Here is a 72,089-nt window from a genome sequence, read left to right on the forward strand (position 1 = left end):
CGGCAAGCAGTGCAAGTACTTTTCTGGCCAGTGCTGAAGAATGAGCTAAGACAGTACAGCTGTGTAAAGTCTTACCATAATGGTAGCTGTCTTTGCCTTCATCACTGCAGTATTCCTTACAAACTGGTAAACTGGCCGGATGGTTGGCTTCATGGCAGGGAATCCAAAGTATACCATTGCTTTAAGGTACACTGAACTTCACCTGCACACTCCTTGCATAGGGTAGGACATAAAGGTGACGTTCAGGCATACTATCCTTAGAACTGATTGCCCCAGTAGGAACAGTAGTCCAAGGAGAACCTGCACATCCAGGAAGGAAAAAAGACCAGGGGGATGGAGGGAGGGAATGAATACTACAGCGATGAATGCAAGGATATCTACAGTTATGGTAAGATTTTATACAACTGTACTATGTCCTTACATTCACCACTGCAGTATTCCTTACAAATGGGGGAGTGCCTAGGCTCAAGAAGAAACTTGGGAGGAAGCAGCAGAGCCCTCAAAGAGGCCATGAAGAATGGCAACAGCAAAACCAGCTCTAGCTCTGGAGATGCCATCATCTGGTAATGTTTGGTAAAGGTTATGCACAGAAGTCCAGGTAGCAGATTCAGGAATAGAATTAGCATCTAAGCTGATGAAAAAAAGCACCAGAAGAAGCCACAACTCTAGTGGAATGAGCCTTTACAGAAGGAAGGCTCATGCCATGAAAAGTGTTTTTGTTTGTGTCTTTCGGCTTTTCCCAGTTAGGGGTCGCCACAGCAGAACTCCGGTCCGCTAATGATTGGTAGTGGATTTTTACGTACTGGGTTACCAGCCCTGACACACAACCTTCAATGAAGGCAAGCCCCATTCACGTATGCCTCCACACAGAAGACGCTCTAGCTGAGAATCGAACGGAACAACTTCTTGCTATGAGGCAACAATGCTACCGCAGCACCACCACCGCAGTGTATGCCATAAAAAGTATAAGAAAAGGAAATAGCCTTTGAAATCCAAGTGGAAATAGGTTGTGGCAACAGCCAAACCTAAAGTCCTAGGATGAAAGGAAACAAATAACTGGTCAGATTTTTTGATAGCTAGTTTTATAAAAATAAAATCTGAGCTGTCTATGCACATCTAAGGTATGCAGCACCCTCACTATCAGATTGCGGAGAGGGGAAAAAAGTAGGCAAATTAATAGACTAAGTAACAACTCATTAACCACCTTCGACATGAAAGAACACCCTGTCCTTATGAAATTATGAAGTATCAAAAAAGTGGACAATCCATAAAGGCTTTCAACTCAGACTCCCATCTGGCAAAAGTAAGAACTAATAAAATTACCTTCCAAGAACAATGTTGCAAGGAACCTGAAACAGCAAGCTCAAAAGGAGCCTGAGTCAATTTTTCCAGAATAAAATTAAGATCCCTTTGAGGAGGAACAGGCTTTCTGGGAGGTCTAATATTAAGGACGCCTTTAAGAAATTGCTTAGCCTCAAATCTAGAAGCTAATGGGAGAGTTAAAGGCAGACCTGCAGAGAGAGCTGATAAGTGGGCCTTAATAGACTAGGCCAAACCAGCATTGAGCAACTCGCACAAATAAGGGAGAACCAAAGGAACATCCACAGAAAGTGGGTTCAGTTCACGAGAAAGATGCCAAATAGAAAACCTCTTCCATTTAGACAAGTAGGATTTCCTAGTAGTAGGTTTCCCGGCCTCCTGCAGAACTTGCAGCACGTCCTCAGAAAAAGGAATCTATGTGGGAGCAAATCCCTATCACCCACAGTGTCAGTTGAAGTGTAGACTGATGGGGATGGATGAGGCACCCCTTGTCTTGTGTGAGAAGATCTACCCTGTGAGGTAACTTGTGGTGATTGCCCCTGGCTAGATGCAGAACTAGAGAGAACCAGTGCTGTTGCGGCCAAAAGGGAGTCACCAACAAGATTTTGGTAGCTTCCTGTTAAATCTTGAAAAGTCTCTCGGAATGAGAGGAAGGGGAGGGAATGCATAAAAAAAATCCACTTCCAAGAATATGAGAGGATGTCCATTTTCCATACCAGAAGACCTGGGACTTTAGCATAAATAGAGGAAGTCTGCTCAGAGGGGAGGCAAAGAGATCTGCTTGAGGAGTAACCCACTGGTGAACAATGTCCAGAAAGACATCCCTGTGAAGCATCCATTCATGGGATTGAGTGAAGGACCTGCTCAGATTGTCTGCCACAACGTTCTGATGTTATGTAAACTGCCTGAAGAGCCAGCCAATACTGGATAGCCAGATCCCATACCAGAAGTGCCAGCTGGCAAAGACTGTAAGATCTCATAGCCCCCTGTTTGTGGTTATACCACATGACCGTTGTATTGTTCGTGAATACCTTGAGAGACCTTGGAAAGAAGAGGATGAAAGGCCTGAAGAGCCAGCATAAGAGCCCTAATTTTATTTGATGATGTGCTCCTCCTTCTGACAAGGTGATCACACTCCCTGAACCCTGAGGGGAGCCAAACATTGTTCCCCATCCCACATCTGAAGCATCTGTGAACAGATCCTGAGAGAGAAAAGGAGGCTGAAAGGGAGCCCTGGCTTCCGAGACAACTGCTGAATCCACCACAGAAGTTCCTTCTTGAGGTACTGGAGAAGAGGAACAGGAAAGTCTAGAGAATGCACATGCTGAAGCCACACTGGATTCAGATACCACTGGAACTTCCTCATATGGAGTTTAGCCAGAGGGAGCATCAGAATGGTGGAAGCCATGAACCCCAGAGCTCTCAAACTCCCTGGCTGTATTGAAGGCCAGGGGAAGAAGAGTTTGAAAGAAAGAAATGTGTTAATGCCTTTTGAGGAGGCAGGGATGCCAGCATTGGCACTGTTTGAATCCTGCAACCCAGAAAGATATGATGCTGAGAAGGAGTCAGGGAAGACATTTTGAAGTTTGTTCAGAACTCCAGGCTCTGAAGAAGAGAAATGGTAAAATGAAGATTTTGCAAAAGGACCTCTGGAGAAGATGCCTGAATCAGCAGGTCATCCAAATAAGGAAAGATTTGGATCCCTTGAAGCCTGCAAAAGGGAATCATAGGAGTGAGGCATTTAGTGAATATAACTGGGGCAGTAGAAAGGCCAAAGGGTAAAGCACAGAACTGAAAATGCCAGGAAGCAATGCAGAAACCCAAAAATCTCCTGAAAAAATGATGGATTGGAATATGGATATAAGCATTCATGAGGTCCAGAGACACCAGAAAGGCCTGACAGAGCAAGAGGGGAAAAAGACTGAAGGCACAACATCCAAAAGGAAGGCACCTTCAGAAAAGTGTTTAGATGGGTGAGGTCTAGAATAGTTTTCCAAGTACTGTCTTTTCTGGGCAGTAGAAACATTCTTGAATAAAACCCTTTTCCCCCTTTGAGACATGAGCACCTCTTGAATAGTACCCTGAGACAAGAGGTCTCAAAGAACCTCTGGGGAAAAGAAGTTTGTTTCCAAGGAGTCTGAGGAATACCCATAAAAGGAGGATGGGAAATCCAGACAGAACCCAAGAATCCTGGGTCATACAGAGCCAAATAGGAAAAGAAATGTGAAGAGAAAGAAGAATGTAGCTGGGAACAGTTGAATAGTCAGACAACACCTGGTTTGTCAGGAAAGAAAGGCTTAAGCATCCCTGCATTCTGAATGGCATTAACAGGTTGAGTCAGTTTACTACCCTTTTTAACTTTAGAAGGAGGGCAAGATTGCCTATGAACAAAGGTTGTCCTAGAAGAGTAGTTTCACTGAAATTTAGGCATAGGAGAAACAAAGACATGCTTAAGCTCCTGTAAAGCCTTCCCATTGTCCTGAAGAGAGCAACCACTTCACCAAATAAGAGTATTATCCAGAGGAACATCTATCAACTTAGCCTTAATATCATTGGGCAAATGTTGAAGCCAAAGCCATGAATATCTCCTCAGAACTGAACCAGAAGCAGCAGTCCTAGAAGAGGCATCTGCTGCATCATAACGACACTTGATAGAATGATTTACTACACGAGAGGAAGTCCCAAGCAAGGAAAAGAGCAGATTTACTGAGTCTGGAAGATCAGAAAGAATCTTACAAGCCTGAGAAAGAAGAGCCAAGGTATGCTTAGAGATATGGGTCTGATAAATAATAGCCTTAAAAGCTAGGGTAGCCAAAGTATATACCTTATTACCCAGGCTATCTACTGTCCTTGTCAGAAGGCAGTAACGTGGACGAAGGAAGCAATTGAGATGGCTTATCAGAGGCTACAAACACTACAGAGGGGTCAGCAGCAGGACATTTAAACAAACGTTTTATAGGGTGCCTGAGGATTGTTCCTATCAGACTTCTTGGGAGCAGAAGGCAGAGAATCCGGCATTTTAGAGGCATTGGAAAACATCCAATAAACCCGGCAAGACAGTAGGAATGGCTACATGTTTAGGAGATTCCATCTGAAGCAACTCCTAGTACCTCTTATGGATATCCAAAACCTGGCCACAATCCCCCTTAAAAAAATTTCATCATCCTAGAGATTGTCCCCAAAGGAAATTTTCTCAGAAGGATTATCTAGAGTATGAGAATCCTCCTCCTCAGACCCGTAGTCTAAAGGAGATGTAATCTGGGTACAATAAGCAAAGGGAGTCATCATCAGAATCCACCTCAGAAGAATGCACTTCTCTGGGCCTTTTAGTGGAAGAGGAGGACCAAGGAGGAGCAGGAACTCAAACCCCTTGAGGTGGCCTTAATGACAGTAAAGCATCAAATAACCCCTGAGTAAAGGCCTGCCATCTACTTTGTGGATCCCTAGGAGCAGAAGAAACATGATTATTTTTCGGTTTCTTTTTTAAGGCACATTCTTCCTAGAAAGCTGAGAAGGCTCAGACTCAGTACAGAATTCTACAACTGCAGTAGAACCTCTTCCCTAAAGAGAATCTGCAGAACCCCTCTAGACCCCTCGGAAACAATCAGTCATGGTCCCCTCTGAATGCCTGAAACAGACGCTTGCAAAGCCTCTTTGGACGTGCTGCCCACCAGATCCTCACTGGCCTCCAAACCAGACACAGTAGAAGACTCTGACAAAACAAACTGGAGAGCCACCGGATTCATAATAGCCTCACAAGAAACTCCCGGCAGAGGCTGGGTAGTGGAAGATTCTGGTCTTATCTTATGCACCTTCTTCCCTGACAGCTGATCCTCTGGGCAGGGACTTCCATCCATAGTATCTGTAGCAAGAAGTTTAAGACACAGGTTGTCAAGATACAAGGAAAGGGAAGAAAGCCTACCATGAAGAGTTTTGGGGACAAACACCTGACAAATTGAACAAGATGTATGGTAATGAGCACCACCTAGGCAAAAGACATTTATCATGGTGGTCTTTATAAGGAATCTGTCTCCCACACTGGCATTTACCCTTCCTGAGTGACATTAACCCCAAACAGCACAAAACAAACAGAAAAAGTAACCAAAAACCCAACTGGGTACTTGTCTGCAACTGTGAGGACTCCAGCAAACTGGAGAAAGCACAGAAACACCAGCAAGAAAAAAAAAAAAACTGATGGAGGTAACACACCATTTAAAACAGTGTTTGGATTGGCGGCAAAGAAGTTCTGAGGATGGTATGCCTGAATGTCACCTTTATGCCCTACCCTATGCAAGGAGTGTGCAGGTGATGTTCAGCATACCTTAAAGCAACAGTAGACTTTGGTAAGCTGGCCAGACAGTGGGCTTCATGGTAGAGAATCATGTTTGTAAGGAATACTGCAGTGGTGAATGTAAGGACATCATGCTGTTCAAGTAAATGATAGCTAATAGCACTCCCTGATTCTTGCATTTTTCACTAGAGCCTTTTGAAGGCCTGGGAGTAGGGTACAGGAGTGAGTCAACATAGAATGGAGTGAGGGGGGAGATGGGTCATAGGTATCAAATGAGGGGTCCTAGGTGAGAAATTGAGAGTAGTGACATTTATCCTTTTTCTAGATATTTGTCCAAGGAGTCTACACTCATTGGGCAACGAGGTGACCATTACACCAATGTCAACAGGTATGTGGGTTATTTACAACCAAGGATATTTGCAGCCCACATTTCAAAGCTTCAGGGCACCTTCCATGTTTCCAAATGATTAGGCTGAATTAATTATAGGCTTGAGTGACAGTTCCTTCAGAGCTTTCATGATATTCATTAGGGTATTTATCTGTGGGCTTTCAAGGCTCGACAGTTTCTTGTTTTAAATGTACTTTCTTGTTTAGGATAGTTATTATTTTTTATTTAAACTAGGAGTTTCTGTTTTAATGAACTGTCAACAAGACTTCATTGTACCTGTGAGATCCCTTTTTCCTGTCAGTTTAAAAGTTTAAATTAGGTTGTTAGTTTACCTTAATACACTTTGTAAGCCCAAGAAAATGTTTTTTTCTTTCTGTGAAAAAAGCGCTTAACAGCTTTAAAAATTTGCCACCTTATGCTGCTCATTTTCACCAGGAATGAGGTACCATTTTCAGCTTGACCATGGAACAAAGTACTCGTGCCACTGGTCCCACAGTCAGTCCTTCCAGCCACAAAAAAAGTTAAGGAAGCAGCCTTTGCTACCACAGCAGGAAAACATTTTGCTTCAGCTGCAGGTGGGTGACTACTGTGGGCAAAGCTGGTTCATCAGACCACTTTTACCCTAGATTTCTATGGTGTAGCACTTTTTGCCACTGTGGACTGGGGGGTTGGCCATGTCCTCTGGCTGTTGGGGTCCCCTCAGTGGTCAAGGGAGATCCAGTCTTATTCCTGAGTGTACAGGGAAGGCTTCCTTGTTTAGTGAGAATGCTGTGCTAATCCCTAGTGAAGTTGCTGTTGCCACTAACACTAATACACTTTCCAGTCAAAAAAAAACTGAAAGCTACACATACTACTACTCAAATTTCTCTAGATAGCAGTAGTTTACTAGATGCGGTTTGGGAAGAGTATTCTAGTAAAAGAGAGGGAAGCCACTTTTCTGGAACAGATTCAAAAAATCTAAATGTGGCCCGGAAGATGAAGGGAGAGATACAGGTTTTTCTCAAGATTCAATCTCTGAGTAGACCATAGTATCAGATTATCTGGGGGTTTCTCTTTTCTGACACTAATTCCAGAATGTGTGGGTGAACACTGAGGATTCTCAGTCCCTTTGAAAATGCTATGAGTTGTCACAGATGGAATTTCCAGAACCTTCACCCATGCCTACTGTGCAGTCAGCTTTGGAGGATGGGTGTGTCACTGCCTGCAGTTTTCCTGACAGGCAGCCTGCTGCCCTGAAAAAGGTGGATAAATTGTATATACTTTCACAGTCTTAAGTTTTTTTTACACTCATCCTAAACCCAACCCAGCAGGTATAGCTTTAGTTAATCCTACTGCTGCTAAGCATTTAGTTAATTGCAATCCTACACTTTCTGACAATTATGGGAAAATTGATAAGTATGGGAAAAAAGTGCATGCTTCTGCAACATTGATTGTCAGAATTTTGAATTGTCAGGCTCGCATATTAGTTTATTTTAGTTGTGAAAGTATGCAGAATGTTTTGTCTGCAGTTTCTCCTTGTGAGGAAAAACATGCTTTAAATGGTTTAATTCCTTTCATTTTACAGGTCACAACTCATTGTTTCAAGTGTGTATGACTTTGTTGATACTACTGTGATTTTGTTGATGCTACTAAGGGACATGGACACTGGTACTGTTTTGTAGGAGGTTAGCCTGGCTGTGTTCTCAGAATGACCCAGATAAGAAAATGACATTTTAAAGTCTCCTCTAGATATTTAAGGGACCTTGCTCCTCCCTCCCACCCTGGTATTCAATTTTTCCTTCCAGAAAGTCTTGCCTCCAGTTCCCTTTGGTCAAGGTTAAGGTAACAGTGGGAGGAAATTCTTCCTTTCCAGGGTGTAATTCCTCATCCACTAGATAAGACTCCTCTATTTCCTCCTGTCCTTCAACATAATGTTGCAGGGAGTGATAGAGCCAGTTCCTTCCCAGGTTGGGGAAACGTTTTTACTTGATGTTTTTGGTGCCAAAGAAAGAAAATGCTTGGAGACCAGTTCTGGCTCTTACTTTCCTAAACCAATTTGTGATGGGGCCCAAGTTCAAAATGCTGTCACTTCAAAACTTATTACCCCTTATTTCTCCATTACATTTCCTGGTAACAGTAGGTTTAAGAAATGTTTATCACATCCCTATTCAGCCAGAATTCAGGTGTTTAAGATTTGGTGTTTGAATCACATTATCAGTTCTCTGCCTTACCATTTAGACTAGCTGTTGCCCCCAGAGGATTATTTTTTCAAAGTGTCATGAATTTCAAACTTGGAATTCCAGCTTGGTTAATAAGTTGTTCTCCCAACATTCAAAAGTCTTTCTTGACTCCACACAGGATTGTGTTCATGGGGTGTCTGCTAGCTAGGGTTACTACCTGTCCCTCTTTGGGCAGTTGTGTCCTGCAAAAAAAACTGCAAAATGGAAAATGTCCTGAGATTTTAAGACAAAAAATATATCCCATGTTTTCCCTAATAGTTGCATAAAACAGTTATTTTCTGTCTGAAACACCTAAATATATGAAACAACATAAGTAACTCAAATGCTATAAAAATGAGCTTTTATTTGAGCAAAAAAGTGAAGTTCTGCCCTTTGCACTGGCCGTGGGTATGTTTTGTCCTGTAAAATCTCACGTTTCTACAAAAAATGTCTCACTTTGGGCATTTGAAAAGGTGGCAACCCTACTGCTAGACACCTCTGTTCAAACAGCTTTGATAATACAGGAAAATACTAGATCTATACCTAGATCTGTTTCTAGGGTTTTCCACTCAAACATTGGTCACTGCATGAGAGTTCCTCAGGATTTTGGGTCTCTTGGCATCTATGAATTGCATGATACCCTTTCAAGACTCCACATGAGAAAGAATGGTATTTGAGGTTTTTTTACCTCTAGCGCTAACACTCATTTCCTTTTCAAATCCATTTCTGGGGGTTGTCAGAAGAGAAATCACCTGTTAGACAGCAAATATCCTTAAATCCCAGTAACCCTTTCTCCTCTCCTGTTCCAAAACAGCCAGTCACAACAGATGTCAGACTTTGCTTGGGGAGTAGTTTCAGGAGGGATAAAACTGCAAGGTATTTGGGAAACGAAGGGCAGATGCAAGCCAATGAATATAAAGGATTTGCTTGCTCTGATCAAGGTATTCAACTCTGTGAATCATCTTTGGTCCCCTGGACCTCTTTAGGTTGTTAGAATAATACCTGTCATGTGGTACATCAACAACCAGGGGGGAACCAGCTCACACCCTGTTTGCAGACTAGTTTCGATAGTGAGGGATATAGTTAGTTAGTTAATCAATGGGGCAGTGAAAGTTGACACTCTGGCTAGGCTTATAAATGCCCTCAGGCAGATAGCCTAGTACTTGCCTATGAAGAACCTCAGCCCCAATAAACTTCAACTGACTGACTGAATGATGACTCCTAATTCCTTTTTTGTACCTGTTGCTTAATACTAATGGAGACAAGAAAGCCTGCTATCCAAAAAACCTGTATTAGCAAATGACAAAGGTTTTCTAGTTGGTACCAGCAGCATAATGAGCACCTGTTCAGGGCTACTGTTTATCTGGTTTTACAAGATTTGCAAGTTACTATTGTTTTCACCTTTGTTACTCTTCCAACAAGGTTCATTTAATGGCCATGTCAGCTTGTTTGCTCATGGATCTTCATCTTTCAGTGCATTCTTAATTCAAAATGTTTTGAAAGGGGTTTTGTGTAAGAGACCACCAAGGAAAAAAGTGTCTCTTGAGTTTTTTTTTTTTTTTTTGTTACAGAGGTTAATACTTGCTCCATTTTAACCAGCTCATCTGGTTGATTTCAAGTTCTTAATATGCAGAAATGTTTTTCTGATTGTTCTGACCTATGCAAGAAGAGTATCTGAGTTGTAAGCTCTTCTTGAGAGTATCTCTATCTCGTTTTCCACAGAGACTGGGTTTCTTTAAGAACAAATTTTTCTTCTGTGCCTCAAGTGGCATACAAATCTGTAGTTTTCTTTGCCCATAAAATTAGTAAGTCCCTAGGAACCTATGAAATAAGGTACTCACAAACTGAATAAACGTGACAATGGGTGTATGCGTAAAGCACACGATGGGTAACCTGTGTTCTCAAATTGGAATGTATATAATTAGAATGTCTTCTTGCAAGTACAGTATCAGAATGATTGTGTACTATATTTATAGGAATTCTGTAACATTACAGCTGTGTGTCTTGAAGCATTTTTACAGTTGCATCCTGCTGTGCCTCAAGCCATCAAATATTGCATTAATTCCAAAACCATGCTACATACAAGGTATCAGATTTTTTTTTATCTTGAAGCATACGTGATGGCAAGCACAATTACATTGATATTTGACCACTGTCAATGAGTATTTGTTAGACCTGTAAGGTGATTACTTTGTTTTTTAAAGGCTCAAGTAACACCCATTGGGAGTTAAAGGTACACATTCAAAAGAGCTGTACTGGATGGAATGAGTTAATGGTCATTCAGTGGACTCCCTATTGAAATACTGGAAATTGGACTGAAGAGTCCTTAGTCAAAAGGACTGAAGGTACAAGAGTGAATATCAGACAGCAGCCTTCTGTTTTAAACTTTTTGCAGAGTGGGCAAGCCCTCTGAGGTGGGGAGGCTAGCTGCCATACCCTCCCAAACTTGTATAAACAACCTCAGAGTGTTATACCTAGGAGAAAAGGAATTATTCCAAGAAATATCAGTCTTAAACTTACTGCATGTATGTCTGAGGTATTGGTCATTTGGTCTCCACTTTACGTGACTCTGCAGTCTCAGTACTGGCATTCTGAATGGTTACCCATTTATAGTGTTGGCAACATATAAGTACAGATCACTGAACAGTTGGATGATGTATGCTGGGTATCCACTAAGACAAGGCCTCAAAGGAGGTGTTTGTTGTATCATGAGTGAAGGAAAACATTAAAATTTGTCAGAATTAAAATTTACCTGGCAATGGCAACCAAATAGCCCATATGCAGAGTCCAGGATTAGTATCCTGCAGCACCCCTCTGAAAGAATCGGAGACATAATTTCCTACATGAAATCAAAGCAGAGGCACGTTTATGCCAGTGCTTAGTCTCCACATCACAGTATGAGAATCATTACGACTGTTTATGAACAGCTGTAATGTGACAAGGAAAAGAAAACGGTGTATTTGTATATGCAATATAAAAACTACAAGAAAAATCTAGCCAAGCTAGTTTTCACTGTGATACCTTAAACCTCCTGTAATGGAGGCCCACGGGATATATGCAAATGACCCCTTGCAGACATCAAGTTTTTTCAGCCATATAACTGGAAGTAAGGTTAGTTTATCACCTGTTAATCCCCAGTATTTAAAAGGAACTGTAATAACAAGTATACACTGAAATAAATGTATGAATGCCCACATCTATAGCTGACATAAGCAACTGGTTAGATCTGTCCCCTTTACCCATTTTTTTCTAGGAAATTCAAAGTAATAATGACATAATTGGATAAAACATTATTTAGACAGGATGCAGAAACACTCGAATGTCTAGTTTATTCACTTTGTTTTGTAGTACTATTATATATTTTAAACTTCTGATTATGGGTTTAAAAGTGTACGCCCACGTCCAGAAGTAATGCAACCAATCAACAAAAGTGCATGTTCATAGTATCATGTAGGAGGGAACTGCACTCATTAATCCACCAGTGCAATAATTTAAATATTAAAATCCTGCTTTGGTAGCAGGGAGGTTATAGGAGTAGAAGCCCCACTTAAAGTGAGTGTCCATGAATAGAATTGACTAAATGCATGCATGTCATTTTCAATGAAAAACATAATTGTTTCAATTTTAATGTAATATTGCACATACTTCATGTATTTGACAAAGGTAGATTCTGTTCAGATACAGTTTGCATTTATTTGTCACATTTTGAAAAATGATGGATTTACACATAGTCTAAGTATGATGTAAGCTAACCATAGAAAGTTTATACTTCTAGTTCTAACAATAACAAGACAATGTCATATGTAATTCCAGAACTTCTGTAAAGAAACACTGGCTCAACTATACCATCTCCATTAACTTGTAACATAGATCATTCCATATCTTCATGTGCATATCGGTACAGGACAACAGGCACTGAATCTCATCTGTATGACAGCTGGTGATTAGTTGCAGACTAGAAACAGAAATATCTTGAAAGTGAGGTGCTGTGCAAAGTGACTAAGCAGATGTGGTGTTCCCATGGTTGTAGGATTTTTGATACTCTAGTCTCATACTGCTGCTTATCCAAGATGGAGGCCTACCCCACAGTGTTCACTCCAACATGAACAATGACAGTGTCATACTTAGGCTTTCACCCCCTTACAGTATTTTGAAATTCCAAATTTTGTCCCCATGAAGGTTGGACACTGCCGCAAATGACTTAGAGGCTAGTGAGGTACACCTGTCTTATGGAATCACAAACTACTAAGATGTCTTTGGGGTTGTTGGGTAACAATATCTGGCTGATGGGTTTCAAGTCTGTTTGCTTCCATTTTAGCCATACGTATCTTAGTGATGAGGACTCTGACTGCAGTGGTACAGTGGCTATACATTTCTGAGTTGTGGCTTGTGGGAGAGTGACATATGAATGTTGACTTCTGCTTTTGTTCATATTATTGCTTTTTTATCTACCAGTTTTTGGTTAATGCACTGTGTTGCTGGCAAGACGTTGCAGTATACTGGTACATCCCCTTCCTTGACCACTACTGGTTGCAGTTCATATCACTCTGCAACTTTGTATTTGTAATACAAGCTGAAGTAGTCCATTTTTATTTTATCGGGGCATCTTGTATTTCTGTTTAACTTGCATTAGGCTTTGGTCACACTATCTGTGATGGGTGTTAGGAGATTATCTCTTACTGCAGACATTGCTGCTCCATGCTGATTGTAATAAGCTGAGTTTGGGAACCTTGTGAGGATTACTGTTCATGATCTCTGCTGTGCAGTATGCCACACACACACACCAGATGGGTAAAAATAAAATAATAAATAAAGGTGACCTGGGGCACATTTAAAGGATTATATCTCTCAGATTATCTATGAATGCCTCTCAAACTCTGCGACTGAAATAAATACTTTTGATGCATCTGCTGAAGCTTTCTGTTTACCTGGCATGCCTGTCTTGTTGCCATTATTTCCATTGGAAGAAACCAAATGAAACAGAGACTGCAGTTAATTTAAATGGGCCACTTGTTTCAGTCCCAGAAGTAGATGGTGTGATAAAAGTAAGCAAAATTTGCCATGTTGTACACGTGAATAGTCAGTGCTCAGAGAACAAAGCTGATGTACTCTGAGAACAAAGCTGATGTAATGTGATGAGTTTTATTGACAAAAAAACATATAAAATAGTGTTGCATGCTGCAAAGTTATTTGTTAGCACTATTAAATATGTTAATTCCTCAGCTCATGCTGTGTAACAGCAAGTTAATCATAGACTGTAAGAAATGTAGAGATAAGTTCTGAATGCAAAAAAAAAAAAAAACAAATGAGCATTTCATAGAGCTTGGAAGTAAACACTCCATTTCAACTTTGTAAAGACATTTCAAGGCAGGTCCATTGTCCTAAGATAAAGTACTTTAAACAGGACTCTGATAATGTACCAGGATACTAGAAAGTAAAATCAAAGTAGTTTAGATAAGTACCGATAGAGAATGACAACTTTATAGCATTGTATTAGAAAAGTAGCTCACAAACTGGTCTGGGCAGAAGTCTGTATACCTTCAGTGATTGGCTTGGGAGCACCTCTAGGCACAAGACAGGTGCAGTGTTTGTGGCAACACCAACACAAACTAGAGCACATCAGTGTCAGGGAAATGAGGACAATCCTCCTGGCTCTGGGAGCCTTTTCTCCTTACCTACACCAAGGCCTACTCAAGATTTTCACGGACAACACTACTGTCCTGTGGTATCTCAACAAACACGGAGGGACCAAATCCTCCGTACTCTGCAGACTAGCCATGCAGGTATGGGAGCTAGCCGCCTTCTAACGGATGAACCTACAGTCAGTTTAAATCCCCTCCCTTCACAACGTCCAGGCACACACTCAGCAGGACCATCACAAACAACCACGAATGGATGCTTTACAGAGATCTTCCTGGTCCACCAGTGGGGTATACCTCAAATAGACCTGTTCACCTCCTCCACCAACAGGTAACTTCCTGGCTGTTGCACCAGGACACCAGCCCCCAAGGCACTGTCAACAGATGCCTTCTCAATTTCATGGAAGGGGAAATTTCCTGCATGCTTTCCCCCCTTCCCATTAATTCAGAACATGCTGCTGAAAATTCTGCAGGACAACCGAAAAATATTGATGGTGACCCCCTATTGGCCAAGACAGCACTGGTTCCCCCTCTTACTTCTGTCCAAGGGCAATCACCACAAGTTACCCCCCTCAGTGGACCTGCTCACACAGAACAAGGTATCTCGGATACATCCACAGTGGCAGTCTTTTAACCTCACCCTGTGGCTGATAGGATTCTGATCCCCTTTAGACACCTGTACGAGGACGTGTTCATTGTCCTGCAGGAGGCCAGGAAACCCAATACCCAATCTTACCTATCCAAGTGGAAAATATTTTTCTTATGGTGTCACAAAAGACAGCTGGACTCGCTGGAAAGCAACGTCCCTCTAATCTTGTCTTACCTGTGTGAACTACTGCAGACAGGACTGGCCTACTCTTCTGTAAAAGCACACCTGTCCACTATCTCTGCCTGTCTTCCCCTGGAAGCACCCTTAGCATCCAGATTACCTTCAAAGCTGTTCCTCAAAGGGGTCCTTCATGTTAGACCCCCAGGAAACTGACCCCTCCTCCATGGGATCTCAACTGTGTACTGGAAAAGCTTACCCTGGCTCCCTTCGAACCAGCGGCCAAAGCCTCCTTAAAGTTCTGCACCTGGAAAACTGTCTTATTGGTGGCTCTTACCTCAGCCAGAAGGGTCTCAGAGCTACAAGCTCTGATGGCTGACCCACCATTCTTTATTTTTCATCTGGACATGGTCTCCCTCAGGACTAACCCCTCCTTTGTGCCCAAGGTGGTGAACGACATGTCCTTGAACCAGTCCATCCACCTACCAACCTTATTTCCTAACCCACAGGGGGATAGTGAGAGAGTTCTCCATACCCTATATGTTCACAGACACCTGAGGTTTTATCTCCATAAAACCAAGTCTATTAGGAAACCTGGCCAACTGTTTGTCTCCTTCTACCCCAGGGCTCTGGGGAAAGTGGTGGCCAAACAGACCATTTCAGCCTGGATCTCCAATGCCATTGCCTTTTGCTACCAGTACTACGGTAGAACATTGCAGGGATCTATTAAAGCCCATTCCACAAGAGCTATGGTCTCTTCAGGAGCCTTTTTTAAGGAACTAGACTCTAACACTATCCTTTAAGTTGCTACCTGGTCCTCAGTACACACTTTCACCAAACACTACAACCTGGACCAAATCTCTAGGGCCCGAGCAGGATTTGCCAGGGCTGTCCTCCATGGTTTCCTGAAAAGCTCTACCAGACTACCACCCCATTCTTAGAGACCTGTGGCAGTCACCCATATAGTTTCATAGCTTCATAGTTTAGTACTAGGCTATCTGCCCTGGGGCATTTTTAAGCCTAGCCATAGTGATGTGGCTTTCGCCACCCCATGAAATGGTACAAAAATGCACAAAAATGTACAGAATAGATTTAGAATACTGTGCCTCTGTCTAGTAGTGACACAATGAAGGCCCCCTTATATAATATAATTAGTTTACTGTGCCCCTGTCTAGCAGTGACACAGATGTGACCCTTGGGGTAAACGTATGATCTCCCATCCACTCATCAAGATTTCTCTTGAAGAGAGTCAGTGAGGGGCTCTGCCTAACATGAACTGGGATCTTGTTCCAAAGCATGAGAAGCCTCTGGGTTATGAATCTATCCCTCCAGCATGTCGTATTCATACTTGTGCCGAGGTTTAAGTCTTTAGCTCTCGTGGTCTTGATGGATTTGGATTTTTTGAGGTGGAGCATGTCCATCAGATCCTGATTGGACATGGCCTTGTACATCAGGCAGAGATCACCTCTGAGCAGGCGGAATGCTACTGAATAGAGCTGGAGTTTCTTTAGTCTGGCAGAATAAGACATATGTTGGAGACCCTTGATCCTCTTGGGAGGTACTTTTGTGGTTTCTCCAGCTGTTGCAAATGCCGGGTGAGGTACATACCAAATGCGGCATTGTACTCAATCATGGGTCTGAGGGAGGAGTATAGGGGCACAATGACATCCTTGGATCTGGATGTGAATCCCTTCATGATGAGGTGTGCAAGGCAGAATGTTTTTCTAACCACTTTGGCAATGTGGGTGTCAAATGAGAGGTCGCTGTCGACTTGGGTCCCTAGGTCCCTGATTACTTTTTCCGCACTCAGTGGGTTGCTGTCTATGTGATAATTTGTGGGTACTTTGTTTTTCCCAAAGGGGATGACTATACATTTTTTGGCATTTAGTTTAAGGTCGTGACTCCGGCACCAGTTGTCCGTTTCTGTGAGGCCTTTTTGTAGGATGTATGTGTCCGCTGGTGTATCGACTATGGCACCTAGTTTGCAGTCATCTGCGAACTTTGTCAGCCACAACCCTCCCATGTTTGCTTTAACATCTGAGAAATAAATGCCGAACAAGAGGGGTCCCAGGACAGATCCCTGTGGGACACCACTTGTGACTGGCTTTGAGTCTGACATTGCTCCAGCGATTTTAACTTTATGGGTTCTGTCCTTTAGCCAGTTTGCAACCCATCTAGTGACATAAGGGTTTACGTTTAAGCTGGTGAGCTTATCTATGATGCCTGAGTGGGGTATTGTGTCGAAGGCCTTAGCCAAGTCCAGGTAGGCTGTATGGACTGCTTTGCCCTCATCAATGGCTCTAGTGACTGTTTTGAAAAAGTCAACCAGGTTCAAAAGGCAGGATCTGCCCTTTACAAAGCCGAACTGGGTGGGGTCAAGTGTCTGTAGGTCCCCTATGTCTCACTTTATGAGTTCCATAATGATTCTTTCCATAGCTTTGCAGACCAGGCTGGTTAAGCTTATGGGGCGGTAGTTCCCAGGGTCTGTAGAGGTACCCCCTTTGTGGAGTGGGACCACTGTTGCTGTACGCCAGTGTTCAGGTACATATCCTGTAGTAAGGCTAAGGTTAAATATCATTTTTATGTGCGGGTTTAGCTCCTCTTGGAGTTCACGTAGCACGCAACCCGGGATACCGTCAGGTCCCATTGATGCTGTGTTTTTAGCTTTGTTGAGGGCGGTTCTCACTTGGACATCTGAGATGACAGGAGATTACATTCAGCTGGGATAAGTATTTCTTCTTTTGGGGGTGAGGGAGGGGAGAAATTTGCACTGAACCTGTCAGCCAGAATGTTGGCAATATCTGTGGGTTCAGTGTATTTTTTGTTGTTTTGAACTAACTCTGAGAATATCTGAGGGTTTCCGCCCAGGTTTCTAACATAGCTGAAGAAGGCTTTGTGGTTATCTTTAGTGTCCTTAGTGATTTTTCTCTCAAAGTTGGCCTTGGATGTTTTTATGAGAGAACGTAGTTTTCTGCTAATGTTGATCAGAGGTGTCTTCCCTTTATGGGATTTTGCTCTGACGTGCAGTAGCTTCTTTCTTTTGTTATACAATTTGTTAATGGCTGAGGTCCACCAGACAGGACGCTTGCCTTTGGTGGAGAGGGACTTGGATTTATTTGAGATTGCATGATTCATGCATTCTTGGAGTTGTCCATAGAAAGTATTTGTGAAGGATTCAGCATTGTGGGATGTGGTATCCACTGGCCCAGTGGGCTTAAAGGATACCATCTCAGTCTTAAGAAGAGTGAAGTCTGCTTTTGAGAAGTTTTTCACTGTGGTCTTTTGTGCTGGGGGTGGAGGTGGGATATGTATATCCAGGGTGATTAGTTTGTGGTCAGATCTCACTAGTGAGGGGTATACCTCCCGTGTGGAGCATTTTGTCCCCATGTTTGTGATGATCAGGTCTAGTATATTATCTCTGCTAGTGGGAGAGGTGACTAGGTGTTCCAGTGCATTTGAATTTATGAATTCCAGGAACCTTTGGGCTAGGGTGTTAGGGCTAGAATAATGTACCCAATCTATGTTTGGGTAGCTGAAGTCTCCCAGTATGATGGTATTTTGTGATACATTCATATCCTCCAATATCTTCAGGAAGGCTGAGTGGGGTTCCTGAGATTGGGAGGGTGGTCTGTAACATGCTACCAGTTGTATAGCAGTTTTGCCTATGGTTAGTTGCACCTGTATGGTCTCTGATGCTTCATGTGTTGCTACTAACCTGGAGGTGTGGGCGTCCTTGATGAATATGGACACTCCCCCTCCCTTTGTGGTTCGGCCTGGGTTTTGGGGCCGAAAAGCATGATACGAGATATAGCCTGGTAGCGCTGGGGTGCTCTCAGGAGCCTTGAACCAGGTTTCAGTTACTGCACAGACGTCGATGTTCTCCATACTGAGGAGTGCATCGAGTGCCTGCATCTTGAGATTTAGTATGTGGGATACTGCAACATAGGAATAGAAAGACATAGAAAAGTTCTGTGAAATCTTACCATAAACAAAGATGTCCTTCTCTTCCATGTTGCAGTATTCTTTCCCACCCTCCTTCCCCTCCTGTCGGGTTGAACTTGCTCCTCCATGTGGCACTGAACAGCTGTGCCCTTTTAGGACTGGCTCCGACTGGGGCTTCTGTTCTGAGGGCTGGTACGCACAGACGTCACTTTTATGTCCCATGTTCCTGTTAGCCACGTCAGACTTCAGACTACCAGGAGGGACTTAAACTGTGGGATACTGGCTGGACGCACGCGAAAGATGGGTAAACCCATATGTGGAATACTGCAACATGAAAGAGAAGGACATCTATGGTTATGGTAACATTTTACACAACTTTTCTTTCTGTTTAGGGCTGAAGCATGACATCTGTAACTGCCAGTATTGTGCCTGTTTTAATGACAGGGCTATTAAGCATAGAGCTAACTCAAATAGCTTAAAGTAAGTGGTCCTAGGCCTAGTAGTGTGATGACATCCGCTTCTTATCAAGTGGCCACTTCCCCCCACCCCAAAAAAAGAAAAAAAGAAAACATGCAGTGAAAAGCATTTGGAGGAGGAAGTTGGGGACTGACTTTTCATTGCAGTTTGATAGTCATCACAGAGGAGGTACTTTTGCAGCCCGTCATACCACTTTTGCAGCCCGTCATGCCAATGAATAGTGGACCCAAGTCCACAACTCTAGCCTTCTGGAGGCTGCCATGTCTTCCTTCCCATCCACATCGTTGGAAGCCGAAACCAGACAAACATCACTTAGTTCCGAAGCTGACTTGAAGTCCCTAGTTTCTGATGCCTGGGCCCTAGTCATGCAGGGAGAGGGCAGAATCCCTCTTGTTATAGTAAGGGAAGACATCCCTGGGGACCGGATTGAGGTTACAGCTACCCTGCAGGCTGGCTATGGAATTCTGACAGGTAGCTGCCTTTCACAAGTATAGCTACCACAAGTAACCTCCTCCATATTAGGGCAGAACCATTTAGCTTTCAGTCTGAGCAAATGTCTCTCAAGCCCCCCAAAAAATGGATGTTGGAGAGGGCCCTTCCTCAACCTAGAGTGCATGTGGGATGTGCCAGAAATGAATTTTTTTGCCTCTGTTGAAAAAAGGCAACTCAAAGCTCTGCCTCAGAATTCCTCAAAAGGGAGTGTGTAGGACAAGACTGTCTTCTCTTGGATAGGCCTTTTACCTTATGCCTTCCTATCATTACTCTTAATCTCCATGGTTCTGCAGAATATAAGGGAAAATTGTGCAAAAGTGTTTGTGATTGCACCACACTGACCCAGACAACATAGTTTTTCCCTGCTGTCATAATTCAGTGGTGGAGAGTCAGGATATTATTAATATATATGGACCTTCTTACTGAAAATAAAGGGTCTGTCTTTCACCCTAACTTATTCTGTGAACTTGACAGGTTGAAGGATTTGGTCTTAGTTCCTTCTAGACATAATTTTTCTGAAAATGGGATTTCCATTCTAAAATAAGCTGGAAAACCAAGTAACAGGAAGTTGTGTCTTGCTCAGTGGAAAAGGTTTTCAGTATGGTGGAAAAAGACATATTACCCAGAGTAACCACATTAAGCTAGGTACCCAGAGTGACCACATTAGGCTAAGTCCTGGAGTACTTATCTTACTTTGTGCAATGTGGGTTTTTCCTACTCTTAAGTTAAGGTTGACAGTTGGCATTTTCTGCATTCTTGTTCGTCCCCCACTGCTTGCTTCATCCTCGTATGAAGCAGTCCGTTAAGGGATGTTCTACTTAAGATCCCCAAAGAAATCTTATCCCTTCATGGGACTCAACTTTTGTATTAGAAAAGCTTTTCCTACCTATGTTTGAGCTAGCCACCTCTACTCATGTCAAAATGCTGACGTGGAATACCCACTGTCTTGCACTTTGTGGCTTATGCCAGGCGTATTTCCAAATTGCAAGCCCTCCCTCATCATCCACAAAGACAGTCACCCTTGGGTCTAATTCTTCTTTTATTCCCAGGGCTCTATCACTGATTTCCCTAGGCCGTTCATTTGTTAGTCTTTTTTTTTAAATCCCCAACTCGAGAAAACTGGTAATCCAGAAAGCTCAAGTGCTGTCTTGTATCCCAACTTTGACTCCGAGGGTAACAGGACTAACAAGAAACACTGGTCACATTAGTCGTGTAAGAGCCTCTTACAAGCAGGCACTGTAATTCTTTTTACCAAACAGGAGAAGATTAGTCTTTCATAATGTATTTCAGGAAGTATGAGCCCCATAAAAGTACATGTGATACAAGCATTGTTTGGGACAAGTTAGATTGGAAAGAGTTCTGTAATAAAGCTTTCTTAATTTACGTCAAGGAATATGAGCCTCACAGAGCAGACACAACATCTCGCATTACAAGCGATACGAAACACTGTAATAGTCTGCTAATAACCTTGTAAAAGCAGGCATTTTCAATGATCAAAATGTGAGTCACTCTGTTAAGCTCAGGTAAAATGCTTTTTGTAAATATAGTTCAATAGTGGTAGCTCGTGATGGTATGTGCGCGTTTTTTTTTTTTTTTTTGTAGTTAAAAAAAAAAAAAAAACATAAAAATCGTTGAACTAAGTATAAGGCTCCATGGTCTGCTAAACTGGTAAACTCTCACTGGTCTTTAAAGAATGTTCAAATAAGTGAGTGACCTCTAAGCTTTGGATTGGCTCCTTGTTTTGTCCATCACCCAGGTCTTCCTCCAGTCACCTCCTCTGGACATTCACATCATTGTCTGTAACTGACTTTAAATAACTGACCTGGTGAATATAATTTATTAGAACAAGAACACTTGTCCATTTACCTGCTTAACTGAATAAACTACTTGAAAGTTCAACAAGGTGTCCATTCATAGGCTCATAGGAGGTTACTAGGCTAAATGCCCTGGGGCCTTTTCAAGCCTAGCCAAGAGTTTATCCCCAGAAAGAAACTTCAGTCAGCATCTATCGCCCCTGTCAGTGAGGGACACAGGTGGAATCCCTGGGACATATTTGTGGTTTCCCATCCACTCATCAAGGTTGCGCTTGAAGAGGGTCAGTGAAGTACTCTGTTTAACGTTTATGGGAAGTCTGATCCAGAGATGGGGCAGCCTCTGTGAGACAAACCTGTCTGTCCAGCAGGTTTTGTTGATGTCGCATATTAGATTTGGGCCTTTTGAGCAGGTAATGCACAAGGAGCATCTCTAGTAGGGCAGGGTCAGAGAGTGCCTTGTAGGCAAGACACAGATCATCTCTTTGCAATCTTCTGTATTCCTCCAAGAAAAATAATCCTACTACAGTGTAAAAAACAAAAAGAAATGCGTATACACTGGAATCACATCGAGGGGGGGGGGGTGCTTAAGCAACAAAATTAATCCAAGATTTTAATAAAAAATTAAGCACTTTTGTTCATTAAGAATTTCATCAGAATCTAGCATTGCAGTTGAACTTCATTAGCAGGCCATGCCTATTGTTCACATCATGGTTTTTACTGCAAACTGCAGCTTGCAGCTGCAGTGTTAGATTCTGACGAAGTTCACTTTTAATAAAAGTGCTTAATCTTTTATTAAAGTCTTGGATTTACTTTGTTGCTTTAGTGTTTTTTTTTGTGTATGTGTGATTCCAGCATATACCTCTGTCTTTATTCCTCCCACAGGAAGGGCATCACAGAGGGAGAGAGCGAGTCTCCTAGATCTGCTATCTTAAGTTATCTGGCCTTATCCTTTGTACTTAACAAGGGGGGGGGGGGGTCTTGTATTCCTTTGATGTTCATAGGCAGCTTAGTTTATACTTTCAGAGGACCACATTTCCCAGCAGGGCTGACCAACTTCTGGTGTCACTTGTAGAAGACAAGGGAGGGAGACCAGTGGGAAAGTAGACCATCTCCATGTGGATAGCCGATTGCATCTTTTTTTGCTCCAACAACAGAAATAGATCCCCAGTACTATAAAGGCCCACTGTGCAAAGGCAGTGACCACTGCCATCTCAAAAGGGGTTCTAACTCTGTCAATCCTTGGAGCAAGTTGTTCCTCTGTTTACACCTTCACAAAGTATTATAACATTGGAGCCATCTCTAGAGCCAGAGTAGGTTTTGCCTCTGCTGTCCAGCAGAGCCTTGCTTTTCCAGCAATGATCTCTTGCCAAGCAACCCCTCTTTTAGCTTTGTGAGTCTCCCCACAACTCAGTTCTGTAACTGACTAAGATGACCAAAGTACAGTATCCTTTTTTTCCCTCCTAACCCTTTTTTCCTACCTGCGGTTGAAGTAAATTGCCCTATCACTTCTCCCACATCAGCTTTACCTTCTACTCCTACTCAGTTTTCAGTACGTTTGGTCTTGCAGATCAAGGCTATAATGCATTCCAGACATTTAGACCAGATACTACGCAAACGGGGACAAAAGGTGGAGGGGCTTTGATTTAGATTGGTCTAACAAGACTGTGCACTTTTCCACATTCAAATCACAGTAGGCATAATCCCATACCATTTTCTTGCAAGCTGTAGGTCCCCCCTTGATGAACCAGGAAACCCACAATATGTATTTAAAGTTATTGGAAACATTCACCATCCAAACCAGTAGCATATTCAGGAGTGACTTTAATTACCCTGTTATTAATTGGAACAGGCATCAGGATTCCTGGATTTTGTAAACACAAACTGCCCGGACCAGATTGTCAATACATCGACCAGGGATGCAAGCAGACAGGGTCTGGTCCTCATTAATATGGGAGAGTGGTGCACACCCCCTAGTGCAATGTCTTCTTTGGTAAGGTCAGACCGCAAAATGGTCTCCTTTGAAATAAAAATAAAACCTGAAACCCCAGCTAACCCTGGAATGTTCAGGAACTGCTCAAAGGCTGAATTCCTACTATTAAGTGATAACCTGGCAAAATTGCAAGCCCCATAAACCCTGAGAGTACTGCTTCCTACACAGAAACCCTATAAAAGAATGTTAACTGCATAAAAGCAGCTGTATCCATCAGGAAGTATAGAACTAACTAACTAAAAAAAAAAAAAGGCTGCCATGGTAGAATCACAGCATCAACAGGCTGTATAACACAATGAAGAAAATCATTGCAAAAATTAGGAGGTATAATATCCAGCAGGATAAAAGCATTCTCATCAAACTAAACAAACAACTTGGAGGACAAATAAAATCTACCAAAGCCAAATTTGAGGTAAGTTTGGCCTCCCTGGCCAATGACAACCTCAAGGGGTTCTTTAGCTATGTCCATAACCTGAAAGGCAGTATAGAATTGTGTGCAAAGCTCATTGTTAATGGAGCCACCTATACTAAGCCAGAAGGTATAGGAAACCTACTGGCTGTCAGATTCAGCTCCAGCTTTACCGCTCTCCCCTTCAACTTCCCCTTAGGAAATACCATCAAATATAACCCCCCTACTATCACTAGGGAACAGGTCTATAGTCTGTCTAATGCCAAGAACACTTCATTAGTGAACCTAGACAATATCCCATGATGCCTTCTAAATAACATGTGGTCTGTCTCTCTCTGCAGTTGTTTATTTTTTTATTTGTTTCACAGAATGCTGTGCTCTCTCTCATATTTTGACTTCAGACACTCCTACTAGTCCCATCTGTTCAGCTGTAGCCCATTCTAGTGTCACTAGCTCATTCTACCTAATACAGAGAGAACGTTTGAGAAGGGCAAGCCACTTAGGTCCTTAACCTTGAATTATCTACTGTCTCTCTTTTCTCCTTTTCCACTTTATATAAAAGAAATTCTAAGCTTGTTTCCTGCCTTTCCTGTAACTAGTCTAGTCCAGATACAGATTTGCTGTATCCAGGACTGTTTGTAAGCTTCTGAGCCCCCCCCACCAGCCTTTCTGTGTTGGAGGTTAATCTTCTAGCTTATCAGTGGGAGTGGAAAGCACTAGGTAGCCTGTATACCACAAGAGGAGTGGTTTCTGGCCCAGAAAGTGTAGTTCATTGGCCATTTGGGCAGTTTTTTTCCATCTGTTTCAACTTTCTGATTTAAAATCCCGCATTTGCGCTCATTTCCCACCTTTCCTATAACTAGTCCAGATACAGATTTGCTGTATCCAGGACCGTTTGTAATCTTCTGAGCGGTGCCAAAGTCTGCTCTTCAACTTTTCCCTTAGATCTGCTAGTTCTCTCCTCTACTGCACTTTTACTAGCTTATTAGTCTAGCACGTTACCAGAATTCTTGTAGCAATTATTGTAGCACACAAAAGTGCTACCAGCACTAAACATTCTACAAGGAAACCGCTCCAGTACTTATTAATGCCCTCCCCTCCAGGCATGTCTAAAGGTCAGTTCCCTGTCCTTTCTCCTATTAACCTGCTGAACTTGGGCATCCTGAGGCAATGTAGCAACTGCCTCATGTACACAGACAACCCTCTCCTCTTATCTCCCAGCACTTAGACTCGCGAGAGATGCACTTATATATCCAAATTGGAAGCCACGCACTCTCCAGCCAAGACCGGAATAGCTGGTCAGGAGGAGAAGGTCAACACTTGCACCACACCACATGGAACACACAGCCCTCCAGAACACGCACCGGCATTGCCTTCACATAAAAACACAAACCACGCACCCACCTTTGTGGAGGCTGTCAATAAAAATATCCAAACAGCAGACACCTCCAAGGCAGAAACGCACCTGACCAATACAACACTAATCATGAGCAACACAACTCTCCTAAACAGTGTGCCACTCAACCAAAGCCCCTAAGGCAAAAGAGCATGAGGCTCACTGATGTCTCACTCACTAGGTTGAATAAGGAGAAAGTAACAGCTGCCTGTCAAGTGCCAGGATCCGCCACATAAAGCATGCACTTGGGTCCCTCAACAACATGTACAAATATGACTCTGTCGTCGTACATGCTCCCTGGACTACATGAAGAGAGACATGGAGGAGCTCTGATTATGTAGCCCAGGTGGATATGACCCTAGCCCTGAGCAGCATCCTACCATCACCCAGAATGATACCACAGTACATGCAGAAAATGATTGATTTCAACAATTGGTTAAGTTTCTAGTGTCATTCTAAGGGGATCCATTATCTGTCTTCCTGGGATGACATGATTGAAAGACCTTGATGCTTTGTCAGAGATGGCCTGCATCTGTCATCCCTGTGCTTGTGGATACTGGCAAATTCTCTTGCCACCCCTATAGTGCTTTTTTTAGGCGATGTTCAAAAGACCAAATTACTACCATAACTGCTACACACAAATGCAATCTGTGGGTCTTGCTCCTCAGCACTAGAGTTCTAAATTTCAAAATGCACTCGCTCAGAGCACTCCTTAAAATGGAGAACATCGACATTTGTGCAGTAACAGAGACCTGGTTCAAGGCAGCAGAAAGCACCTCGGCACTACCAGGCTAAAAAACTCATTCTACACCTTTCGGCCCCAGAACTTGGACCGAAGCTCCAAAGGCGGTGGTGTGTATAAGTAGTGATGAAAGTTTTTATTCTTGCCATTCAAATGAAATTGTGAATGCTTATTGTCAATTAAATACAGAGGGTGTCAAAGTGAAAAGTGATTTTATGCCTCCACAAAGAAATGAAAATATTAAACACTTTGGCATAACAATTACTCATAATATTGAAAATGAGTTTTATTCATATTTAAAAAATAAAAAGAATGTAAAATATAAAATGAGTAAAAAAGAATGGGAATGGCTTAAAGGACTAAGCCAAAACAGGGAATTAATATTCAAGCCAGCTGACAAAGGTTGCAAATTGGTTATTTTAAACTATGTACAGTATTTAACAATGTATTATTCACATTTAAATAATGAACAGATCTATAAAGAAGTGGGAATAGAGGAATATAAACAAGCAGAAAAGGAATATAGTGATTTAATTAATAAAGGACACAGACTTCATTATTTCACATATAAAGATGTACAGCAGAAATTTAAGATCAAGAATCCTAGTATGGCACAATTTTATTGTGTTCCTAAAATACATAAAGATCTGCTGAACCCACCGGAACGTCCTATAGTGTCAGCATGTGGGTATTTTTCTTATAATTTAGCTTGCTTTTTGCATGAATACCTTTTACCCACAGTAAAAAAATGCCCTCATATATCAGGGATGTGTTTGATCTGCTGGACAAAGTTAAGAATATAATATGGGAAAAGGATATGTATTTCCTGGTAAATGATGTGGTAAGTCTATATACCAATATTAAACATCAGGATGGAATAAAAGCTATCAAGTAGTAGAATATATAACAGATCTGATTTTGGTATGTCTTAATAATAATATATTTGAATTTAATGGAAGTTTATGTAAGCAGTTACAAGGAACATCAATGGGGGTGCTTTCGCTCCTAGTTATGAAAACATTTTTATGGGCTATTTTGAAAGTCACTACATTTATAGAAATACATTCTTTAATGTATGTACATAGATATTTTTGATTTATCGATGATTTGATATTTATATGTAAAGGTGGACATGATCAGGTTAACAGGTTTTTAGATGAGTTGCATGAGGCACCAGAGAGCACCCCTGCAATACCAGGCTACAATTCTTACCACACTTTTCGGCCACAAAACCAAGACCGAAACATTAAAGGTGGAGAAGTGTCCATATTCAGCAAGGATATTCACATCTCCAGGCTAGTTGCCCGACACAATGCATGTGAAATTCTCCAGCTGCAACTAACACTAGGTAAGACTGCAATCCAAATTGTAGCTTGCTACAAATCCCCCACCATGCCCCAAGATTCTCATTACACCTTTCTAAACATATTGGAAAATATTAAGATGCAACCAAACATCCTAATACTGGGTTATTTTGACTACCCTGCCATTAATTGGGAAAACTACCCAGGTACCAACTCCTTTTCCCAACGATTCTTGGAATTCATAAAGTCCAACGCCCTGGATCAACTAATCCATTGACCCATCAGGGGCTCCAATATCCTAGAACTGGTCATTACCAACATGGGAGATAGATGCTCCACACCAGTGGTCACCCCCTCATTGGTCAGGTCTGACCATAAGAAAATCACCCTTGACATCCACATCCCACCCCCACCACCCAGTAAGGAAACCTCCTTAAAAAAACTTCTCCAAAGCCAACTTCAAGCTACTGAAGTCAGAAGTGACAAACTTCACAACACCCATGCAGACGGGATCTGGAAGTTCGACTGCAAAATCCTACACTAAGGCACTGTACGAGCACATCCACTCGTGCATGAATCGTGCCATCCCAAATAGAACCAAGATGCTCTTCTCTAAAAAAAGGAAGCCAATCTGGTGGCCCCCTGCTATAGACAAACTGTACAATAGAAGGAAGAAACTGTTGCAAAAAAGAGGAAAATCCCAGGATGCAAAAAACTCCTTCACCAGCCTCAGTAAGAAGATGAGATCCCTCATAAAATCCTCAAAAGCTAGTTAGGAAAATAAAATTGCCAAAGATTCCAAAGACAACCACAAGGCATTCTATAGTTATGTCAAGAATCTAAATGGCAATGCTCAGATCTGCTCTGAGCTACAACAGAATGGCATTAATTATACTGATCCCAAGGATATTGCCAATATCCTGGCAGATCGATTTAGTGCCAACGTCACCCCACTCTCACCCCCTAAAGGGCCCATCTCAATACCAAAAGATTGCCTAATTCTGATAATCACGGCCACACAGGTAGAAACCGCACTCTCCAAAGCTAAGAATACAGCATCCATGGGATCAGATGACATCCCAGGCTGTGTACTACATGAACTACAAAATGAACTGGCACCTCACCTAAGTGTCATGTTTAATCATAGCCTCACCTCAGGCTTCGTGCCCACTGAGTGGCGCAGTTATCCCACTACACAAGGGAGGATCTACCTTGGATCCCGGGAACTACCATCCCATCAGTCTGACAAGCCTGATCTGCAAGGGCATGGAACGCATTATCATGGAACTTATAAACAAAGACATTGGCAACCCTCAAACACTGGACCCCACCCAGTTTGGGTTTGTGAAGGGCCGATCTTGTCTCCTGAATCTGATTGACTTCTTCGAATCAGTCTCCAGAGCTGTGGACGAGGGTAAGGCGGTCCACACAGCCTGTCTGGACCTCGCCAAGGCCTTCAACACCATCCCCCACTCTGGAATCATAGATAAACTTAATAAGCTGGGCATAAATCCCTACGTCACTCGATGGATTGCCAACTGGCTTACTGACAGAACCCAGACTGTAAAAGTAGCCGACTCCAAATCCAGCTCCAGACAACTGACAAGTGGAGTACCTCAGGGTTCTGTCCTGGGACCACTCTTGTTTGGCATCTACTTTTCTGAAGTACAGGCCAACACTAAGGGACTCTGGCTAACAAAGTTCTCAGATGACTGCAAACTGGGAGCCATTATTGAATCCCCAGATGATGTGGATATTCTATAAAAGGGCCTTACAGAAACAGGTGCCTGGTGCCAGAGCCATGGGCTCAAGCTTAATGCCAAGAAATGTATAGTTATCCCCTTTGGAAAAAAACATGTACCCATGAATTACCACATAGGTGGCAGGACACTAAACATCGAAAGTGTGATGAGAGACTTAGGGACACAGGTGGACAGTGGTCTCACTTTCGATAACCACATCGCCACAACAGTCAAGAAATCCTTCTAAGTGGCACACCTCATCACTAAGGGCTTTTCATCCAGAAAAAAGGAGGTCATTGTCCCACTGTAGTCATCCCTCATTAGACCCATTATAGAGCATAATGCCCCATTTGGTATGTACCTCACAAGACATCTGCAACAGCTGGAAAGGTCACAGAAATACCTCACTAAAAGAATCACAGGTCTAAAGCAGATGCCATATGCTGACAGTCTAAAAAACTCCAGCTATACTCTGTGGCATATCGTCTACTCAGAGGTGATCTCTGCTTAACATACAAGGCCATGTCAAACACTGAGCTGTTGGACATGCTCCACTTAAAGAAATCCCAATCCCTCAGAGCCACATGCTCCAGGGATCTAACCTTGTCATCACAATGAACAAAACATGCTGGAGGGATAGGTTCCTGACCCAGAGACTCCCCATACTCTGCCCATACATGTCAAGCAGAGCGCCTCATTGGCCCTCTTCAAAAGGAACCTTGATGATTGGATGGGAGATAGGAAATTCACCCCGGGGATCATGTCAGTCGCCCTGCTAGACAGGGGCCTAGAGAAGTAAATATTGTGGGAAGAAATATCCAGGGAATTGTTATGGCTAGGCTTGCATAGGCCCTAGGGCCGATAGCCTAGTACCAACCTATGAACCTATGATTGACAGGTGAAATGTGAGTGTTGTGAAATGGAAAAGATTGCAAGTACTTTTTTCCTTTGTTTTTGCAGGGGACAATCACCCCTGCACCCCGCAAATTAAATATACCAACTCTGAGATCACACTACTTTGAGGAAAAGGGCAAACTGCCAATAGACAATCCCCGGGATTCAATAAACACCAACACTGTGTACATTGTTCTGAGTGAACAGGCAACACAGACATAACGCGCATCTTCTTCCTCCTAATTTTTTTTCCCTACTGATATTCTTGCAGCTTTAAATATTGACAGGGAGTCATAAAGGTTACCACAAAGTGTAGACTATATATACACTTGATGTAATCTTTCTGAGTGACTAGAAAGCACAACAAATATGATAAGAATTTTATTAAATACATGTAAACCAAAACACAGAGAGCCAGGAGAAAACCAGGTCTTTATAGTGTAAAATGATTTAATTTGCTATTTGTCAAAGGCAAGTTCATCAGAAATACAAAAAAACAACTCACCTAATACATTCACCATGTCACCATTATCTAAAATTACTTTCCAGTTCTCATTAATAATCCTACAGATCTGGTTGTCCACACTCATGTCCAAACAAAACCTAGGTTTACTCAGACCATCGCCATCTGTATATGTTCTTTTGGTGAAACCTTTCACCAAAATGAGAGGAAAATCATTCTCCCTTCTAGAAATGATCTCACTAGCCGATTTTTCCAATAAATCTCTAGGGTAACCCCTATCCAAAAATAACCTTTTGGTAAACTGAACCTCTTCCAAAAAGATGGTGTCATCAACGGTCATCCGTGAAGCCTGGATGAACTGACCACGGGGATTCTTTTTTTGGTGAAGGTAGGGTGGTTACTTTTGTAATGTACATAACTGTTACAAAAAGTGTTTTTATGGTGAATGATACTGAAAACATTCAAAGCAGCTTCCCACCTAATGACCACATCCAGAAATGAAACCGTACGACCAAATTCACTTAAGATGAATGTCAAAAATTCAGTGGTGGCACTTTAAGCATCTACAAACTTGTCTGCACTAAAACCGTCCTTCTTAACAATAAAAGCAGGTCGTCCACAAACCTTTTGTAAAAGACGACCTTGACATACAAGTCCACACTGGGGAGGATTTCCAGCTCCCACCACCCAAGGACCAAGCTCGCATAGATGGGACCCACAGTTGCACCCATAGATATCCCTGATAATTGTCTATAGAAATTACCATTGAACATGAAATAACTGTGCTCAAATAGTAAGTCCAACAATAATGTGAAGATGATAACACTGTGGTTACTCAGATTAGTATATTCAACCAAAAACCACCTTACAAAATCAACACCTGCTTCTTGAGGAATGCAAGTGAACAGTGAAGTCACAACTGTGATCACCAAAAACTGTTCACTGTCATTGTCCGAACTAGAAAAAAACACTCAAGTTTTCCAAAAAATCACAAGAGTCAGCACTGTAAGACGGTAAATGCTTCACATATGGCTTCAGTATATATTCCAAATATAAGAAGATGCAATCTGTGCAACTTCTGAAGCAGAAATGATAGGCCTAAATGGGGGATTTGTAATCCTTTTATGGAGCTTGGGTATTCCAAAAAGCACACCTATTTTGGGGTCTTCCACATGCAAAAAGTCAAAAACTTCTTTAGATATTTGACCATCCATTAACAAACCATAAAGAATAGCATAGATATAACCATAACACTTCACAATGTTGAATTTAGACACATTTTTGTATTCTAACTGGTTAGCCAACATAAGCTCCATTGCATTGTTGTAGTCACTTGTACTCATGACAACAATCCCACCCCCCTTGTCGGCCTTCATAAACCGTAAATCCTTATTACATATTAACTCGTTGAGTGCCTTTCTTTCTTTTATTTGTAAAAAAAAGAATTAATATATTTTATTATTGACCCCTAATGTTTCTCTCACAGAGATTTTCAAACATTTTTAAGGTGTACACCAGTGTAGGGTTGTACATAGAGGGCTTAGCCAAAGTACTACCCAAAGTTACATCACATAAAATATACTGCAAATTAAGCTTTCAAGTAAAAAACTTCAGTTCCAAAAGCTTTAGTCAAATCGGCTCTTCTACTGGGTTGAAAATTTAAACCCAACTTTAAAACATTTACATGCTCATTGTTTAATACAAATTTTGAAAGATTTAATGCAGAAATACATGCACAATCATAATTCACAGTCCCAACTACCTCCATGGTCCACTCCTGCCTCGACTGCGGGTTTGATAACCCTTGCTCCTATTTCTGTTCCTCTTGTTGTGGGAACTGTAGTCTGCCTGTAAAAGAGGCTTGTTGGCACTGAAACTGGCCCCTTTGTTGTTGTTCCAACCATTGTTCTGGCCAGTTCTTGTTTGTGGGTGCTCACCCATATCACCAGATTTCGTGTATAAGTGTCGGCCTTCCACCTCACCACTGAGTTCATGTCACCGCCCCCAGAAAAAAACAGCCTCAGAGTTTGAATTTAAAGGGGCTGCTACCTCTGGGTTTTGAATCTCTTTCATCTCTTTGGTTGGAAATGTTGCTTCTTAAAACATGCACCTGCTTCTGCATTTCCAATGGATTTAGCACCAGTAGGAATATAATCAAAGAATTCTTTACCGAGTTCCTACACAGCCAAATCCCTTAAGATCTTCTTCGATTTGCTCTGTGTACCCTGCTTCTCCATTTTGTCAACTCAGTCAAATAACTGCTCATATTCTGTCACAGCTTCACAACAACCACCCATAAGCTGTTTAATCAGACTGTCCAAAAAATTGAGTTTATCTCTCAGTTTTTCTAATAGACATGTGTTGTTTTTGATTAGCAGTTTCATAAAGTCCATGCCCATACTAGTAAAGAAGTTAGTAACCTCTTTAAAAAAAGGATGGTCAGTGGCAACACCGTTCAGCATTTTGAAAAAATGAAGAACTTTAGGGACAATCCCCACTTTCACACAATGCTCAAAATATTTATTTTCAATATGCAAAGAGCGATATCTTTTTAACCCCTGTTCCAACTTTTCAGGCATGACCTTGACATTGTTCCTAGTAGTAACCTGGTTAACTTGGAACAGTTCTTCACAAAAGGGGTCTGCATTCAAACTCAAAAGTTCATTAACTACCAACAGCACCACAAACACCAGGGACAGACTTCAAACCAGAAGCAACAGCTTGATTAGTCTTAGCACAAACCTGGCTACCAGTCTCTGTGCCGGGCATTTTTCCTCCTGGATTCAAATCCTTAATTCTTGCAGCCGGGCGTTTTTCCTTCTGGATTCAAATCCTAAATTCATGCAGTCAAAGAATTTTGCATCTCACCAACTGTAGTCACTAGTACATCCAGCATATTCACCCTGTGTGTCAGGGTAGAATGCAAGGTGATGTCAGTCAGTCATCATCTGATAAACGAGCCATAACCAACTGCAAAACGCCAACTAAGAAAACCAAAGTCAGCAGGAACAGCAACGGAGTATACCAACAAACTGTAAACCAAAAACAGAGTCATGAGAAAATCAGGTCTCACATATTTTTTTGCAACACCTTGATTTTTAATATTACTGTTCCAGGTAGATTAGATTGTGGTAGTGAAGGCATTGTTTATTTGACCATGTGTAGTGGATGTCTGGCTTTCTACGTGGGAATGTCCACTAGAAGCTTGAGGATACGCATTCTTTTAACAATGCCTTGTATAAACACTCCACTCCACTATGTGTATTAATTGGAAAAAGTTTACTTTCTCAGTTCTTGAGTCAGTAAACCAGGATGTTAGGGGAGATGATTACAGGAACACAGTGGAGCAAAAAGAAGCGGAATGGCAATTGAGATTGGCTTCTTACATACATCCTGTGTTGAATGATACAGGCAACATAAAATGTTTTTTAAAGAATAGAAAAATCAACATAAAAAATAAAGGTTTTATTTAAATGTGTTTTCTCTTGTAACAGCAGTACATGTAACCAAGTTCAATTGATGGCTCATTTTAATAGAATAATTGTTTTAAGTGTTGACAGCTTGTCATTTAATAAATTGTCTATTTGCTGACAGTATTTAAAGTGTGCTTTTGGAGTTTTTTGTATTTCTGATGAAGTCACCTTTGACGAATAGTGAATTAAATCATTTTATGCTAAAAAAAGTTTTTTCTCCTGTTTTTGGTTTACATAGTTTGTTGGTTTACACCGTTGCTGTTCCTGCTGCTTTTGTTTTTTTTATTAAATACATATTGTGAACATTAAGTGTACACTTAGTATAGGCTTTACTGAATCTGACCCAATGAATGTTCATGCTGCCATAGGTATGAATATTACTTTACTTTCATCGATTGTTGGGTGGTGAACGGGACTTGCTACTGCCCATCCTGCGAGGTACATTTCTATTCCAAAGCCTTTGTTTGACAAAATTTGAATTTCTTAATCAACATTGAAAGATGTTTTTCCACAAAGTTAGCATGGGTTTGAAAGATTGAAATAATTTTTTGAGATGTCAGCGCCCAGCCAAGGTACATTACAACAGCTGGCTTCACTAAGTAAATGTAACAAGTTGTGAGGTATAATTTTGCAACAGTATTAATTAGCAATTAAAATAAGTGTAACAGACTGCAGTGCTGTATATGCAAGGTCTTACTAGTGTGGGTGTAAAGAATGTTTCAATTGCATGCTGCTATGTTTATAAACTCCAGCTGAACATGATCATCAGCCTAATGGAATAAAATAATCACATCCTGTCATGGAGAAATATGTACCCACTGCACTATGGACCCTCGCAGGGTAAACAGATCTCCTAACATATTACTTGTGGTCATAGATTTATTGGTTCGTCTGATTTACCCACAGCATTGTTTCTTTCTGTTGGAGAACAGGGGTGGGAGGTTGGCATAATGGTTAAGGTGTTTACCTTACAGACACAAGGTGCAGGGTTTGATTCTCACATGGGGCAATTGGCTAGGCTTAAAATGGCCCACAAGGGCACTTAGCCTAGTACTAATCTATGAACCTATGAACAGAGAAAGGTTGCTTAGCAGGTTTGGTGACAGCTTTCACATACTTGGGAGGGGGGGGGTCACTCTACAGCAGTGACACCTTGCAAAGGGGCATAATCAATTTCTGATTCATGCTCACTTGTAAGAATCTGTACAGCTTGAACATCACTTGAGAATTTAGGATTTTTCACTTTGTTCTGCCTTGGTAAAACAGCTTAATGTTTAAATGTCTGCAGCAATCGAGCAGCAGTGACTGACCTATAGCTTATGCAGTCAGAATGGGTTATGTCTGTATTTACATCCAGATCATGTAAGGATGGGGACGTTTGGGGTGCCACATTCAGTTTGCTACCACCAGGACAAGTAGCAAAAGAATGGATAGACAGTAGAATGAATAGTTATTATACATACCTTTATAAAAAAATCCATGTCAATTAAGGTGCTGTACTAACTTATCAATTTATAAAGCCACAAATAATGGTGTGTGTGTGTGTGTGGGGTGGGGTGGGGGGGGTAAATGGCCATTTTAAATGTTTAACTATCACTGTAATGTAAAGTTGATACAAGAATAGATTTTGCTTCAGTATGCATTTTCTGAATTTATGAAGATTTAATGTTTGGTGTTATTGACTGACTGCAGTCTTTTTTTATTAATTTACCAGAAAATCAAAAAAAATGCACAGGTGTAGAGCAAAAATGAGGCATAATCAGGGATGATGTGCAAATGTTTGTCCAGTTGACAGGTTTGGTATCATACTAGCTGCTGAAGCACACACTAATTTGTAGCACTGAGTGATGGAAAGGGAGGCAGAACCCAGCATAGTATGATCAGTAATAAGAGGTGAGTGGTGTTCGAAAGACATGCGTAGAATGGGAGTGCCTTCGTTGAAGGTTGAGCGTCAAGCTGGCACCTTGGCATTGTAAAAATCTACTGCCAATCAGCTCCTTGGCATCGTAGAAATCTACTGCCAATCATTAGCGGACCAGAGTTTCGCTGTGGCAACTCCTAACTGGGAAAAGCCGAAATAAGAACAACACTGAAGGAGTATGACGTTCTATACAACTAACACAGCAGAAAGACAGCGGAGCCATCATTAAAATCTACCTCTGTCAGACAAGAGACCCTGTAACACATTATTTCCTAATTGCTGTGCAGTCCAGTGAATTCTGATAAAGCCATAATGGAAAACGATGAAGGTTTACAGATTGTACTGCAGCATGACTATTCTTTAATCAGTGTACTTTGGCCATCTGCTGTGGTTCAGTAACTGCATTGATACTAAGTGCAATTGTGCAAGAACAGCACTTGGAGTTAGACAGCAGATCAGTTGGAAGAAAATACTAATCCTCTGTGTATTTGTCAGAAGTGAAATGTCCTAGAGCAGTACCTGGCACTACTCAAGGTAACTGGTCTTTCCCTTCTCTCATCATTAATGTTAAGTAGGTATGAATGGCAGTAAAAGTTTGAATGACACCATAAAGTTTTAAACACTGTTAGATAGGGACTTTACCACTCCTCACATTTCAAAATGTTCAAATATTCCCAGAAGACAAAGTAGCATTGTTCTATTTGTTAATGAATAATCATCTGTGTATGTGTCCGAAGTAAAATGCCACAGAGCAGTATGTTTGTTCTGTCACTTATCTGTCATTATTGACATTGGGTAGATGTGAATGACATCATGAAAAATAAATAGCTGTTAGATAAGGACTCTGTCTTCTGGCAATATTCTAAAATTTTGAAATGGCCGAAAAGTGATCAAGTACCATTTGTGTTATTTGTTAATGAATACAAGATAAAAACAGGTTTGGCCTTAGGTAAACAGGCACCCTAGGGGAAATGGCTCCATGACTGCCTTCCTGCTGCCCATCCCATTAGTGTATTCACACTATTGAGATTACTTTTTACTTTTTTCTTTTTTCCAAAAGTTTCTTTCTTCATTTTTTTTCCTGCACTTCATTCAGCATGTTCTGTTTCAGCAAAACTACACTCTAATAGTGGAGGAAACTACTGCATTAAGCCATTGGGATTCTAGATGCTCTGAGGTACATTTTAGAGTTTTTTTCTAAACACTTTCATACAGTAATTGCCTGAACAAAAATATGAACAAAGAAAAGTTGTCTTTGTCTTCAACTTTGTTTTTTTCCTGCATCCTTTCAGCACACTTTCACTTGACAAAACTTCACTGTAATAACTGCAGTACAAGGTTTCTAGATGCTCAAGGTTTATTTTAGAGCTTTTCTAAACACCCTTTTTATCCAAAGTGGAATGAATGAAAACCATGATTAAGGAAAGCAGTTCAGTCTTGCCGATTGCCTCTGCTTTATCATGCATTCTTTCAACACACTGACCAAAACTAAAAGTGGGACATCACGTGGCTGCAATATACCTAGAAGCCATGGAATTTTGTATTTTAGAGTGTTTTCAAACCTTTTGATCCACTCATCATCTTTCAGCTGTTCCTTTTAGAGGTCACCACAGCGGGTCATCTGTTTCCTTTTCTTCCTGTCCTCTGCATCTTGCTCTGTCACACCAACCACCTGCATGTCCTCTCTCACCATATCCATAAACCTTATCTTAGGCCTTCCTCTCTTCCTGTTACCTGGTAGCTTCATCCTTAGCATCTTTTTTCCCAATATACTCTGCATCCCTCCTCAGCACATGTCCAAACCAACGTAGTCTTGCCTCTCTGGCTTTGCCTCCAAACCTTCCAACCTGGGCTGACCCTCTAATATACTTATTCCTGATCCTGTCCACCATCGTCACACCCAGTGCAAATCTTAACATTTTTAACTCTGGCACATCCAGCTCTAACTCCTGCCTTTTTGTCAGTGCCACTGTCTCCAACCCATATAACATAGCTGGTCTCACTCCCCTCTTGTAGACCTTCCCTTTTACTCTTACTTGGTACTCGTCTTTCACACATCACTCCTGACACTCTTCTCCAGCCATTCCATCCTGCCTGTACTCTCTTCTTTACCTCTCTTCCACACTCACCATTACTCTGAACTGTTGATCCCAAATACTTAAACTCATCCACCTTCTCCACCTCTACTCCTTGCATCCTCACCATTCCTCAATCCTCCCTCTCATTCACACACACACACATATATTCTGTCTTAGTCCTGCTAACCTTCATTCCTCTTCTGTCTAGAGCATATCTCCATCTCTCCAGGGTCTCCTCTACCTGTTCCCTACTCTCACTACAGATCACATTGTCATCTGCAAACATCATAGTCCACAGGGACTCCTGTCTGATCTCGTCTGTCAACCTGTCCATCACCATTGCAAATAAGAAAGCGTTCAGAGCTGATCCTTGATGTAATCCCACCTCCAACTTAAACGCATCTGTCACTCCCACCGCAGACCTCACAGCTGTCACACTACCCTCGTACATATCCTGTACCACTCTTACATACTTCTCTGACACTCCCGACTTCCTCATACAATACCACAACTCCTCTCTAGGCACCCTGTCCTATGCTTTCTCTAAGTCTACAAAAACACAACGCAACTCCTTTTGACCTTCTCTGTACTTCTCCATCAACACTCTGAGCAAACATCGCATCTGTAGTGCTCTTTCCCAGCATGAAACCATACTGCTAATCACTAATCATCTTGTCCCTTCTTAACCTAGCTTCCAGTACTCTTTCCCTTAACTTCATGCTGTGACTGATCAATTTAATCCCTCTGTAGTTACTACAGCTCTGCACATCAACCTTTTTCTTAAAAATTGGTAACAAAGCACTTTTTCTCCATTCCTCAGGCATTCTTTCACTTTACAAAATTTCATTAAACAATGTGGTCAAAAACTCCACTGCCATTTCACCTAAACACCTCCATGCTTCCACAGGTATGTCATCTGGACCAACAGCCTTTCCATTCTTCATTCTCTTCATAGCTATCCTTACTTCCTCCTTGCTAATCCATTGCACTTCATTATTCACTATCCCCACATTATCCAACCTTCTCTCCCTCTCATTCTCTTCATTCATCAACCCCTCAAAGTACTCTTTCCATCTGCTCAACACAGTCTCCTCACTTGTAAGTATGTTTCCCTCATTATCCTTTATCACCTTTACCCGCTGCACATCTTTCCTAGCTCGGTCCCTCTGTCTAGCCAATCAGTACAGGTCTCCCTCCTTAGTGTCCAACCTTTCATACAACTCTTCATATGCCTTATCCTTAGCCTTCGCCACCCCTCTCTTTGTCATGCACCTCATCTCCTTATACTCATGTCTACTTTCTTCATCTCTGTGACAGTCCCACTTCTTCTTTGCCATCCTCTTTCTCTGTATACTCTCCTGTACTTCCTCATTCCACCACGTCTCCTTGTCGTCCTTCCTCTGTCCAGATGTCATACCAAGCACCTTTCTAGCAGTCTCCCTTACTAGCTCTGTTGTAGTTACCCAGTTATTTGGTAACTCTTCATTGCCACCCAGTGCCTATCTTAACTCTTCCCTGAACTCCACCTCACATTTACCCCTTTTCAATTTTCACCATTTGATCCTTGGTGCTGCCCTCATTCGCCTCCTCCTCTTCTTGATCACCGTCATCTTACAAACCACCATCCTATGTTGCCTAACTACACTTTCCCTGTTCACCACTTTACAGTCTCCAATCTCCTTCTAACTGGCCCTCCTACATAATATATAATCCACCTGTACGCATCTTTCTCCACTCTTGTACGTCACCCTATGCTCCTCCTTCTTGTTAAAATACATATTCACCACAGCCACGTCCATCCTTTTCGCAAAATCCACTACCATCTGACCTTCTGCATAGTACTTCTACAGTATTACTCTGGGTTGAAACAGCTAAGCTTAAAATGACCTCTGGGTCAATAGCCTAGCAAACTATGATCTTAAGATCCTAAGGTAGAAACATTTATTGTAGTAATTTCTTTCATTTTCCACACAAACATCTGATGCATATACAGCACAAATCTTTTGGAGGAGTGTAAATAAGCATGATGTTTTGATCCACTTATAGCCTGAAAAAATTATGCATATGGAAAATTCAGTTTTAATGCCCTCATCTGACAAAACAGCAGTTCACATTAAAGTAAGAAAATAAATTATTATAAGGATACAGATTTCATATCTAGGTATAGTATTTGCCCCCTATCACCTCCTTCTATTGCAGTCACTTTCTGTTTATCCTCCTCTGGTATTAAATTGGGATTAAAATTAAGGCAGCTACACCTGCTATATCTCAAGCTGCTTCTCTCATATTTATATACAGCATGCTTGCTCACCCCTACCCTCAAAAGTTGGCCACCTTCTGTGTACCCTTCTACACTCAAGCATTGTCAAAAAAATAGAATATAACATATTTGCTGGCAGACATACATAACCATCATGTTTATTTGCACTCCTCCAAAATATTTGTGTTGTATATGCATCAGATATTTGTGTGGCAAATGAAAGAAATGACTACAATAATGTTTCTAACTTAGGATCCTAAGATCATAGTTTACTAGGCTATTGACCCGGAGGTCATTTTAAGCTTAGCTGTTTCAACCCAATGTAATACTGTAGAAGTACTAGTCAATACCAAAGATTGCATTTAGTGATGTCTGCCCATGTCCAGGAGGGTTGTGGGCACTATCCCCAGTATGAATTTATGGTTCCCCATCCACTCGTCCAGGCTTCTCTTGAACACTGTCATAGAGGTGCTCTGCTTCACATGAATTGGTAGCCTGTTCCAAAGTTGTGGCAGTTGCGGGAGATAAAATACTGTCCCTCCAGCAGGCAATTTTTAAGTCCCTGGAGTGGGTATCCCTAGACCTATTTGATTTACAGATATGCAGTAAGTTCATTAGGTTTGTGTCTTTGGTTGCTCTGAAGGCCATGTGCAAGTCTCCCCTAAGAACTCTATAGGATATGGAGTATAGTGACGGGGACTTTAGTTGGTCCATGTAAGGTACATGCTGGAGGCCCTTAAACTTTGTTAGTAACCTCTGAGGTCTCTCTAATTGCTGCAGGTGCTTAGTATAGTACGTACCGAATGGGGTTTTAAACCCAATTATGGGCTGGATAAGTGCTGAGTATAGGAAGGTTATAACCGCTTTTGCTCTTGAGGTGATGGCTTTAATAATCAAGTGAGCTAAGTGCAGAGCTTTCCTTACAGTGGTAGACACGTGGTGGTTGAATTTAAGGTCACAGTCAAACTGTGATCCCAAGTCCCTTACCACTTCATGGGTACTTAAGGTATCATCGTTGATTTGATAGTGTGAAGGGAAATTTGTGCTGAAGGGAATGATGATGCATTTCTTTGCATTCAGTATGAGACCATGATTAATACACCAGTTGGTCTGTGAGAGACTCTCCTGGAGTATACTGACATATATTGGGATTCTATGACCCACCACTGGACCAAATATCAGAGTCTCAGCCCTCATCACTGGTACCATTGGGCGATGTGCACAGGGAGGATAACAGGTGTACACAGTATTTCCAAATGCAACTCTGCATAAAGTGCAATTTCCCTTAAGGGCACACAGAGACCACAATCAGTCCGGGAAGGTTTTTCTCCCTCTTCAGATCCCCAGTAAGACGTCCAACTGGCAAAGCCATAAAGTTGAGATCTCAGTTGATTGGCCATGCTAAGACCTACAGCACCCTCTGTCCAGCCAGTGCTTTGTGTCCCTGCCCAAGTAGCTGACACACACACACACACACACTGAGATTTGATTTACACGCACACACCTGGGAAAGGCTGGCATAGGTTTACAAGCTATGCCCCCTTTTGCCCAGACTATAAGGCAGTTATCACTGCCACCAGTCAACTCCTTATCAGCTGTGGCCCTTGATAAAGGGTGTCCAATTTTACTGTGTAATATTAATACAAATGATAGTTTGACCAAGAACAAGGCTATTAGGAGTGGCCCACACAGTGTCACCAAATAAATTTTCAAGTACTCCCAAAACTTAAATATCTCTAGACAGATCATATGCAATGAAAGTTTTAAATATATTTAACAAAAGAATAAGAAAATACTCAGTATATGTTCACAGTGACATCAGAGTTCAAAATCACAAGAAATATTTAAAACATTGTAGGACAGTCTAAAATAAAATATCTAAACTAAGCTTTACTGTATTCCTGACTATATCCAAGAGAATTATGCAGTTGAAACTTACTTCATCAGAGCAAGGCAGAAGTGTTGAAGGGTTCTTTTTCAGATCCAAGATAGAATACAGAATGCTCTGTCTTGCTGAGACTTCACAAATTAATATCTCAAATATTATTTATGGGCTAGCTTGTATAATGACATCATTTTGTCATCTGACTATCACAGGTGAACCCCCCCCCATTGCTGGAATATTGCAGTATTTAGCATCTACCTGTGAAAATACATGGACCTCTGATTTTTGGCAGATACTGGAAGTCATAAAACAATTACATTCCTCAACATTTCAAAGCTAGTTTATTATTTTTAAGGACAATACAGAAATTTCCCTAGTACAGACATTGACTTTGGTCTAGTCTATAAAGTAATTTCAGCTGTTTTTCTGAAGTTAACCTCCTGTATTCCAGTTTCCACTGTTAAAATACATTTAAACAGTTACAATAGTGCATGTACATTTCTGTTTTCTTCCAGCAGGGCACACTGTGGTTACATTTTAAGCACAAGCATTTTATTAAATACCTTTTTAACACACGCCTTTGTATAGACCAGTTTGGTATACAGTTCTAACACAAGCATTTTATATAGATCATGTTGATATTCACAAATGGCATATAATTTACAAAATTCCATGTAGCTGTGCTGGCAGTATCCCCCTTTGTCACAGATTCAGTGATTGCATACAGGTTGCAGTCGTCTGCAAACTTGGCCATCCACAACCCTTAGGGTTGACCTGAACTTCTGAGAAGTATATATCGAACAGTAGGGGACCCAGCGCTGACGTGGCACCCTGCTGGTAACAGGTCTGCTGGTTGATGTGGAGTCACTCACTTTGATAGTTTGTGTCTGGTTTGTGAGCCAGTTGGTGACCCATCTTACAATGAAGGGGTTTATATTCAGTTTGCTAAGTTTATCAGTAATGCCTGAATGTGGGTGATAGATATTGTGTAAATTAAAATGCTTTTCCACAATATACTCTGCACAGTGAAAGGAAATGTGCAAGGCCAAACAGCAGTTTTCAAAATAATATGGCTTGCTTTGCAAGAACAGTTATGTTCAGCTTAGATATTAATAACATATAGCTGTGGGCTTTACTGTAAATGCATCCTGTTACAGAAAAAAAAGGAAGTTGACTTTCTTGGCTTTCAGATGCAGAAATAAATAAAATGCAGACAGGTCAAGTGACGCAAAGATGACATGGAGAGACTTTTGTGAAGCCTTTAGATACAGCGAGGACCAAAAAAGGGCATGAAATAACCATGGACTTTTTCATGACACAGACAGAAACCAGAGGAACAAGTCACAAGGACATTAAAAATAACATTGGTTGAAAAGAGTATATGAAATGGACAGTATGTTTGTTTTACTTCATAGTGATGTTTAGACAGTGTGCTTTAGTCTACTCATCTGTCTAGCTGTGTTATAATAGAATTGAAATAGCTCTGAAAGAATTAACTGTTTGGCAAGAATTTGTTCTGAAACAAATAAAGAATAACAGATACAGTAGTATGGAGTTTGTCTGGTCTACTTTTGGACAGTTTCTTCATTGGTGAAGTAGACCTCTGCTTGACATTTTTTCAGAAAAGAAAGGAATACATTTCTTCAGTGGGATTGTGTCTAAAGCCTTTGCCAAGTTGAGGTATGCTGTATGCACAGATTTGCCCTCATCAATGACTTTGGTCACACTTTCAAAGAAGTCTACCACATGTAACAGACAAGATCTGCCCTTCATGAACCTGAATTGGGTAGGATCCAGGGTTTGGAGGTCACCTATATCTGTATGAGGTCCATAATGATACATCCCATGGCCTTGCAGATGAGGCTGGTCAGACTTCTGGGTCTGTAATTCCCTGAGTCTGTTGCTAGGCCACCTTTGTGGAAGTGAATAACTGTAGTTGTTTTCCATTCCATAGGAACAAAGCATGGTGAGGTTATGATTGAAAAAGGTACTTAGTGGTGATGCTAGTTCATGTTTTTGTCTGTTTAGAAAATAGCAAGGGATGTCATCTGGCCCCATAGAGACTGTTCTTTGCCTTGAACAGGGCTTTGAGGACATGGTCTTCAGATATGCAAGGTGGGGGGAAGTTTTTTTGGGGGGTTGTAAGTTAGAAGGGGATAAGGGAGTGACGTTTTCACCAAACCTATCTAGTAGCAGGTTCGCTATATCTGTGGAGTCAGTGTTGTGATACTGTTGGCCACCAGTTCTGCACATGCTTGTGTCCTGTCCTTATGGTTATCCTTGGCAGTACTTGCTGGGTTTCTCTCAAAGGAGCTCTTGGATTTGACAAGTTGTCTTAGTTGCCTGTTAAGGCTGAGGAGGGTGCTTTTCCATTGTTGGGTCCTTGTCTTTGTTTTCTTGGATAGCAACTATTTGACTTTATTGTAGAGTTGTTGATGTTGGAAGTCCACAATGACAACTTGATTTTACTTTGGGTTCTGGCTTTGATTCTATCTGGAACAGCCGAGTTTATACACTTAAAGTGATTGTACAGGGCTTTAGTGTAAGCTTTGTGTAGTTACCACTTACAGCTTGGAGTGGAGCTTGGAATGCATTTATACCTTCATCTATGTTGGTTTTGCCTTGGTGACCTTTTTTTTAGTCTGATTTCAGTGTCCATTCGAAGGTGACTGATTTGTGGTCAGTTTTAACTAGTAGTCAGTTTTAACTAATGAGGGTTCAATGGTTTACTATTATAATGTCTAGGTGTGAATGCACCCATATGAAAAAATTCAAACTACAGATGTTCGAATGTTTCATAGGGGTGCATTCTCAATGTTCAAATGTTTATATTAGTGAATGTACTGTGCATTCGCTAATATAAATGCAAAGAACTGTACAGAGATTGCGGTACAGTGCAGTTAGGGAAATTCATCCCTTTCCTCACTGTAGTGCAATCTCAGAGTTGGAATATATAGTTAGCAGAGGGTGTGGGGGTGCAGGGGGGGGAGTTGACCCCCTGCAAAAACGGGATGTTCTTTATAGGAGTACGGGACTTTACGGCAAGGATGGCATTTCTGGTAATTGCCATAAAAATGTTAAATTCAACTTTTTCTACAATTACGGACTGTTTTCGCCATTCCAAAGAGTCGGAAACGCATAGATTAGACAAATGTTGACATTTAATTACAAAACTATTTTCATTTTCGTAATTTTAATAGTAAACTGGGTACAACAGTTGTAGCAGAGCACCTGTTTGACATGTTGGTGAGGACCAGATCTAGAATGTTTGTTTCTCTTGTTGGGGTATGGACAGTTTGCTGCAGGGCATTTGAATTAACAAAAACAAGGAACTTTTGTGCTAGCTACTTTGGGCTAGAGTAGTTTTCCCAGTTGACAGTGAGATAATTGAAATCCCAAATAACCAGTGTGTTTGGTAAAATTTGGATTGCCTTCAGCTGGGTTAAGTAGGCTTTGTGGGTGTCAGGATTGATAGGAAGGAACCTATAACTGGCTAGGACTTGAAAGGGGGTCTTACCCTGTGTAACCCAGAACTGGAGTAACTCCATGCAGTTGTCCAGTGTAACTAGATAGGAGGTGAATTTATTCCTGATATAGGTTGAAACACTGCCTCCTTTGAGTTTCACACATTCATTTTGCGATCTAAAGGTGTGGAAGGCATTGTAGCCTTGCAGGGCCAGGGTACTCTCTGAAGCCTTAAACCAGGTTTCTGTGATTGCACAGACATCTACATCTTCAATTGATAGAAGTGCTTCCAGAGAGTGCAGTTTTTGGTTTAAGCTCTTAGCATTTAGCAGCATGACCCTTATTTTGTTTTGATTGGGTAATTTCAAATCTGTAATGTTTTCAAGACCTTGCCTAAAAAGGCATTATGGGGAAGACGAGCCTTTGCTAACAACCAAAGGTCTAGGGGTGTCATGTGTAAACTGTCTCTGGCAAAGCAGTGAGGTTTATTAACCATGGTTTCCCAGGCAGACAGGAACTGGATCCCTTTGGAATGACACCAAAAACTAAGCCAGTTATTGAAATCAATCATTTTTTGTTTATACTGTGGCATCATTCTCGATGGTGGCATGCTGCTCAAGGATAAGGACATACCTGCCTGGGACATGTACTCTGTGATCTCGACCATGTCTCACTTCATATAGTCCAGCGAGGTACATCTCAGGTCATTCACACCAACATGAACTATGAGCGAGTCATAACAGTACTTGTTACTGAGAGAGTTGAGTGCATGTGTGATTTGGTGAATCCTGGCACAGGACAGGCAGCTGACCATGACATTCTCCTTGTCCAACCTGGTGAGTGGGACATCCGTGTGTCTCACTTTTCAGGCTCCAGTGGTTTTTTAGTGTTATGCCTTACAGGCTTGGTGGATGAGACACTGGTGTTGCTATGTGTCATGGGTGTTGTGGAGACTGTCTGCTGTAGCGGATTTGTGTTTTGGCGGTCTCTGGTGTTTTGATATGTAGATTTGTGCGAGTAGTGGTACTATGTAAATACGTAGTGGTGGGTTAGTTGACAACCTTTTTTGTGTTACTGTTTTGAGTGACAGAGCATGTATTCTAGATTCTTGGTGTAAATACTTCTCTTGGTCTCTACTCTAGATTGTATTATAAGTAGAGGGCTGTCTCTGTAAATGAGGCAGTTGCTGCACTGCCTCAAGAGATGCAAGTCAACAAGGTTGGCAGTAGAAACAAGGGTAGTCCAACTGTCCATAATGCTAGGTTGAAGTCCGTTGTCACTAGAGGTGGCTTTTCAGAAACTATCACAGAAGAGCTCAGTCACCTTACCCACAATTATTGAACTATCCACTGGTTTGACTCTTGTATTGTCTGAAGAAGTTTACAGTATTTAAGTAAACAAAAGCGCTAGTGAGTTAATTTGAATTTGTTATTGATGGGGAGAACTTTTTTGAGGCAGTATGTTACTACAGTTGAATATTGGTTGTTGAGATGTTTGAGAAACTTGTTACATTGGGTTGTGTTATAACTAGGGTAGGAGTTTCTGGAGGAAGTGAGCATTTCGTGTAGTGGGAGGTGGCTTGGGTCAGTATAAGGAGAGAAATAATGAGAGAGAAAATGAAGACTGTTAGCTGTATGGTGCTGGATATTGTATAGGATGAAATAGGATATGTGATCAGTTAGAAAAGTAATGAAGATGTTTGGGGGATTGGTTAGAGCAGGGAGCCTTTAAAGGTGGAATTGAGAGCTGTGGGTGTGGTTATAGGGTGGCTGATTGGATGATGAAGTAATGGGAGTGGTCTGGAAAAGTATAAATTTGAGGAAGATGGTGGTTGGGTGGGAATAGGGGTAGTGTATGGGGAGCAGGGTTAACCCAGACATGGCGAAGATGAGCAGAGCAGATTGAAATGATGATGTTGGCCATCCAGAAAGCAGGCAGAAGCTTGCCCCAGGTTAGTGCTCTTACAAAACTAACTTGTACACACTATATAGAAGAATTTGGTGAAGCTAATGTAATTCTTAGCAGTATTGTTTTTTTAATAGTGTGTTATGGGCTGTGGGAGGAGGGGCAACCAGGACTATAGTGCCTGATCTAGTGTACATGCTGTTTGTAGCAAAATAATTAGTTTCTGATGCTTTACAGTGTAGATGGTGAAGGGAATTTAGAAAAGAACATACACTGCAGACTCTCTTCACTTTTAATGTTGATGCCACTGTTAGGTTTGCAGAAATGCTTCTAGCACCAGATCAAATGAACAGGCTTCATGGTGCAGGATAAGGGACTGTAAAATAAAAATTAAAATATTTTAGTGAAGGGAATATTGGTTAGTCAGTGAGGCTTCAGAATTGCACCAGTTCTATTCCAGCTGAGTGATATTTTCTAAAAAAAATATATATATTTTCTAAAAAAAAAAAAAAAAAAAAAAAAAAACAGCTAACCTAATGTTTATGCAAGTAGATCTGCATATATAATTCTACAATATGACAATAACAGCAAGGACACTAACATTTGTACATTGCATTAATATTGATTATAGTAGTGACCAGCATATTTATCTACTAGTTAATGTATCAAAAGAAAACAGGGTCAACTCAAGCATGCATCCATTACTGCTAGAATAGTTAGTTAGAGAGTTACAGTATTATAAGTAGAATTTTAACTCTGTTAACTATACGGTGGCAACAGTAGGCAATGAGAGGCTTTATATTGGATGTATTCCGTTGTAACCTTTAGCGAATGACCACCCTGAACAGGCATCAACAATGCCCATGTATCACACTTTTCATTTAGATTACCCACTCTTAAGCTTTATAATACAGTTTGTTTAGTTGTGTACAGAATCTCCAACTCCAAATTCAAGCATAATATTATATACAATGTACTTGCATGTCATGCACACTAGTATTGAGGAAGCTGGAGATTCTGTTCTACTGGGATTGAGAATGGTACCCTTTACTTTCTCGATATTAGTAAACTCAGGGCAGATGCTGTAAGCAGAGGAGGGGCTAGATGTACCAAGGAGACAGCTAGATAGGAGGAGGTAATAAGTAAAAATAGAGGAGGGAGGATGTACCAGCACTGAAACGTTGATAGCAGCCATCCAGAAAGCAGACAGAAAACAATCTTCAAAAACCAAGCCACACAGACTAGCTTGTCCCAGGTTAGTGCTGTTACAAAGCTAACTTGTACACGCTATGTAGAAGAGGCGGTGAAGCTAATGTAATTCTAAGCATGTACTGGTTTTCTAAGGTACAGTAAACTAACTTTAAAAGGGCTATCTTCTGTGACCTTAACTAATCTAAACGGGAGATGAAAGCCAAGCACACTCTGGCTAGGCTTATAAATGCCCTAGGGCAGATAGCCTAGTATCAACCTATGAACCTAATAGTGTTGTGGGTTTGTGAGGAGGAGCAACCAGGACTATAGCATCTGATCTAGTGAGAGTGGTGTTTTTAGCAAAAGAATTATAGCTTCCGATGATTTAAAATGTAGATAGTGAGGGAATTTATAAAATAACATACACTGTAATCTTTCTTAATGTTGATGCCTTGGTTAGGTTTGCAGAAATGCTTTTAGCACCAGATCAAATAGATAAACAGGATTCACAGTGCAGGGTAAGAGAATGGCGTGCACGCTAGTATCAGTGGCGCTGGGGATTCTATTCTGCTGGGACTGAAAAAAGATGCTTTTCAGATTTCTCCATCTAGAATGCAAATGTTTCGTAAGGTTTTGTGTCTGGATCACATTTATCAGTTCACTGCCTTACCCTTGGGCATATCCACTGCACTGAGTGTTCAAAGTGGCTAGCTCCAGTTATAGCTCATTGCAGACAAAAGGGTATTTGTTTTTTCCATATTTAGATGACTTGCTTATCTCTGCAGATGTCAACTAGACATGTCCGCTCAAAGATTTTTTTCTTCTACAGGAGAAAATGGATCTTTAGATCTGTTTCTAAGGTTTTCTACTCCAGCTTTGGTCATTGTGAGGAAATACTTTAGAATTTTGGGTCTGATGGCATTTGATTCTTATGAGATCCCTGGCTAACTCCATATGAGAAAGATGCAGTGGTATCTGAAGTTTCTTTCATCCCAGCATAAACACCCTTTATCTTTTCAAATCCCAGTTCATTGTCAGAAGAACAATCTTGTGCTGAAGATGACAGGTGTCCTTAAATCCAGGTCTCTGCTGCTTTCCTGCTCCAAAGCAGTCCATCACCACAGATAAACTAACTTTGCTTGGGGAACAGTTTCAGCAGGGTAAAGTGTAGGGATTGTGGGACACCAAGGATACATGCAAGCACATAAATATTAAGGAGATGCTTACCCTGATCAAGGCACACAAATCTCTGAACTATCGTCGGTCCATGGAACCTCTTCAAGTGGATAGACAATACCATAGTCATTTGATACATCAAAAAGCAAGGGGGAGCCAAGTGGTACCCACATAGCAGCCTAACCATGTTAGTTGGATATGAATTCACTGTGTAATCACTGTACAGGCATCCTGAATTCTGTTGGAGCAAAAGTGTCACAGGTAAGATGAGCAGGCCAGGGCAGACCCTCAGGAATAGAAAATTGATCAGTAGATGTCTTCCAAGATTTGATCGGTCTCTGAGGAGTTCAAGTTAACTTCTTTGCCTCCTTTCTGAACAGTCAAATGGCAAAATTCTGTTCCAGAACTTTATCCAGGAAGGTATGGAAGGCAGATGATTTTTCTTTTCCATGTACAGGAATGTTCCTGTATGCTTTTATACTCTTTCTACTAATATCCAGGGTACTTCTCAAGATTCTGAAGGAATCCCCCAAGAACACTGTGGGGACTCCCTTCTTGTGCAAGCAGCTGTAGTTCTCTCTCTTAGGAATGACTAGGGGCAATTACCGCAATCTTCCTTAGAGTGGATCTAATCGCACAGTAACAGGGGGTGTTTGATACACCCCAACATCAATCAACTTTATTTGACTGCCTGAATGATGGGGGTCTTCATTCCTTTTAGGCATCTGTTTTCTGAAGATGTGTAGCAGGAACTAATGGAAGCAAAAAAACTACTAGAAAATCACATATTAGGAAATGGAAAATGTTTTTCTAGCTTCACCAACATAACCTGCACCTAGCCAGGGCTGCTTGTTCTCTGGTACTATTACTATCCTATGGCCTATGTTATTCATCTGTCAGGGTTCATTTATCAGCTATTTCAGAATGTCTACCTATGGATCCTCTTCTTTCAATGCAGTCCCATGTCAAAATGCTCTTGGAAAGAGGTGTTGCATAAGATGACTCCAAGAAAACTTGTGGTCCCTTCTTGGGATCTTAATTTTGTGTGAGAGAAGCAAATGTTTGCTCCGGCTGAATCAGCTAATCTGGATAACTTAAACTGTTTTCCGTGTTAAGACACTCATCTGGTTGCTGTGACTTCTGCAAGAAGGGTGGCAGGGTTGACTCACTATAATAGCTTCCAACTCTCTTATTTTCCATACGGACAGGGATTCTTTGAGAAGTAATCCTTTTATACCTGAGCTGGTATCCAAGTTTACTTTTTAAGCTAAGCTATTAATCTCCCCATTGTGTTTCCTGAACCTACATATGAAGGAGAAAGGATACTCCATATCTTAGATGTCAATAGACAACTTTGGTACTGTCTTCACAGAACTAAATCTTTCGGATCTGCAGATAATTTTGTTCATTTCTTGTCAAAGGAAGAAGGGACAACCAGCATCAAAACAAACTATTTCCAAATGGTTGTCTAAGGCTATTATGTGTTACGCTCATTGTAACAAAGCTATTCAAGAAGAGCCAATGCCCACTTTAAACAATGAACATTGCAGGTACAGTACAGAGAATAATCAAAAGGTCATTCGTTCATAACATAGTGCAAAATATACAGATACAATTAGTACAATACAAAATGTAGTTGCAATACATCATAAAGAAAAAGATGGCAGCTGAGTTATACAATATATTAGTATACAAGTAGTCATAAAGAAAAAGTAGGAGCTGAATTATACAATATATTAGTAAAAGTAGTGTCCTTAATGAGATTCTGAGGATGTAAGTTATAGTATCTAGTGGGACAAGATCAGTTGTTAAGAAAGGGAACTTGATCACTGAGAAAAGGAGGGTAGATTGAACCAAGTAGGAGAGCTAGTTGATCAGTCAGGTTTAGTACTGGGGCACAACCAGTGTGTTCTGAGGAAAAGTTTCATTTTGTTTTTAGAGAGTGATATAGAGGGAAGAGAGGAAAGTTCCCTAGGAAGAAGGTTCCAGGATTTTCCAACAGTATTAGAGAAAAGAGAGTCCCCAGTCCTGTTGTTTGATTTACAAATATTTACAAGAAGTTTATGTGATGATCGTAAGGTATTTAGATTGTTGTAGGGGATAATGAGGGTGGATAGTATAGGGATATTGGTAGGTTGGTAAAGTGTTTTATGGGCAATGGTAAGTTGGTGGAATTTAAGCTGATTTTGTAATTCAAGCTATCCTAGCTGCTTTATTAACCCAGTGGTGGGTTCTGAAAGGGTTACCTGTAGCAAATCTGGCTATGTTATTGTAGGAGTTTTCTATTTTATTAAGGTTGTTTTTAGAGAGATTAGTATATATGGGTGAGGCATAGAGGAGAGTAGAAATTAGATGGGTGTGAGCAATCGTTATTCTAGCTGCAGGAGAGAGGAAGGGTTTGATCCTGTAGAGAGCCTTGTTTTCTATTAATAGATTTTTAGAGTATTGTTAATATGGGTGTCAAAGTTAAGGTTGCTATCTATGGTGATACCTAGTAGTTTGGTAGTTGGATCTGGGGATATGAGAGTACCATTATTGTATGTTACTGTGAAGTCTATTGGGGGACTTACAAGTAGGAGTAAAAAGGAGGAGTTCAGTTTTTTGGGGGTTCAGAAAGAGACAGCGCTGTGTAAACCATTGTTCAAATGTGTTAAAACACCTTTTGGGTAAGGGACTGAAGTTCAGATATAGATGTGGCTGAGCATATAAGTGTGGAATCATCTGCCTGTAGCATGTAGCTTGGTGGATTGCTAGGTGAAGGTCGTTGATAAATATAGAAATTAGGAGAGGTCCTGATGTGGACCCTTGAGGGACACCAATGTTAACGGGCAGATGGGTAGATAGTGTTATGCCAGTGCTTGTTGTCTAGTGTCCAAATAGGATTGGAACCATTTTATAGCTAGTGCATCTAGTGACAGGGATTTGAGGATATTTATAAGAATCTGGTGATTTACCATATCCAATGCATTGGACAGATCTATAAACAGTGCAGAGGAAAGCATGTTAAGGTTATGTTTTTTCTTGATACAGTCAGTAAAGGAAAGGAGGGCAGTAGTAGTGCTGTGGGAAGGTCTGAAACCATGTGGAGAGTTGGAAAGTAAGTTATTTTGGATTAGGTGGTCTAGCAACTGTCTGGATGCATTTTTCCATGATCTTTGATAAGGGAGACAGTAGGGCTATGGGACGGTAATTGGAGAGTTCAGTAGTTTCCACCCTTGTGAAGGGGGATAATATGGAAGGCTTTCCATATTCTAGGAGTGTGTCCTTCACTGATGGTTCTATTGATGAGAATGGAAATGGGATAGGCGATGGATTTGGCTATCTTTTGTAGATATTCAGCGGGTAGTTGGTCTGCTGAAGGAGTGCATGGTTTCAGTTTTTGGATAAGGGTAGTTGGGACTGGTTGGAAGAGAAATGGAGGGGATGGGTAAGAGTTGGATATAGTTAAGTCCTGAGTAGATAACTGACTGGCAAGAGTTTGAATGGCCTCAGTGAAAAAGGTATTAAAGGCATTAGCAGTTTGCTTGGGATTCTCTTGGTCTGTGCCTTGTGGGTTTGGTGTGATGGATTGGCCTGGGTGTAATAATTAATACTTGCCCAGAAATTTTGTGGTTTATTATGGTGAGTCTGCTGGAATTGTAGCTAGTAGTTTTTTTTTGTCAGACAGTATAGCTTTTTTAGTTTCATTTCTCAGTTGTCTGAAGTTTTGTTGATCTACTGGGTTTTTAGTTAAACAAGATTTATTCCAGCATTTATTTCTGAGATGGATTTTTTGCCTGGTTTCTTTTGAAAGCCATGTGGCAGGTATAGTTCTCATTCTGATAGAGCAGGTTGCTGCATGGTGGTTTAGTATGGCTAGGAAGTTAGAATTAAAATAATTAACAGCTTCCTCCAATGTGAGGTATTTTAAGGGAGACCAGTTATATGCTATTAGTTCTCTTTGGAAGAGATCGGGGTTGAAGTGTTTCTTGGTTTTAATTGTCCTAAATATGGTTGTATTAGGTAGATTGGTTTTAAGCCTGATGTAGGTTACTGAGTGGTCACTTACATCATCAGGGAGGGTTCCAGCTTCATATGTCTGAGGATGATTATTTATGTGAATCCAATCTAAGGTACTTTCCTTCTTATTAGGCTTGTTTATCCTGGTAGGGGAGGTAATGGTTTGAGGAAAACCAAAAAGGTTAATATGGGTGGTAGGGTGGCTACTGCTACAACACTTCCAATCAATGTTAAAATCACCTAGGATTATGGTTTCTTGGGGTAAGTTTTGGGATAACCAACAAAGGATATTTTCTATGGTGGCAATGTTATTACCAGGAGGAAGATAGATACAGATAATATAAATGGATTTGAATTTGTTAAGTTGAAGCCTGGTAATAAGAATTTCAGCATTGGCATCTTGAGGTGGTTTATTGTCGTAGGTAGTAATCTGTAACCCAGATTTAAATAGGATAGCTACACCACCACCCTTTTTGGTTGCACGGTCAAGTTGCAAAATATTATAACTGGGTGGGATGACTTCATTGTCTTTAGTTACAGGTTTTAACCAAGTTTCTGTTAAACAAATAATGTCAAAGGAGTAGACTTCCAAGACAGCATGGAGTTCTGCAACTTTGTTATTAATGTTACATATGTTGAGGTGAGCTAATAAGAGTGAGTTAGGTGGTTTGGTAAGGGAATGGATAGTAGAGGGGTTGGGGTTGAGGAGTTGAGTGGTAGTAGCAGTTGTTGGGCCTGGGTTTGGGTGAATGTCTCCATCTTTTAAAGAGAGGAGTAGTGTTTGAAGTCTAGGATTTGGGAATTTACTATATAGAGTTAGAGATTTTCTGGGATTGGGAGAGACATATCTAATGTGGGCTATCCTATGGTATTTTGCTAGTAGACAGCTGGGTGTAGATGTTAGGTTTACATGGTTAGTGAAAATAGGTAGACAAGGAAAGGCAGATAGCTTATTGGGGTAGAGAAGGTTTGGATATAATGGGTGTTCATAGGAGGTTAGCAGGTAAACTAAAGTTAAAGGTGGTAGAAGGGTAAGTATGAGTAACCTCTGTAAGAGGGCTGGGGTGGGTAGCTTATACATCTGGAAAAGTATGTTGTTAGGTTCCTGTTATAGGCTTGGAGGTATACTAGGTATGGAAAGGAAATAGGTGGAAAACTAGGTGTGGAAAGGAAATAGGTGGAGAGTTTGGTGGGAGAGATAGGGAGTGGTAAGTGAAAGCAGGGGATTAGAGTTAATTGGCCAATGGTGAAGGGTTTGTGATTGGTGGAAGAGGGAAGGGGTGGGGTTAGATGGTATAAGAATAGGACCCCTGGGGATGGGTGGGAATTGTTCGTAGGGTAGGGAAGCGGCGTGAGCCCGCAGGGTGAACAGAGCAGGTAGAGACAAGTGAAGGAGAAGCTAGAGAAGAAACTATCAGCAATGCTGGTAACTGAAGGTAAGTTAGGTAATTCAGGAGTGGGAAAGATCAGAGATAAATCAGAAGTCTGAGATAAAAACAGGTGGGAGTAGACAGCTGAAGTAAAGGGTACGTGAGAAAATAAAAGCAGGTCTAGAACTTGAGATGTAGTGTAATTACAGAGGAAATAGAGGGATAAGCAGGAGACAAGGGATGGGATACGGGTGTCACCTAGTGGATAGATCTAGTATTGCAGTTATGTAAGGGAGCTAGCTGGTTTAGAACTAGGGAAGGAGTGATAGCTATTGAAGGGGGTTATTATAAAGTAGAAGAGGTTTGTTGGATACAGGGTAGATGGGGGGTAAAGGCTGCTGGCTTTTCAAGCTTGTAGTGTACTTTAGAACCCCTGAAGCAAATAGTAGACAGTAGTCAGTTTCACAGGGAGGACCTAGACAACCACATACTTTCTTGCTTACTTGAGAGAGGGTGCAGGGAATATAAGGCTATTAGATGAGACCAAAAATAATTGGACAGGGTCCTTTGTCACCAGGTAGGTAGGTTCTTAGAGACTATATCAGGAACAGCGCAATGGAGAGCAGGGTACTTTAGGGAGAAACAGACGAATGTGGAGGAGAGAAAAAGAGTTAGCACATAGCAGGTAGTTATGGCAATTAAACAAACAAAAAAGCTTTACATGAAGACACAATAAAATAGCTTGTATACATGCCCTTATTTTTGAAAGAAGCTATTGGAATAACTTTTAAGCTAATAATACTGTGATATAAAGTAGCAAGACACTGTTAATAGGCTCAGTAGGACAGCAGACCATACATTGGCTTTAAGCTATAATTCATACTTATAATGCAAAAGAATAAATGGATTGCCATGTATTAAAACAAATGCATAGTAAAATTGCAGGAGTCTAGACTATAATCCCCAGGTATGATTTGGGGCAGACTAGCAGGCAGGCTCAGAATCCACCTTAAACAATGGACCAGAAGGGAAACAACATATTCTTAGTCTTACATAAAGTACACCATTCCCACTAATAACTCATTGATGAAGGCTTAGCATTTAATCAATTAAATATGCACTCGCTAGGTTTTTATGCCATACATACGGGGCAAAGTGATATTTTTAGTGTTACTCAGGATAGCACCCACTAGATACTGCTAGTTACCACAGCATTGTCATATTTCTGGTCAATAAGACCCCCATCAGATATAGTAAGGAGCAGAGTATATTACCTCCGTTATTGGCCAGAGCTGCTTGGGAAGGCTTTATCATTAATTACTTTACTCTTTCATTGCTAGGGCAGACCGCTGAAAAACAGCTACGGCCAGTACCCTGTTTCCCAGGACCTAATTGTGGTTGTGGTAGACTGCAGAAAGCATACCTCAGTTTAAGTTGTATAAAGCATTCAAACATTTAAGAAACCCGAGGCCCAATTACTGATATGTGAAATATATGTAGATTACAGCTAGTGTTAGCGAGTAAGAGTCTGGGACATTTCAGGTTTAGGGAAAGGCTAAAAAAGGCACCTTGATGTGGACGCTAATTAACTAGTATCAGTATACATGAAGAGATGTGTATACAGCACTGGTTGTAAACCGAGAAGCATTAATTAGACTGTGTTCCCTGTTTTACATGTAGTGAATGGCTAGAGGGGAATATCAGCTTTAGCACGCTCAGACTGGCTCCACGTGGGTGGTGCAATCACAAATAGCCATTCCAGGCTGAAAATGGACAAAAACAATCTTCAGCATGCTCAGACTAGCTCCACGTGAGTGGCACAATTATAAATAGCTGTTCCAGGCTGAAAACAGACAAAAACAATCTTCAGCACGCTCAGACCAGCTCCACGTGGGTGGTGCAATTACAAATAGCCGTTCCAGGCTAAAACGGACAAAAAGATCTTTAGTATGCCCAAAGTAGCTCCATGTGGGTAGAATAATGCTATGTAGCAGTTGCAGGCATACCAGTTACTATCAATATAGCACTAACAGCAGCCGTTTCAGTCCTAAAACAGTGAAGCAAGTGTAAGCATGCACATTACAGGTATAGAGACCCTATCACCCCAAAAGTATCACGAACTGTAGCAGTTAAAGCAAGCAACTAGCTTCAGCATGTACTTTACTGGCTTGCACAATTAGACTCAAAAATTATACAAACAGCAGCCGAAGGCAGCCGTTACAGGCTTGTTAACAAGTGGCTGAGCAACAGCAAACACATACAGGCTCTGCGTGGGTGGTGTATTCTTAATAGCCATTACAGGCTTGGAAAACAATTAAGGGAACAGTATCGTAGACAGCAGCAGAGCAAGAGAAAAACCTTTAGGCACATAGTCACTTAAACAGCAGCAGGGTATTAGATGCATTTAAGCATTCAGTTCACAGTTTGCACCTCAGCATTAGACAAGGCAAATAAACAACCAAACACTACTTACCAGAGGCAATAAGATGCTGGGGCAGGAGCAGACAGCAGCCGGGGATTTCTCAAAGTAATTAAAGATGGTGCCTCACAGGACTATGGGTATAAATAGTATTCCAGAGGATAAGGCTTAACTCCATCTCTAGGTCCAGATCAAGTTTGCTAGGACTTGTTCTCTAGGAGCTCCTGGACTCCCTCTTTCCACCTCCCAATGCAATTAGCTAAGGTAATCTGCCCATATAGCTAAGGCTACTGCTGCAGTGATCAATATGAACATAGTACACTTGTATAAGAAAAGCATACCATAACAGCAGATGTTTTAATAACCACTGCTGCAATAACCACTCCTTCCCCCTTTTATTTGGTGTGCCTTTTATGCCAGGTTGTGGGCATTTATGTTTTTGTTATTTCTAACCTTGTTCTTTTAGGGCTTATCCTCCCTCTCTCAGCTGGCAGGAAAGCTCTGGAGGGATTCACACCCAAACTTTTAGTCAGCTCAGTTTGAGCTGCCTGATAGTTTGGGCCCATGGAAGGTGCCCTGTCACTTTGAAAGCTGGCCAGCTGTTACATCTTTGGCAGGATATAACCCGTATACCTAATGGTACTGCAGTAGTCATTTGAACATCTAGTGTTTATGATAACTTATACATTGCCCAAACTAATCATAAAGTTAGAAAAACATAGACAAAAATATCTAGTTGATCATTGCCAGCATCATTGTAAAAATAGTGATCGACTCATTGTGTGCACACTCCCCATCTCAGCTACCCACTGCACTCAAATCAAAAAGTCTGAAATATTCCTTAAAATATCTGGTTAAGCACTGCCAGCATTATAGCATTAGTATGAAATTTCTTTCATGACACCACCCTTTTCCCCTTATCTCTGTCCAGAATTCTGCAGAATGTTGCTGCCTTTGTCCCTTGTATTTCTCTTGTTACCTGAAGAGGCAAAAGACTACTAGGAGTCGCTTACATTTGATGATTGCAAGGTCTGTATTTTTGTAACCTTGCAACATTTAATGTGAACCTAACCCGACTTGAATGTCAAGTCAGCTGGTGCACTCCACACAAACTGCCCTACAGAAGTGTATGCTATTCCTCCAGTGCATTTTATTTCTGTGCAGACTCTTTAGGGAAAGATTATCCGTACAATTATGGCACCCTAAGCAATCGCAACGTTCACCTATGCATGAGTCCAGCCCAGATAATATGCAAAATATGTACTACTGAAGAATATGTAATGCACCAAGATGCAGCACCTGTTCTAGGAAATATACTTGGCTAGTATTCAGAAATCAGTACAGAATAAGAAGCAAACCAAAAAGAACAGAAAATTTAGTTTACTGCTGTTTGAGCCTTGCATCACTCATGCTTCTTGAGATGCAAAAGCAATCATGACACAAAGTAATTGAAAAACTACTTTTCTCTAAAGATGAAATACACATGCTAAATTAATTGATATCTTAAACTGATAGTTGAGTATGACTGCAATCTGAAATGGACTATGGCAAAAACTGCTGAAATTTCATATAGTCTGCTGAGATCTCTTCCTGATCTCTCCCCATTTAAACTTAGAGCACGCACACAGAAGCACACTGCACAGTACAGGCATAAAAACGAAAAATGTTGGGGCTGAGATCCAGCAAGCCTTAAACTGAAATCAAACCACCTACATTTTTCAGAGCTGATTTCCTGCTTAAAGCTATAGTATGATCAATAGACTGCAACTTTTTCAGAGTTAGCTATCAATGAAAAGAGGAAATTTTAGTTCTGAATCAAACCTGGTCTGCAGAACTCAAAGTTCAAAGTACAACTATTGAGCTGCAGCAATGACACTTTGATGTCTGAAGTATGAACGGGGCATGTTTTGAACTGAGAGCTTATGTCTGCTATTCATTTATTCTGAGTTTCCAACAACTGTCAGATGCTATTAAAAGCCTGAGGATGTTGACTACAATTTGTGTTTTTAGTTGTTATTAGGAGGATTAAAATAGCAGTAGACAGTTATCTGATGTCTTTTTCGTCTGTTCAACTGACTGGTCTCTGAATTGAACTCTGCCACTTCATTAGTCTTTGGCTCCATAGCTCGAGCGCTTTCCCTTTCCCATAATCCACAGCTCTTGAAGTACCCCAGGTCTCATTTGCTGCTTCGGTGTTTGGACATGGTTACCTGTAGCTTGAGTAGCATTTCGTATTAAGTCTGTCTTGTTTATCATGCTTGTTCTGTTTTAGTTTTCTTCCTCTCTGGTTTTCTGATTAAAAAAAAAAAAAAAACACGACTTGTATATTCACACTATTAGCATTGTCTTGAAAGGCCTTGTGCCTTGGCTTGCCTTTGCTACCTAACTGTTAGATACTACTAAATACCACTGTTGGAATTTCTTTGCTGTATACATTCTTGGTATGAGGTGCTACCATTGTTGATTTTTTTTCTGAAGTTACATCCATATATTTTGTTGTGATGTTTAGGTAAATATGTCAGATAAACCAAATGGCTTTGAAATATGCCCTTCTTGTGGGCACAAAAATTCCTAACACTGGGTGTGTTACTGCCTCTGAGCAGAGCATCTCGCCACGCGACTACAAAATTTGTGTAGAATTCAGACATAGAACAATGGTAGACTGCAGAAAATGGGATTGAAAGATTTGCTTCCCGTCACTTCATCTGGAGTGCCCCCCTCCTCCAATAAATCTTTGAAGTCTTCCAAGGGGGATGCAGCTGATGAGGCTAAGGATTCCAGGAAGCTTTATTAATCACTCTTCTACATATCCGGCAACTTAATTTAAAAATATTTTGTAATGATGGAGACATTTTTAATTACCAACCAGAATTAAAAAGGAAAAGTATTTTTATGCCAACAACAATCCTCTGGTTTCCACCTTTGAAAGTGTATGTGAAAATAAGTTTAGACGATTATCTGGTAGTTTATTGGTATTTTCTAATAATCTATCAAGGGGAAAAAGAGAAGCACTTGTACAAATCAGAGGAAACAAAGAAATTCGAGCCATGAAACTCGATGGGAGGGGGTCATAATTATAGATTATTGGATTTATATAAGTAAAATGATGGGACATACTGAATGAAATTTTGACCTATACTCGTGTCTAGAAATGAGGTAAATATGGCTTATACCAAAATGGATTTTTGTTTGAATGACTAACATAGGTGGTGATAAAAGAAATGGTGGACTTTCTTAAAATAGATACACTGGTAATTCCAGTAATATTTGGAATACTGAAGATCCATAAAAGTCTGAATGACCCACCCCTCAGGCTAATTGTCTCATCTTGTGGCTCTAAAACAGAACCACTGGCACTGTGTTGATTTTCATATAAAGAATTTGGCTAAAAAAAAAAAAAAAAAAGGAATAAATAAAAATCTGCCTAAGCAGCAGAGACCTCCAAAGCAGACACCCAAGCATCCGCTACCCCAAAACAAAACACGTGCTACACATAGCTCACAAAGTCAGTGTGCCGAACAGTCACAGCCCTTAAGGCTAAACAACACACCTGATACACTTGTAGTAGGTGACTCTATCGTCAGGCACACTGACGTCCCGCTCACCAGGCTGAACAAGGAGAAGGTCACTGTGAGCTGCCTGTAGGGCGCTAGGATCCGCTACATAACACAAGCACTCAGGTCACTCCAAGGCAAGTACAAATATGACTCAGTCATTGTCCATGCTGGTGTGAATGACCTGAGACGTACCTCCCTGGACTACATGAAAAGAGACATAGAGGAGCTCTCTGAGCATGTAGCCCAGGCCGGTATGACCCTGACCTTGAGTAGTATCTTACCCTCACCAAGAATGATGCCACAATATGAAGACAAGATGATCAATTTCAACAATTGGCTTAAGTATTGGTGTCATTCAAAGGGGATCCAATGCCTGTCAGCCTGGGATGACATGCTCGACAAGCCACGATGCTTCGCTAGGGAAGGCTTGCACCTGTCACCCCTGGGCTTTCGGATATTTGCAAAGGCTCTTGCTATCCCCGTAGTGCCTTTTTTAGGCAAGGCTCAAAAGACAAACCCACCTCCATAGGTATCACAAGGGATAAGAAACTAAGAGTAATGCTACTCAACGCCAGAAGTCTAAACCTCAAGATGCACGCACTTGAAACTCTCCTTAGCAGAGAGAACATCAATATCTGTGCAGTAACAGAAACCTGGTTCAAGGCTCCCGAGAGCACCCCAGCACTACCAGGTTATACCTCATACCATGCTTTTCGGTCCCAAAACATGGACCGAACCACAAAAGGAGGCGGAGTATCAATATTCATCAAAGATACCCACACCTCCAGGTTGGTGGCACAGCACGAAGCATCAGACACTATCCACGTGCAACTAACAATGGGTAAAACTGCCTTCCAGTTTATAGCCTGCTACAGACCACCCACCCAAACCCAGGAACCCCACCCGGCCTTCCTGAGAACACTGGAAAATATGAAGGTCTCTCCAAACACCATTATATTGGGCGACTTCAACTACCCAAACATAGACTGGGAGCATTACTCTAGCTCCAACACCCTAGCCCAAAGGTTCCTAGAATTTATAAACTCAAATGATATGGAACAACTTTTTACCACTCCCACAAGAGGGGAAAACATACTGGACCTGATCATCACCAACATGGGGACTCTATGCTCCAGACCAGAAGTGTATACCTCACTTGTAAGATCAGACCATAAACTAATCTCACTGGATATTCACATCCCGACCCCACCCCCTGCCCAGAAAACCACAGTGAAAAACTTCTCTAAAGCAAATTTCACACTCTCCAAAACCGAGGTGGAATCCTTCAAAGCCCCCGGGCCTGTGGAAAATATGGCCCAGACCGCAGAATTCTTTATAAACGCATTCTGTGAACACCTTCAGGAATGCATGGATCATGCAATCCCAAATAAAACTAAGACCCAATCTTCCAAAGGCAGACGTCCTGTCTGGTGGACCCCAGCCATAAACAAACTATACAATAGAAGGAGGAAGCTACTACATGATAGAGCAAAATCCCAAAAAGGGAAGGCATCTCTGATCCGTATTAGCAAAAAACTATGGGCACTCATAAAATCGTCTAAGGCCAGCTTCGAGAGAAAAATTGCACAGGACACTAAGGATAATCACAAGGCTTTCTTTAGTTATGTTAGGAAACTGGGTGGGAATTCCCAGATATGCTCAGAATTAGTCCAAAATGACAAAAAATACACCGAAACCACAAACATTGCCAACATCCTAGCTGACAGGTTTAGCGCAAACTTCTCTCCCCCCCCCTCCCCACCAAAAGGGCAAATATCTATCCCAGAAGAGTGCTGCCCCCCTGACATCTCAGATGCTCAGGTAAGAGCCGCCCTCTCCAAAGCAAAAAACACAGCATCAATGGGACCAGACGGTATCCCGGGCTGCATCCTACGTGAACTCCAAGAAGAGCTAAACCCAAACATAAAACTACTGTTCAATCTCAGCCTTACTACAAGATATGTACCCAAAGAGTGGTGTACAGCAACAGTGGTCCCTCTCCACAAAGGTGGTGCCTCAACGGATTCTGGAAACTATCGCCCCATAAGCCTGACTAGCTTGGTCTGCAAAGCTATGGAAAGGATCATCATGGACCTCATAAATAAAGATAATGAGGACCTACAGACACTGGATCCTACCCAGTTCGGCTTTGTTAAGGGCAGATCCTGCCTCTTAATCCTGGTCGATTTCTTTGAAACAGTCACCAAGGCCATTGTGAGGGAAGGTGGTCCACACAGCCTACCTGGACCTTGCAAAAGCCTTCGATACAATACCCACTCGGGCATTGTAGATAAGCTCACCAGCTTAAATATAAACCCCTATGTCACTAGATGGGTTGCAAACTGGCTCAAGGACAGAACCCACATGGTTAGAATTGCTTGAGCCATGTCAGACTCCAAACCAGTTACAAGTGGCGTCCCACAAGGCTCAGTCCTGGGACCTCTCTTGTTCGGTATATATTTCTCGGAGGTACAGGCCAACACGGAAGGACTGTGGCTGACCAAGTTCACAGATGACTGCAAACCGGGTGCCATAATCGACTCTCCAGCCGACACAAGCATCCTCCAAAAGGGCCTCATAGAAACAGACAACTGGTGCCAGAGCCATGGCCTCAAGCTAAACGCCAAAAAGTGTATAGTCATCCCCTTTGGCAAAAACAAAGTGCCCACAAATTACCACATAGGTGGTAATCCATTAAATACAGAAGAAGTAATTAGGGACCTGGGGACCCAAGTTGATAGCAATCTTTCATTTGACAACCACATGGCCAAAGTGGTTAGAAAAACATTTTATATAGCCCACCTAATCATGAAGGGATTCACATCTAGATCAGGGGAGGTCATTGTGCCTCTTTACTCATCCCTCATCAGGCCCATAATTGAGTACAATGCCCCTTTTGGGATGTACCTTACCAGACACCAGCAGCAACTGGAAAGACCCCAAAAGTACCTCACCAAGAGGATCAAAGGGCTCAAACAGATGCCATATGCTGCCCGGTTAAAGAAACTCCAGCTCTACTCAGTGGCATACTGCCTGCTCAGAGGCGATCTGTGCCTGACGTATAAAGCCATGTCCAACCCGGAATTAATGGACATGCTGCACCTCAGAAAATCCAAATCCTATCGAGCTACACGCTCGGGAGACTTGAACCTCAGCACTGAAATAAGTAGGACATGCTGGAGGGACAGATTCATAACCCAGAGGCTCCCTTCACTCTGGAATAAAATCCCAGTCCAGGTTAGGCAGAGTCCCTCATTGACTCTCTTCAAGAGGAATCTTGATGAGTGGATGGGAGATCGTAGGTTTACTCCGGGTATCACTTCTGTGTCACTGTTAGACAGAGGCACACTCGAAAAAGGGCATAGCAAAATTAATTTAAAATGGGTGGCGAAAGCCAAACACACTCTGGCTAGGCTTATAAATGCCCTAGGGCAGATAGCCTAGTATGAACCTATGAATATTAAGAGACTCTTGGCATTTGTTAGAGCTTCTCAATGACACCCCATTTAGAGAGAATGTTTTGTTTGTGACTAAGCAATTGTATTTTTTTTGTTTGTTTTTGTTTCATGCTTGCTGTTACATGCTTTTTCCCCTTCACTAATAATTATTTTTCATATTGTCAGCAATAGTGTTGCTTATTAGTGCATGCATACATACATTTGTAAAACAGTTTCCCTCATTTCACAGGACAGCATTGCAACTTGGAAACAAACCCAGTGAGTTGCAAATGTCTAATATTCTAGAAGAATAAAATCTTACAATGCTTCAATAAAAATACATGTCAACTTTGAAAATGAATCTTGTTACTAAAAATTATTTTCCCATTAGTTGACACCCTTCAGGAATCACAAAGTAACTGTCTGTATAATACTGATTCCATCCAACTGAATTTATTTTCTTTTTTCTTCCCTGCACTGTGGTAAAATGTTTGGATCTTTCACTCGTTTTCTGAATATTTGACTGCAAGAGAGTTACACTGGTTAACACCTGAAAAGTTGAAGCAAATGTAGTCTCTGCATTTCCATATATTTTCATATCTGTGTGCATAAGTGTGCATGCAAACTGTAATCTAAGTTTATATTCAAGTGGCTGTAAAACCACAGTCATGCAATGACTTGCTGACCGGCTTGCAATTCTAGGCATTCTTGAATGTTTGTCAAATTTGTATGTGCTGGATATGTGATGAGTGTATTTTATTAAAACTTTGTATGAAGTACACAACGGTTTCTCATAGCTTTTCTCAAACTTGCCTCTTTTGTGACTCAGATGGCTGTGTTTTTTTCAAATCTTTATTTTATTTTTATTTCATTAACAACATTTTGATGTACAATAGCAAAGAAATGGCTGTGTTAATGTGACCACTTCCCCCTAGATGGGAACAGATAATTTAAATAAATAAATGCATGCGTCGGGTCATTAGGTGTTTATCATATGTATTGCGTTGGTTGTTTAAAATGTATTCTCTGTATATGTTTATGTCTTTATATATCCAAGTATATTTGTGTAGTAAGAATCTTTGTGTTCAACATCTTTGTATCATGTATAGTAAGGGTTAAAATGTGAAACTGCATTGCGTGCAAAAAAATAAGCTAAAATAAGTTGTTTTTCTTGTAAAGAATTTGCTGACCAGAGAGGAATGCACAGATGATACCTTGATCCGGGCACAAGCTTATCTTGTGCCTGACCTCTGACCATCTAAGGCTCCAGAATGTGAATTATAGCCTTGAGTGAAATTCCTTGTCTAGTAACCAGCCACTGTGTACGTGCAGGGAAGGGTATAAAAACCCATGTGAAGTGTACAGAATTTAGACTGCTGACATACCATGTACTTTGTAGCATGTCTCCATGCATGTAAAATAAACCTTTTTGCTTATTTTTATCTGCGTGATTCTTCCAGTATATGTTAAGAGTATTAAAATCTTTTGACATTTCTGGCGCCCAAGAACGTGGGGCCACCTCTTCACGGTACAAATCGCATAAGAGGGACTGAAAAACCTGTATAGGAGGGGAGAACGAATCTCGGGCTCCCTTGAACGGAAAGACCTCCGACAAAGAAGTCGTAAGTAGAGGCCAGTCACTCGGGACGGTGACGAACGGGGCGAAAGAGACGCAGAAAGGTAAGCGTAACATTTTCTTTTCCTTCTTTTTGTATTGTTCTCTTTTTAAAAAGAACAAAGGGACTTGTCATAAAGGAATTTCTTTTGTTTAAATTTTACAAAAGACCGGTAGAGATCTCAGGAAAAGGAAACAGTTTTTCTTTTAAATAAGAAAAATGGGAAACAGTTTTTCTTTTAAATAAGAAAAATGGGAAACAGTTTTTCTTTTAAATAAGAAAAATGGGAATAGGAAGCAGTTGTTGTGCTAGTAAGGGCTGCTTAAATAAAAGGACTGAAGATGAGGAATATATGTTTAAATTACATCCAAGAAAAAAAAAAAAAAAACTTAAAATACATAAAAAATGAAAGACAAATTATGGATTTAGTGGTAACTTAAATAGATCAGAATGTCAACATTTGGTGAGAAATCTGCGTAGGGACGCAGGAGGCAAAGTTAAAAATCAAGTAAAGGTGGGATTCCCTCAAGCACAGAAATGGTTAAAAGAAGCTAATAAGAGACATAGGGAACAATTTTCGAATAAGGAAAGTGGTGGCTCGAGTGCAAAAGGTGCATTTTTTGTCCATAAAAAAGATGATGAGACATCTGTTGTCTGTCGTAAACCGACAGCCCCACCCTTGTATCCAGAAGTCCCTAAAAGAAATGGTCGGTCCACCCCAGTATCAGGAAAAAGAAGCAGAAAATCAAGAAAAGGTGTCCTCCGTAGTTTTACAGGAGGCAGAGAAGCAGGGAAAAATACCCTCCGTAGTTTTACAAAAAACAAGCAGAGGAGACTCTAAAACTACGTAAACGTAGTATAGACAAATCAGAGTAAAAACAAAAAGAAGCTAAAGTACATACCCTGTCCACAGACTCATATCCCCTTACATGCAGAAAAATATCTTGAGGAAAAAGAAAAGAAAACAGGCTCAAACCTTTACGGTGAGCGCAGATGGAACACTTATGTTAATATAAGCTCCGTCCAACAGAGGTAGAGGAAGGGGACGGGGTAGAGGCAGAAGGAGAGGGAATGTAGGACATTTTGAAGATTATGAAGGCAGACAAAAGAAGGGGGAATGTTTTAAATGCAGTAAGAAGGGGCATTTCACAAGAGATTGCTGGAATCCCGGGAAATCCGCTGCTGCTCCAGATCATGGTTCAGCATGACTATATGATGGCAGCACGGACGAACCGGACCCAGGTGCTGAGGTCGACTGGCAAGAGTCAGTAATACAGAATGAGGATGATTTTGAGGATGTGAATAAAGAAGGTAAAAGGGAATGTGCAGGATGGGAACATGAGATAACTGATTTTTCAGAAAAAGGTGAATATCAGGTTGTTAGCCTGACAGCTCTAGCTACGACTATGCAGTTAGAAGTGCAACCGGTAATCATATTACAGGTTGAAGGTAGGGACGTAAAATTTCTATGTGACTCAGGGGTTTCTAAGACCTTATTGAAACACACTGCAGTGCCGTCCAATGTGACTACTGATGACTATGTATTAGTCAAAGTGGCCGACGGCCGCATCTATAAGGAACCTTTGTCTAAACCTTTATGGTTTACGGACCCTGAAACTAATCAAACTATTAGATTTCAGGTGATTGTCTCTCGGATTTGCCCTGTTAACTTATTAGGAAGGGATTTGATGCATGTTTTTAAAATAGCAGCAGTACCAACTGCATCAGGAATCTTGGCTAAGCGTATAAAAATCCAGGATGAAATGTTGCAGGTAAGGCAAGAGGATTTACATTACTGGTATAGTAATGATCTTATTGAAACAGGACCACAAAGCGTGGCCAATGAGTTAATTAACCTAGCTTTGAGCAAATATAGTACGGCTATTCAGTTACCAGAGGCTGCTAAACAACTACACTGTACAATGTATTACAGGAAAAATGTGGGACCTGATCCCAAGTATGAGGAACAATTTTTTAAATACAAGGTGACCAGGATCCTATTACAAAATCTTTATTGGGACAGGGCAGAGAACTCCGCAGTTACTTGTAGTCTCACAAGAGACATGCAACAGCTTTTTCAAAATGCCTCAATCCCACATGTATCTGTGACTAGGGAAGAACAAACGGCATGGTATATAGTTGGGAAAAAGGTTACAGATTGGTCAAAAATGACACCGGAACAGCTGGCAGGTAAGGGGGTTCAGGTACAGAAGTTAAATTGGGTAACCCAGGTCAGACCAACGGTACATCTTCGAGAAGATCGGTTAACACCGACAGGAGGCATGCCATCCTGACTATGCTTTCTGACCCCACAAAAAGAATTAAAACTACAGTCAGTACCAAAATCCTTATGGTCCCTAGGACAGCACAACATTGGGCTAATGAAAACAGCAGGACAGGTTAAAATAACTCCAAAATCCGATTTTAGACCTCATAAGCGTCAGTATCCATTAAGTAAAAAGGCAGAAGAAGGCATTTTTCCAGTGATCACGGCTCTCTTGCGAGCTGGGGTTTTAATTCCATGCACAGATTCACTGTGTAACACACCCTTGTTCCCAGTAAGGAAACCGGATGGGACATGGAGAATGGTACAGGATCTGCAGGCTGTAAATGCTGCTGTAGTGCCAAGGGCTCCTATGGTCCCAGATCCATCTGTTTTGTTAAATGATATCCTTCCCACGGATAAGTATTTTTCTGTTATTGACATTAGTAACGCATTCTTTTCTATTCCCCTACAGGAAGATAGTAGGTTTTGGTTCGCTTTTACGTTTATGAGCAAGCGGTACACATACACACGACTACCGCAGGGATATTGTGAAAGCCCTACAATCTTTTCGCAAGAAATGTCGACAAACCTGGCACAGTTTCAACCAGAGCATGGCTGTCATCTACTATTGTATGTGGACGACATCTTACTGGCTGCACCCACGGAGGCTGTCTGTGAGTCCGAAACTATTCGGTTATTGCATTTTTTGGCGAAAGAGGGACATAAGGTAAATAAATCTAAATTACAATTTTGTAAAACTGAAGTACGGTATCTAGGCTATACCATTTCAATTGCTGGTAGACAACTAGATAACTGTAGAAAAGAAGCTATTTTACAGGCACCAATGCCCAGCACAAAAAAAGAAATTATGTCATTTTTAAGAATAACAAATTTTTGTTGTAGTTGGATTCCCAACTATGCAGAGGAAGTAAGTCCACTTTCGGAACTTATTTTCGCACTTCCCATGGCAGCACATGACGCTGCAATGGACGGATAAGGCAATACAGGCATTTACTAGGGTAAAACAATTGATAGCAGGATCTGCAACACTTAGCTTCCCTGACTATACAAAACCCTTTGTTCAGACAGTAGATTGTAAGCAGGGCTTTATGACATCGGTTCTGTTGCAAACTTATGGGGATAAGTTGAGACCATTAGCTTTTTATTCCAGTAAATTGGACACAGTGGCATGATCTTTGCCACACTGTGTACAAGCGGTAGTTGCAGCCGCACAGGCTGTGCAAGTGTCTGCAACCCTAGTTTTGTTTCATGATCTTACCTTACGAGTACCGCACTCTGTCGCGGTAATACTACTACAGGATAAAGTTACCTTTCTCTCTCCTAGCAGACACTTATCCTGCATGACAATGTTACTATTACAACCACACATGACCATTGAGCGATGCACCACTCTTAATCCAGCCACGCTGTTACCTACAGCTGACGATGGTGCCCCTCACGTGTGTTTAGATTAATACACTCTAATGTCTTACCAAGACCAGACCTTAAGGACCAACCTTTGGCAAATTCAGATTGGACCCTGTTTGTAGATGGGTCAGCACGTAAGAATGAGGCAGGTATCACACAAGTGGGGTATGCAGTCACAACTGAGACTAAGGTACTAGAGGCAAAACCCCTCCCCAGGAACCTGTCCGCACAAGCGGCCGAATTGATTGCTTTGTCCAGAGCATGCACCATCTCCAAGGATAAGGCAGTTACTATCTACACAGATAGTCAGTATGCTTTTTCCACGGTCCATGTCTTTGCACAGCAATGGAAAAATAGGGGAATGGTTACGGCCTCAGGAAAGGAAATAACCCACAAGGATTTAATCCTTAGCCTCTTACAAGCTGTCCAACTGCCGCGGGGACTGGCCATCTGTAAGTGCACAGCGCACACGAATGCCAAGGATCCAGTATCACTTGGAAATGCACTGGCCGACAAAACTGCAAAAAGTGTAGCCTTAACCTTTACCTTTGCACTCGAGACCACACAAAAGGAACTTTACCCTACAGATAAATTTGATCTACAAACTTTACAGGTAATGCAGGAACTTAGTACAGTTTGGGAAAAACAGCGATGGGTTAAATATGGGGCTATTCAAAAGCAGGGAGTTTTTGTAGGTCCAAATGATAAGTATGTCTTGCCAACGAACCTTTTTAGGTATGCTTCATTAGTGACGCATGGCCCATCTCATCTGGGTCCTGCTGCTATGGTTCAAATAATCCAGCAAATTTTCTGGACCAAGGGCTTTATAGCGTACTCTAAACCATTTTGTTTATCGTGCCTGCTTTGTGCACGATACCATGGTGGTGGGGTGCGGATCACCCCAGCAGCTTTCCGCTGCCTCCGTATCCATTTCACACAATCTGCATGAATTTTATTGAACTAACTCCTGTTCAACAGAAGCGATTTGTGTTAGTCATTATTGACGCTTTTACGAAATGGGTTGAAGCTTTTCCGGTAGCACACCCAGATGCACTGTCTGTAGCCAAGGCCCTTACAAATAACATTATCCCTCATTTTGGGCTACCTACACGCATCTATTCTGATAATGGCACACATTTTGTAAACCAAGATATTCAAAAGCTGGCCGCCGTTTTTCAGATCGAGTTAAAACACCATTGTGCCTACCACCCACAGTCAGCAGGGTTGGCTGAACGCCACAATGGCATTTTCAAAGGCAAGTTATGTAAACTCATGGCCGAGACACATCAGTCTTGGATAAACTGCTTACCACTGGCACTCCTGTCCATGCGTACCACTCCCACCTCAAAAGGGGTCACACCATTTGAACTATTATACGGGAGACCTTATTACATCCCGCAGTGGCAAAATTTTTGCCTGCGGAACGTGAGGGGGGTGAAGAGATAGCAGATTACATGAGGAAATTGTTGCTGACCAGAACTAACACGAATGATTGCTTTTCAGATCAGAAGAACAACAGGATCCTGGAAGCGAAACCCGGGAACTGGGTTTGGATTAAAATTGTCAAGAGGAAGATGTGGGTCTCCCCCAAGTGGGAAGGTCCATACCAGGTTTTGATAGCAACACCTACAGCAGTCCGAATAAAAAAAAAAGAACATCGTGGATCCATCTGACACACTGTAAACTGGTAAAACAGTTTGAACTGGACAAAAACTTGAGTTCCCATGAGGAACACTGATTATTAGTAGTCTTGTTTTGTATGAATATCTGACTATCGTAGCAATGCAGAGAAATACTGGAAGGGAGCAGCCCTTCCCACAAAAGCATTCCAAAATAATTTTGTTGTTAATAAGTGTGATTGTTACTTTTCTGTTTTGGCCGTTTTTATTTTCAAACAAGATTAGCCAAGTAAAGAGAGACGAGAATACGGCTTGGCATCCGCCTTTTAATACATATCAAGCTATTAAGTATGCATATGCTCTATCTTTTAATGTTTCAAATTGTTGGATATGCACGGCTATCCCTACTGTACATGGTGGTCTAATGTTAGGTACAGTCCCTTTGGGGGCAAATGATACATGGACTAATTTACTATTTGAAACTTCAAATGTAGCCTTAAAAGACAAAATAGCATTACCCTTCATGGGTCGCCAGAATGGAACTGTAAGGTTGGATGGAGTCAGTGTAATGTATCCATAATTCATAACTGTACAATAGATGGGCATTGTGCAACGAGTTTCAAGCCTATAAGAGTGCTTGTTAATAGTACAGGGATTATTAATGGAACAAGTTTCTTTGAAAAAATGTTATCTGTGTATGATCTTTTGTTTAAAGGGCTGCAAGACAAAGGAAATCACTCTGTTCCAGTCAATATTA

This window comes from Protopterus annectens, chromosome 17.part0 (assembly GCF_019279795.1).
Source record: "Protopterus annectens isolate FY-2018-M chromosome 17.part0, PAN1.0, whole genome shotgun sequence".
Classification (NCBI taxonomy): Eukaryota; Metazoa; Chordata; order Ceratodontiformes; family Protopteridae; genus Protopterus; species Protopterus annectens.